We start from the raw sequence: 55,594 nt of genomic DNA, 5'->3' as shown, positions 1-55,594 counted from the left end.
GGCAATGTACAATTGTGTTCGCTTGCCTTGCCTACATTTGCTATGCAGCTGAACATAGCTAGCTAACTATTTATTTGCTTATTGTATAATGGAGGATAAAAATAACTGTATGCCAATGGATATGTAGATATGTACCCTAAAATGTTTGGTGTTACGTACGCCTCTTGGAGGAGGGAACACAACACCCCGTGGAGTGAAAGAGGTATGTGATTCTAGGTGCAGGTAAGGATGACAGAGGCAGAGAATATTACCGTTAACTGGGAATTTATTTCCTTAAGGTAATGTAACGTGCTTCAACACCTGCACTGCTTGCTGTTTGGGGTTTTAGGCTGGGTTTCTGTACAGCACTTTGAGATATCAGCTGATGTACGAAGGGCTACATAAATACATTTGATTTGATTTTGATTAATGTGGGGAAAAGGGGCTGGATGGTCCCCTCTCCTACCTTACCCACGACTTACCTAAACTTAACGCCACCTGAAGCACTAACCAAAATACAGGGGGTGGGCCGCCCAGGTCTTACCTAGTGTGCATAGACAGAGTACATACTAAGGGTATTTGTATGCCCACAGGCCTCTTGCCTAAGCACTCCCAATGTGCCTTCCCCTTCCCCCCTGGGAAGAACTGAAACAGTATAATAGAAACTTAAAGTGCACAATTTCAATAATCAAAAACACAATTCTATTGGCACACACATACCTCAGAAGTAGTGGCTACGAAATACTTTACAACAACACTGTCTCTGAGCAACAACCAACACAGGACATCCAAGAAGCTCTCTCTTCCTGACAAAGGAACACTGTCTTTTCAAGCTGCAGAAGGAGTCGGTAATTGCAGACAGCTGTATCTCCTGACGAGAGGGCGGGATCAGAGCTCCAATCTGCAATGGGGCCGACCAATCAGCTACTTGGGGGAATCCAGGAAGCCATTTCCTGAAATATACACATACACAAACCCACGACACAGAAACTGGGGAACTTAACATTTAGTATAAATATTAGTTCAGAACCTATGAAACTCAGCTATCATAGTTGTTGTATCGACTTCAAGTCTAAATGGCATTAATCTCTTGAAGCTAGGGGGCACTATTTTTATGTTTGGAAAAATAACGTTCCCAAAGTAAACGGCCTATTTCTCAGGACCAGATGCTAGAATATGCATATAATTGACTGATTAGGATAGAAAACACTCTAAAGTTTTCAAAACTGTCAAAATATTGTCTGTGAGTATAACAGAACTGATATTGCAGGCGAAACCCTGAGAAAAATCAAACCAGGAAGTGGCTTCTATTTTTCAAACTCCATGTCCTCCCTTTGCTCCATTTAAAGGGATATCAACCAGATTCCTTTTCCTATCGATTCCTCAAGGTGTCATCAGTCTTCAGACATAGTTTCAGGCGTTTATTTTGAAAGATGAGCCAGAAAGATAGCATCGCGTCAGGTGGTCACATGAGTTTTGCTCGCGCAACAGAGTTTGGAAGGCTATTGTTTTTCCCTCTCCTATTGATAAAAACATTTGCGGTTGATATATTATCGATTATATATTTTAAAAACAACCTGAGGATTGATTATACAAACGTTTGACATGTTTCTGTGGACATTACGGATATTATTTGGAATTTTTGTCTGCGTTGTCGTGACTGCTCTTTCCTGTGGATTTCTGAACATAACGCGCCAAACAAACTGAGGTATTTTGGATATAAAAATAATCTTTATGGAACAAAAGGAACATTTGTTGTGTAACTGGGAGTCTCGTGAGTGAAAACATCTGAAGATCATCAAAGGTAAACGATTCATTTGATTGCTTTTCTGATTTTCATGACCAAGCTACCTGATGCTAAGTGTACTTAATGTTTTGTCATGCGATCGATAAACTTATACAAACGCTTGTATTGCTTTCGCTGTAAAGCATAATTTTAAAATCTGAGACTACAGGTGGATTAACAAAAGGCTGAACTGTGTTTTGCAATATTGCACTTGTGATTTCATGAATATAAATATTTTAGGTAATATTATTTGACTGTGGGGCTATGCTATTCAGCGGTTGCTGATGACAATTATCCCGCTTAAGGGATGGGTAGCGTCAATAAATTTTTAATGAAGCCTATGGATTGAGTACAATATAATAACTTTATTGTGCCATGCATGCAAGTCCTATAAAACATTTTTTAATATATTTTTTTAATATAACCTTTATTTAACCAGGTAGGCCAGATGAGAACAAGATCTCATTTACAACTGCGACCTGGCCAAGATAAAGCAAATCAGTGGGACACAAACAACAACACAGAGTTACACATGGAATAAACAAACATACAGTCAATAACACAATAGAAAAGTATATATACAGTGTGTGCAAATGAGATAATATAAGGGAGGTAAGGCAATAAATAGGCCATAGTGGCAAAATAATGACAATTTAGCAATTAAAGACTGGAGTGATAGATGTGCAGAAGATGAATGTGCAAGTAGAGATACTAGGGTTCAAAGGAGAGAGAAAAAAATAACAGTATGGGGATGAGGTAGTTGGTTGGGCTATTTACAGATGGGCTATGTACAGGTGCAGTGATCTGTGAGATGCTCTGACAGCTAGTGCTTAAAGTTAGAGAGGGGGATATGAGTTTCCAGCTTCAGTGATTTTTTAAATTCATTCCAGTCATTGGCAGCAGAGAACTGGAAGGAAAGGCGGCCAAAGGAGGAATTGACTTTGTGGGTGACCAGTGAAATATACCTGCTGGAGCACGAGCTACGGATGGGTGCTGCTATGGTGACCAGTGAGCTGAGATAAGGCGGGGCTTTACCTAGCAAAGACTTATAGATGACCTGGAGCCAGTGGGTTTGGCGACGAATATAAAGTGAGAGCCAACCAATGAGAGCATACAGGTCGCAGTGGTAAATAGTTTATGGGGCTTTGGTGACAAAACAGATGGCACTGTGATAGACTGCATCCAATTTGTTGAGTAGAGTGTTGGAGGATATTTTGTAAATGACATCGCCCAAGTCAAGGATCAGCAGGATAGTCAGTTTTACGAGGTTATGGTTGGCAGCATGAGTGAAGGATGCTTTGTTGCAAAATAGGTAGCCGATTCTAGATTTAATTTTGGATTGGAGATGCTTAATGTGAGTCTGGATGGAGAGTTTACAATCTAACGAGAGACCTAGGTATTTGTCACAACCGTCCAGAGTAGTAATGCTGGATGGGCGGGCAGGTGCGGGTAGCGATCAGTTGAAAAGCATGCATTTAGTTTGCATTTAAGAGCAGTTGGAGGTCACGGAAGGAGAGTTGTACGTTATTGAAGCTCGTCTGGAGGTTAGTTAACACAGTGTCCAAAGAAGGGCCAGAAGTATACAGAATGGTGTCGTCTGCGTAGAGGTGGATCAGAGAATCATCAGCAGCAAGAGTGACATCATTGATGTATACAGAGAAGAGAGTCGGCCTGAGAATTGTTCCCTGTGGCACCCCCATAAAGACTGCCAGAGGTCCGGACAACAGGCCCTCCGATTTGACACACTGAACTCTATCAGAGAAGTAGTTGGTGAACCAGGCGAGGCAATCATTTGAGAAAACAAGGCTGTTGAGTCTGCCAATAAGAATGTGGTGAGTCGAAAGCCTTGGCCAGGTCGATGAAGACAGCTGCACAGTATTGTCTCTTATCGATGGAGGTTATGATATCGTTTAGGACCTTGAGCGTGGCTGAGGTGCACCCATGACCAGCTCGGAAACTAGATTGCATAGTGGAGAAGGTACGGTGGGATTCGAAATAGTCGGTGATCTGTTTGTTAACTTGGCTTTCGAAGACCTTAGAAAGGCAGGGTAGGATAGATATAGGTCTGTAACAGTTTGGGTCTAGAGTGTCTCCCCCTTTGAAGAGGGGGATGACTGTGGCAACTTCAATCTTTGGGGATCCCAAACGATACGAAAGAGAGGTTGAACAGGCTAGTAATAGGGATTGCAACAATTGCGGCAGATCATTTTAGAAAGAGAGGGTCCAGATTGTCTAGCCCGGCTGATTTATAGGGGTCCAGATTTTGCAGCACTTTCAGAACATCGTCTATCGGCTGATACATGTACTGTAGTTATTACCACGCATGAGATCCCCCATATTGTAGCCTGTACATTGAATATATTCACTGATCATGTACTCTTCCTTGGCAAATTTTTCAGTCATATCCAATACCAGGTGTGTCAAACTCCATTCTTTGACTGATGCTGTGTCTGCATGTATGTATTACAATTATACCCTTCAACAGTGTTTACCACTCCTGCTCCTGGGACATCAATGATTACACATTGTAACTATGCAATAGACTAGAAACAAGATTTAAGTCAAGGCTGATTTGTAATTCATATATACAGAAAAAACAGTACACTACACTTCCTATTTATATCTAACTCCCTTCATCCGCATTAATCTGAGGACACAGGATAGGTGTAGAATTTCAATGAGATACTTAATTTCAACCAGTGGAGAATGTGAAACGCTTTATTGAAGGTTCATTATCCAGGTGTTATAAATACATAATACATGCATTATAAATATTATAATTGTAATATTGTATTATAAATGCAAGTTCAATATGTACTTCAATGCACGTATGGTATGCATTATAAAAAAAAGCGGAACAAAGAGGAGGTGGGGAGAGAGGTGTAGAAGACAGAAAAGGAAAGAGTTAAAACAGAGGAGCAGGGAAGACAGCATATGATTCATGAATTATAATATTCTCTCAGTTCATTACAATTACATGGTGTCTCTAGCAGTGTCTCCTAACCAGCCTTGGGCTCCCAGTCGGCCCGAAGGTTATCTTAAGAGCGGGTGAGGTGGCGATGACGGGACTGGCTTCCTCTCTCACATCAAAACATACCTGCCGACGAGAGACAGATGGATAGAGAGAGCGCATGATTAAGCTTTGCTTTTTTTATTCTAACACTGTCAGTCATCATAATTATTAGGAGGTGAAATGCAAAACTGACCTTGGATTATTAACTCTGGGACTACTACATCTCTATCTGTATTTCAATGTTAAGCATCTGTTAATAATACTTCCTGTTGACCCGAGAAAGTGACCTCTCACCTATGATCATGCTGTGCCCTCTGTGTCAGCCAGTTCAGATGCATGAGGGGTTCACCAACACAGCTGATATAACTGTGTGTGTGTAATCTCACCTGGTGTCGACACTAAGTGGCTACAGAGTACTTTATGCTGAAAAACAGACACATGAGGACAAACAATAGAAGATAATGTCATTATTAGACTTTTACATTACCACATAACAAATGAATACATAAATACCACTTGAAGCTGGTGGTGAGGTGTCCGGTTCGCCTCCGTACTTAAAAAGGTTATTATTCCAACTCTCTGTGAAATGCTGCAGATCTGCCCGGTACGAGGTAGGATCATATATCCCATACAGAAGAGGTGGATAGAATTCGACAGGTCAAGGTAGCCTTCTTCCTCCAAACTGTGCAGCAAATTGTAGTACTGACATGTCACAGCACTCCAAACATCTATCCATAAGCGTTTCACTCTAACAGAGAGAAAGAAAAGGTTTTGTGGCGGACACACACACACACACACACCTAATCTCTGTGGTCCTGTGGTCTTCCTCCATGAATAGTGAACACTGAGGTTGGTCTGAGGTTATAGAAATACAAGTTGTGTGTGCCTCTGTGAGTGGTTACTGACTACATGTGACACAGACACCTATCCGAGTGTACCTGAAACATTTAAATATAGAGTGCTGTGTGTCTCACCTCTTGTTTATTGGTTATTGAAATCATGACTTGGCAGCAACAGGGGCTTGATAGTCCAGTGAAACTGGCTGAGTGTTTATGTGGTGTAAATCGGAAAATTAGCAGTTTTTTTTAAAATGAATGCATGTGAGACTAGTTCGATGTACAACAAGACAGGCAGAGCGGAAGAGAGAAAAAGAACACAGAACAGTTAAGTTACCTTTGGTTATGGACACTTTTGCCAGCAATAAAGCTTCCACGGCCTGTTCCTCGGACAGTGAAAGTAAATCTGGCAATACCTACATTTTCGACCCCTTGGAACAGCTCGCACTCTGAAAGTAAAGAAAATTGCTTATTTTTTTGTGATATGAATAAAATAACTGAGATATGACCGTTTACATGACCGTTCAATCTAAAGCAATATATGTCATTTTCAGAATATGTCAGTACAGCACCAGACTAGTATTAAGGTTGTTCATTAGGTGATGGGAAATATGCTAATTGCATACAAAACAATATACTTACCTTCCTTGAAAATCCATCTATACCGCCAAAGATGACAATGTTGTAGCTTGAAAAAAACATTGGAATTAAAAGAGAAATGTTTAACCTATTTCATTATATGTATTACCTCATTTATGTATTACCATACATCATTTCAAATTAGTCTACGAATAAGTAATGATACCTGCACCATCTACATGCTGCAATGACTCCCTAAATATTCGCCATTGTACATTGCTTGGAGACTTCCTTTGACCATTCTAAAGCCTGCATGGGGCATCCTTGCCGTAATGGCCCTGACTTTCTGGTCTAACTCTTCATCTGACATATCAGAATAGCATTCCCTGACAGACATATTGTGTTCTTTCATCCTGTAAAAAAAGCTAACTGTTACACTGTCATGAAATATGATTATATATCGACTATGAAACAAATAGGACATGGCCTGCTTATGAGTTGCCATGAAAGAAAGTTAGATGAATTCAACTGAAAATGGCGAGAACAGGCGTTCGTAGCAAAATGTTTTTGGTTAGCCTGAGAATAATAATTGCATGATTTATCATTCTATGGTATGTATGTATCGACATAATATAATAGAATGTTATGAACCGACACTGAATTGTATGAGCTAACTACTAGCTATGTAGAAGTTGGACAGAAGAATGCCCAGTGCTGCTTACCTGAGATGCCGTCATCACACAGTCCTTCGTAGGTGTCCGCTATGACTTCCATTGTGTCGGAAAAAAAGTCTGAACACTCATAAAATGGCCAAAATGGAGGGTGGTTGATAGCGAAACTAAGTTTTGTTTGCAAATATATTTTTTGTTCTCAAAATATTTTTGGTGGAATAAAATGCATTAAGCTTTGCGCTCTAATACAAAAATATTAGATTGCAAAAGACTTTGAAACCTCGTTTTTGCTTTCAGAACAATTATTGTTGATTGAAAAAAGGTTTTGCTCTTGACAAAAAGACACAAATGTACCTCCATAGCATATAGCAATTTGCCTGTGAATAACCAGACCTTAATACAAACTTGCTATGCAGAATTCTTGACGCACAACTGAAGATGCTGCCATATCCTGCATGCACGCCCACAAGTGAGCCACTCAGGCAGAGAATAACACGTGGAAGAGGGTGAGGAACGAGATGGGAGTAACAACAATTTGTTGCAAGTTGGGGAGGGGGGCTAATAGCTGAACATTAGACTATTCAACCTTTACTGAAGAATAGTCTAATAGCCGAGCTAGGTGTGAACCCCCCTCCCCCTCCCTATCACAGACCAGAGCATTGATTATGCTTTTGGGTCCCAATGCACTACTGTGTATCGAACTGACAATGAATGGGCAATATCAACCAAATAATAAACTGGTAATTGTGCATGACTTCAAATGAAACAAGCAGGGAGAAGGGTTTCGAACCCTCAACCTTCTGGCCCGAAGTCCAGCACGCTATCGACTGCACCAAAGCATGCTCAAGCCTCAGAGTCGATAGAGTGCGCCTCGCAGTAGCTTGCTACTCAATGTAATAAAGTAATGACTTTTCAAATAAGTTACCTTATACATTATGTTGGCTGACAATTTGCTAGCTACGCTGTCCTTACAAACCACATAGCATATCATTACAGCAGCATGTACCCGTATGTTAGCTATCTACCTAATGTTAGTAGTTATACATCAAACTTGCCACTATATTAACTATAGGCTAACTACCCAACGTTTATTGACTTGATTATTCTCGTCATTCTTAGCTTAGCTAAATGGTGTAGTCGTTGTTCGTTCTCAATGGACATTCGGGTGCTTTCGCAAATTCACTCTGGCTATTTACTCCGATTCAGAGCACTCTCATCTGAGTGTACCGGAGCGCAGAATAATGAATTTATGAGCGCTCAACACCCATTGAATATGGCCGGTGTCAGTAAACATCGGCAAAAAGTGCAATTAAATTGTTTCCAACAGCACAGTTACAGTCACCAACGCTCTGGATAACACAAAAAATGGCCTAACCAGCTCTGCTAGGGGGAGTAAAATGGTCAGAGTGGTCTCATTTGTGTCTCGAGGTAGCTAGCAAGCTAGCCAATGTTAGCATGGGTGCTTGACTGCCATTGTAAGGCCAGAACGCTCAAATCAACTCTACTCCTCGGCACGAATGTCCAGTGTGCGCTCCGAGAGCAAAACGGTCTGAATTTACAAACTGACAACTGAATTTATGAGCGCAGGCAATCCAAATTGAATTTAACTAGGCAAGTCAGTTAAGAACAAATTCTTATTTACAAGGACAGCCTACTCCTTCCTCCCTGTCGGGAAATTGAACCCCGGTCTCCCATGTGCCATGCCCGCACAACACAGCGATTCTTTAGCTAAATAGCCCAGTACTGTACTGCCGACCGTCACGCTGTACAGCGCCATATTTTCCATTCCATCCTAACAGAAACCCAGAGGGTTTTTTGTTTTTCTTGGAAAAGAAACACCATAATATTAATCAAATTAATTAATCAAGTACCAGTCAAAAGTTTGGACACACCTACTCATTCTGTAAGGTTCTGTATTTACTTTCTTAGTCAACCTTGTGTTCTGTTTCATTGTGTTCTTGAATGTAGCCCTGTTTCTGTGTTCTTGAACATAGCACTGTCTTTCATTTTTGTTAATTGTTTTCACCTGTGTTAGTTACTTGTGTTAGTTCCTGTGTTGTTTTGACTCTACTAAGCCTTTTCCTAGCTCGTTTGTGAGACCCAGTTATAGTCTTCAGTCCTAGTTTTGATTCACCTGCCTGTTTGCCTACCTGTGTATGACCATTGCCTGCGACCAGAATTCCTGCCTTCTGCGAAGGCAAAATAAACACCTGCCGAAACTACACCCGTTTCTCCCTCAGTATACATTCCAGGATTTGTTGTTATTTTTTAAATGTTCTACATTGTAGACTATGAAATAAAATATGGAATCAGTAAAGAACAAATTCTTATTTACAAGGGCAGCCTACTCCTTCCTCCCCGCCAGGGAATTGAACCCAGGTCTCCCTCCGTGCCCGAATTCTGTAGTACAGGCATGGCCTACTCTCCCTTATGTAGGTAATTAGGCACTTTCCTATGTTTACTACAGTATGTATTGTAGACTATGTTTCATTGTCAGACTGCACATTAGCCTAATAAACAAATGCAGGTGGCTTATATCTTCTAAATACTTTATTATCCAAATGTAAAAGCATATACAGTACTGTATTTATTCAGCATATTTATGCTTTCTTTAATAAACTAATGATAAATACTCTTTCAAAATGCATGTGTTGATTTAGTTATGGATCCATAACGAATTATAATGGGAAAAAATATCACCGATTTACAGAAATATTGTAACAAAGTTGTCTAATGAAGGCAAACCATTTAGAATCCTTCAATCTTCCTATGCTGTAGCCTACTTCCGACCGTCATGTACAGCGCCATATTTTCCATTCCATCCTAATGGAAACCCTGAGGGTTTCGTTTTTCTCAGAATAAAAACACCATAATATTAATCAAATTAAGCCAATTTAAAAAAAAATCAATCCCATATTCTATGTTATTACAAAAAATGTTTTAAATTCTCTGGTAAGGCCAATATGGAAGACTATCAAACACTTCTCAAAGATGCCCTCTGGTGGTCAAACTAGCACTAGCTTGCATTAACAGAAAAAATGGCTGACAATTAGATAACGTGCCACAGAATGCTGCAGCAGCCCGCAAGCTGTGCTGGAGTATGACGCAATTTTTAAATGAGCAACCACTGTAGGGCATTGGGATGTATAAAGTTGATGCTAATATAGCTTCAAAATCACTGCAAAAAACATGGAAAAGCATCTCAAGTGGAAAAGGCTTGTCTCTGTAGTTTAAGTGTTAGACCACTACCGCCACCATGCGTTGTAAAGTGTGATACACAGGTGCTTGACTACTTAGGGCAGGGTTTCCCAAACTCTGTCCCCGGGACTCCAAGGAGTTCACGTTTTTGTTTTTGCCCTAGCATTACACAGCTTATTCAAAAACCCAAACTTTTTGGGGTCCCGACGACCAAGTTTGGGAAACGTTGACTTAGGGGCATATGGAAAAGTAAACTGCCCTAAAAACAACACATGAAACCCATTTTAGACAGAATGGTAAGTATGCTGAAATCTAGCTTTTCTTTCTTACTGCTCTTTGAACAACACCTCCACTGCTCTCACACTTAACTTTATTAAACTATACATCTTTCATCGGCATCAATACAATAAGGGGTTCTATGCATTTCAGTTTCTAGACTTACACAATAACAATACAAACAAGGGCAAAATACTGTAGATTAGACAATCATGTGTTAACAATTCAGAACATTCTGCAAAAATCTCTCGGTAGGTGTGAAACTCATCAGTATCTACCAACAAGTTGCGACATGGAAGCATGTGAGTAATAATCACATGGGGCTTGTGTTCCTTTTTTTCTCTCTCATTTTTTAAGATGTCCTCCACACCATCTTGGTCCATTGCCATTTTGTGTGCAGCTGTGTCATGACAGCAGGAAACAAAAGGCCACCATTGGCTCATTCTGAATCTGATAGATCTCCCTGCTGGATACAGGCCTTCTCCCTCACCCCCTTCGCTATGCTTTCCTGCTGTAGTGGGTAAGGGTTAACAAAAAACACACAACCATGTTATTCACATTTTAGTAGAGATCAGGGCCCATATTCATAAAGTGTCTCAAATAGGTGTGCTGATCTAGGATCAGGTCCCACCTATCATTCATTATGATCTTAAAGGCAATAATTATCCTAGTTCAGCAATTCTACTCAGACGCTTTGTGAAAACAGGCCCGGTTCTGCTATCCTGGTAAAAAGGGAACTCTAGAGAAACTCTCGTAATTTACATGTATTTGGTGCACATTGACAAGCACATTTGAAGTGACATGCATATGGGCAAACTGTTATCAACTTCGGTGTCACTGAAACTAGGGCAGTCTGATGCACAGTGCTAAGTTAAGACAGTAACCTTCAGTATTACTTACTTAGCATTCCTATTTGGAACTTACGCTACACCAAGGAGCAGTGTTGCGCTTGGTTACTTGAAAAAGTAATATTAGTCGTTACATTTAACAAAAGTAAAGCGTTACTTTCCACACAAAGCAATATTGTAAAGTATTGCCTTTTTACTAATAATATGTGACCTGTTTCAGGAAGCGAGGCATATATCGCACTTCACAGGAGAGGCATTTGAACGCAAAATGCGTTTTTGGGCAGAAATGCCTTCTGGAACATGTGAACTTTCATGTGTCTTAATAACAAACTTGTATTACATCTGTAAATACAAATAATATTATTACTTTGCGTTACTTCATCTGTGGAGCTGCTTTTACTGTGCTAGTCTACAAGTGCTACACTATACAGTGCCTTCAGAAAGTATTCATACCCCTTGACTTATTCCATATTGTTATTACAGCCTGAATTCAAAATGTATTTAATACATTCTCATTGACATATTCATACCCCTTTGCTATGACACTCCAAATTCAGCTCAGGTGCATCCAATTTCCTTTGATCATCTTTGAGATGTCACTACAACTTCATTGGAGTCCCACCAGTCACCAACTGACCTAGATATTGTGTGTATGTACTGATATGTAGGCTGGGTGACTTATTACATTTATTTATTTCAGTCCTTGACTAATAATGTTCTGTACAATGTATTATGTCATGTTTCATCTGGACTCCAGGAAGAGTAGCTGATGCTTTTGTAGTGGCTTATGGGGGATTCTAATAAATACTAAATACAATTGGTTGGATATGATTTAGAAATAAACACACCTGTCTATATTAGGGTTGTCACGGTACCAGTATTGCGATACAAGGAAGTCAGGAAGCAAAACATGAAGCAGACTCAATTTCTTGAGAAAAACAGTCCTAATCGGAAAAAAGCCGATATTGTCACCTAGTCTTATTTGTTTCCTTTGCAAGCTATAGCACACTATTTCACAAAAGTAGGTGTTAAAGGACCCTAGAGTTAAGTCTGCTTTGTGTTTTCTTTTTTTGCTACATCTGGTATCGTAGTATCGCAATACTGGTATCGCGACAACAGTAGTCTATATAAGGCCCCACAGTTGACAATGCATGTCAGAGCAGAAATTATACCATGAAGTCCAAGGAACTGTCCGTAGATCTCCGAAATATATACAAAGGTATATGGACACCCCTTTAAATTAGTGCATTTAGCTAATTCAGCCACACCCGTTTTTTTATTTAACCTTTACTTAACTAGGCAAGTCAGTTAAGAACAAATTCTTATTATTTTTAATGACGGCCTAGGAACAGTGGGCAAACAGCCTTGTTCAGGGGCAGAACGACAGATTTGTACCTTGTCAGCTCGGGGATTCAAACTTGCAACCTTTCGGTTACTAGTCCAATGCTCTAACCACTAGGCTACGCTGCCACCCCGTTGCTGACAGTTGTACAAAATCGAGTACACCGCCATGCAATCTCCATAGACAAACATCGGCAGTAGAATGGCCTTACTGAAGAGCTCAGTGACTTTCAGCATGGCACCGTCATAGGATGCCACATTTCATACAAGTCATTTTGTCAAATTTCTGCCACGGTCAACTATAAGTGTTGTTATTGTGAAGTGGAAACGTCTACTCTGCCGCGAAGTGGTAGGCTACACAAGCTCATAGAACGGGACCACCGAGTGCTGTAGTGTGTAAAAATTGACTGCAACACTCACTACCGAGTTCCACTGGAAGCAACGTATCCACAAGAACTGTTCATCGGGAGCTTCATGAAATGGGTTTCCATGGCCGAGCAGCCGCACACAAGCCTAAGATCACCATTCGCAATGCCAAGTGTCGCCTGGAGTGGTGTAAAGCTCGCCGCCATTGGACTCTGGAGCAGTGGAAACGCGTTCTCTGGAGTGATGAATCACACTTCTTCATCTGGCAGTCCGATGGACGAATCTGAGTTTGGCGGATTCCAGGAGAACGCTACCTGCTCGAATGCATAGTGCCAACTGTAAAGTTTGGTGGAGAAGGAATAATAGTCTTGGGCTGTTTTTCATGGTTCAGGCTAGGCCCCTTAGTTCCAGTGAAGGGAAATCTTAATGCTACAGCATACAATTATATTCTAAATTATTCTGTGCTTCCAACTTTGTGGCAACAGTTTGTGGAACGCTCTTTCCCATTTGAGCATGAAAATGCCCCCGTGCACAAAGCGAGGTCCAAACAGAAATGGTTTGTCGAGATTGGTGTGTTAGAACTTGACTCTCCTGAACAGAGCCCTGACCTCAACCCCATCGAACACCTTTTATGAGAGAGAGTGGCCAGACAGAAGCCACTGAGAAAAAGGCATGATAGCATGCAAGTTTGCAAAAAGGCACAGGAAAGACAGGTCATAAAGCGAAAGATTCTGTGGTCTGATGAGACAAAAATGTTACTCTTTGGCTTGAGTGAAGCACTATGTCTGGAGAAAACCAGGCAAAGCTAATCACCCATCTAACACCATCCCTAACGTGAAGCATGGTGGTGGCAGCATCATGCTATGGGGATGCTATTTCGCGACAGGGACTGGGAGTCTGGATACTGGGAACGATGAATGGAGCCAAATACAGGTTGATGAGAACCTGCTTCAGAGTGCAAATGACAGACATACGTTCCAACAGGACAATGACCCCAAGCATACAACCAAAGCAACGCAGGAATGGCTTCAGAACAAGAATGTGAAAGTCCTTGAGTGGCCCAGCCAAAGCCCAGACTTGAATCCCATTGAAAATCTGTGGAAAAACTTGAAGATTGCTGTTCACCGCCACTCCCCATCTAACTTAACAGAGTTTGCGAAAATCTGCAAGGAAGAAAATCCCCAAATCCAGATGTGCAACGAAGACATACCCCAGATGACTCATAGCTGTAATCGCCGCCAAAGGTGCTTCTACAAAGTATTGACACCGTATTGACTCATGTCTAAAAACATGTTTACATTTTGTCATTATGGGGTATTGTGTGTAGATCGGTGAGATTTAAAAATATATATTTTGTCCATTTTGAGGGGGGGGGGGGGGGGGGGCAGTGTGTGTGACAGTCTGTGTGTGGCACAGAGGGAGAAAGAGAAAGAGGCTGACATACATACAAATATACACACAAACATACCTTCTCCTCTGTGTCGGCGAACATGAGAATCACGTCTTCCACATCAAACTGCAGCGTCCCGTCTTCTGAAGCGTGACCCTCCAGCGCCACTCCCTGAAATCAATCACAGCGCCACATAAACAACTTTGTTAGACACTCAGCAGAAATGCTAATAGTAACGTTGAATTAAAACTATAATATACAGTGCCTTGCGAAAGTATTCGGCCCCCTTGAACTTTGCGACCTTTTGCCACATTTCAGGCTTCAAACATAAAGATATAAAACTGTATTTTTTTGTGAAGACTCAACAACAAGTGGGACACAATCATGAAGTGGAACGACATTTATTGGATATTTCAAACTTTTTTAACAAATCAAAAACTGAAAAATTGGGCGTGCAAAATTATTCAGCCCCTTTACTTTCAGTGCAGCAAACTCTCTCCAGAAGTTCAGTGAGGATCTCTGAATGATCCAATGTTGACCTAAATTACTAATGATGATAAATACAATCCACCTGTGTGTAATCAAGTCTCCGTATCAATGCACCTGCACTGTGATAGTCTCAGAGGTCCGTTAAAAGCACAGAGAACATCATGAAGAACAAGGAACACACCAGGCAGGTCCGAGATACTGTTGTGAAGAAGTTTAAAGCCGAATTTGGATACAAAAAGATTTCCCAAGCTTTAAACATCCCAAGGAGCACTGTGCAAGCGATAATATTGAAATGGAAGGAGTATCAGACCACTGCAAATCTACCAAGACCTGGCCGTCCCTCTAAACTTTCAGCTCATACAAGGAGTCTGATCAGAGATGCAGCCAAGAGGCCCATGATCACTCTGGATGAACTGCAGAGATCTACAGCTGAGGTGGGAGACTCTGTCCATAGGACAACAATCAGTCGTATATTGCACAAATCTGGCCTTTATGGAAGAGTGGCAAAAAGAAAGCCATTTCTTAAAGATATCCATAAAAAGTGTCGTTTAAAGTTTGCCACAAGCCACCTGGGAGACACACCAAACATGTGGAAGAAGGTGCTCTGGTCAGATGAAACCAAAATTGGAACTTTTTGGCAACAATGCAAAACGTTATGTTTGGCGTAAAAGCAACGCAGCTGAACACACCATCCCCACTGTCAAACATGGTGGTGGCAGCATCATGGTTTGGGCCTGCTTTTCTTCAGCAGGGACAGGGAAGATGGTTAAAATTGATGGGAAGATGGATGGAGCCAAATACAGGACCATTCTGGAAGAGTCTGCAAAAGACCTGAGACTGGGACGGAGATTTGTCTTCCAACAAGACAATGATCCAAAACATAAAGCAAAATCTACAATGGAATGGTTCAAAAATAAACATATCCAGGTGTTAGAATGGCCAAGTCAAAGTCCAGACCTGAATCCAATCGAGAATCTGTGGAAAGAACTGAAAACTGCTGTTCACAAATGCTCTCCATCCAACCTCACTGAGCTCGAGCTGTTTTGCAAGGAGGAATGGGAAAAAATTTCAGTCTCTCGATGTGCAAAACTGATAGAGACATACCCCAAGCGACTTACAGCTGTAATCGCAGCAAAAGGTGGCGCTACAAAGTATTAACTTAAGGGGGCTGAATAATTTTGCACGCCCAATTTTTCAGTTTTTGATTTGTTAAAAAAGTTTGAAATATCCAATAAATGTCGTTCCACTTCATGATTGTGTCCCACTTGTTGTTGATTCTTCACAAAAAAATACAGTTTTATATCTTTATGTTTGAAGCCTGAAATGTGGCAAAAGGTCGCAAAGTTCAAGGGGGCCGAATACTTTCGCAAGGCACTGTATTATAAAGAGAGTACCACTACTACAATAGAGAATCACCTTGATAAGGAAACCAGGTGGATTCTGGGAGTTTGAGTAATTTCCAGTCCTCTTTGTATCACCTACCTGCAGGGCCTGGGAAGCCCCTTCTCCCTCTTCCACCTTCGTCTCCACCTGGCTGGCCTCCGCAGGAGGGAAGGAGTGCCTCTCAGAGGGGGGGAAGGAGCAGCGTGGAGCAGGACGAGGTGGGGGCTTGGCTTTACCATTATCTGGAGAAACAGGCGCACTCTCCTGCTCAGTGTCATGTGGTCCGTCGCTCTCTGTGGACATTGGAAGAGCCTCCTGACTGATTGTGACTTCACACCCAGTCACCTCTGACCTTTGAACTTGCCCTTTTCCGACGGATTGGCTAGGGCCCTGCTCCTCTGAAGCCCCACCCTCTGGGACATCACTCAGACCCTCTGATGCGATGTCGCTTCCGACCCCGTTGTCGCTGTCACACGCCGACCGTCTGTTGGGCGTAGCAGCGCCGTTGGAGCTAAGCTCGTCTGAGAAGTCGGACGTTTCTGACGTGAGGACGCTGTGAGTGCCCTCATCTGCCTCTCCTACGAGGGAAACGTGCTCCTCAGAGATGCTCTGGGTGTGGGTCTCGTGGCTGGACAGGACAGTCTCTTTGCTGTTTTCGGGGGCTGCGGATGCATGGAGGGATGTGTGGTCCGAGGGGAAGGCAGTGTTACAGGGGATGGGTGCTGAGATGAGCAGGGATTTCTTCTTCTTGGACTTGGTGCTAAGAGAGGAGATAGAGGGTGAGTTGATCTGGCTGGTGGCAGAACGTTGGGTCTGATATTCTCAGATAATTTCCCAAATTTCAGACTTATTGAGAGAAAGTCAAGAGTAAATATTTGTTTTCTCAATTGAAAATAAAATGAATGTTGACTTTTACTTGATTAGCAATATATACAGTATATCACATATGGACTATGAGAGGTTAAACCAATGTGATGCATTCTCATGGTCATCTAAAACAACTGACCTATTGAGGCCTTTGATGATGAACGCTTTTCCTGAATGCTGAGTCTCCAGCTTCTTCATCACACTGTAAAGCTCATGGTTCAGCTGCAATCAATCGTGGTTATTCTATTAGTCAATTTCAGTTGACCTGCAGTACATTTCTTAATCTGAACAGTGAGATGCCATATGACATCACACAGAGTAACATCTATTATTTATATCAGTGATACAGACGTGTCAAAAAATACTGTAATAGCTTTATTCCTTTTGGGAGAATAAAATCCATATTTAGAGTGTAGGAAAAAAACAACCTCACCACGCTCATTTCCTTATAGAAGACATCCCTCAGGTTGGAAATGTTTTGAAAGACGGTCACGTAACAGCCAATCCGGCTTTAGACAAAAAGGGGAAATAGTCTGTTACACTGGAGCCACTTGGTGCAAATAAGTTCTGGCTGTTTGCGGATAGAAATATACTAGACACAAAGGATTCTTCATTCTACACTGAGTAGAAATATGAACTCAACATGCAACAATTTCAAAGATTTTACTACGTTACAGTTCATAAGGAAATCAGTCCATTTAAAATGATTGTATTAGGCCCTAATCTATGGATTTCAAATGACTGGGAATGTGACGCATTTCTTTTGAATAGAGTTGATTGTGGCCTGTGGAATGTTGTCCCACTCCTCTTCAATGGCTGTGCGAAGTTGCTGGATATTGGTGGCAACTGGAACAAGCTGCTGTACACGTTGATCCATAGCATCTCAAACTGCTCAATGGGTGTCATGTCTGGGGAGTATGCAGGCCAATGGAAGAAGATGGACATTTTCAGCATCCAGGAATTGTGTACAGATCCATGTGACATGGGGCTGTACATTATCATGCTGAAACAGGTGATGGCGGCGGATGAATGGCACGACAATGAGCCTCAGGATCTCGTAACGGTATCTCTGTGCATTCAAATTGCCATAGATAAAATGCAATTGTGTTCGTTGTCCGTAGCTTATGCCTGCCCATACCATAACCCCACCGCCACCATGGGAAACTCTGTTCACAACATTGACATCAGCAAACCGCTCGTCAGCAAGCCGCTGTCCGGTACAGTTGAAACCGGGATTAATCCGTAAAGAGCACACTTCTCCAGCGTGAAAGTGGCCATCGAAGGTGAACATTTGCCCACTGAAGTCAATTTCAAAACCGAACTGCAATCAGGTCAAGATGAGCTTCCCTGAGACTGTTTCTGATAGTTTGTGCAGGAATTTTTCGGTTTGGCAAACCCAAAGTTTCATCAGCTGTCCGGGTGCAATTCTCAGATGATCACGGAGGTGAAGAAACCGAATGTGGAGGTCTTGGGCATGCGTGGTTACACGTGGTCTGCAGTTGTGAGGCCGGTTAGACGTACTGACAAATTCTCTCAAATTATGTTGGAGGCAGCTTATGGTAGAGAAATTGACATTCAATTCTCTGGTAACAGCTCTGGTGGACATTCCTGCAGTCCGCATGCCAATTCCACCCTCCCTTAACTTGAGACATTGTGAGATTGTGTTGTGTGACAAAACAGAACATTTTAGAGTGTCCATTTATTATCCCCAGCACACCTGTGTAATAATCATGCTGTATAATCAGCTTCTTGATATGCCACACCTGTCAGGTGGATGGAATATCTTGGCAAAGGACAATTGCTCACTAACAGGGATGTAAACAAATGTGTGCATAATTTGAGAGAAATAAGCTTTTTGTGCATATGGAACATTTCTGGGATCTTTTATTTCAGCTCATGTAACATGGGACCAAGACTTTACATGTTGTGTTGATATTTTTGTTCAGTATACATGTTAGTTAAATTCTACCATGTCTGCTCTACACATTCTGAACACTCCATCCCATTAAATAGGCCCCTGCATACGCAACCATTCTCAGGCCCAGTCTTTTGGAAACACTACTAGTTTACAGTAAAAACACATTTTGTAACAGAAAATGAACATTCTGTATTTCATAAGTACAGTAGTTGACCCATTTCAGTAAATAAATAAAAAAATCATGCATAATGGACATGACCCTGATGTGCTGTGGTCCATTAACTTTACCTTTGATAGAGAACAGGAAGCTCCTCCCTCATCTCTTTGTTGATTTCCTCAAACACACTCTGGGCTATGTTGAACTCCTCCTCTGCCTGGTTAGAGAGAAATGGCATTCAAATGCCTTCAGTACCTTTATCCAAATATGTTGACAAAAAAATATAAAATGTCCATTTAATTTTCAACACACCTTTGTGATTTTGGCATCGTCTTTCTTCTTGGCATTCTGCAGCGCCTCCAAGTGGTGACGTGAGGAATCGTAGTCTACTAGCTTCCGACCGCGTTTGGCCAATCGTTCCTAAGAGGCACGGGGAGAAGTGATATTTCTAAACCATAATCCCCATGAGTCAAGTGACACTATAAGTCTCTTGATTGTAAGACAAAGCAGCAATGTAAACACATGGGGAGATAAAAGTTTTGATGTGAACCAGATATATTGCACCAAAAACAGTTGATATAAGTACATCAGAAGCTACCTTGACTTCATGAAACTGGCCAGTGTAATTCTCCATGGTGCGGACTATTTGGTCTGTTAGTTTCTCTTCGTAATCATTCCACAGCAAGTCCTCACTCTGTAATAATGGGAAGAAAAGGTAAAAAAAACTAAACAATTTGAAAACCTTCAGCCTGCTTTCGACATTTCCAAAATATTCACAGAAAGAACTGCTTCTGCCTCTCCTGAAACATTTTTTCATAATATATTCATAATATACTGCCCAACACTAAGAGAATGTACAGTATAAGACCATTTTAAAACATTTAAATCAACACTATTCTATATGAGCACCAATATGGTTTTTGTAAAAACTACAACACAGATATTGCTCTTTTGCAACTTGTGGATAAAATCTTTACAGCCCTTAACAACAATATGCTCTTTGCATCTTTTCAGATTTATCCAAAGCGTTTGACATGGTGGATAATGAAATATTACTTTCTAAATTGTATTATTAAATTTTTTTCTCACAAGAATACATATAATTGGTTATATAGCTACGTTTATTACGAAGAAGCACAATTTGTTCATGCAAATGGCAGTGCATCTACCAGGGTCAAGATATCCTGTGGTGTGCCACAGGGTTCGATAATCGGACCTTTGTTATTCCTAATCTACAGTATATTCATGAACTTGCTGCTGTGTCTTCTACCATACTTCCCATTCTCTTTGCTGATGATTCCAATTTTGATTCACTGATTAATGAAGCCAACTCAGGTATGGCAATATTTCCTTAATGGTTCCAGACAAACAAGTGATCTTTAAATGTCAAAAAAATCCAACTTTATTGTATTCACTAGTAAGAATAAGAAATACTGTTAAAAAAAAAAGAACCAGAATATCAATTAGGGGAAATGAAATGGAACAAGTCACATCCACTAGATTCCTTTTGAGTTCTAATTGATGAAAAGTTATCCTGTAAAGATCATATTCAATTTGTCCGCAGCAAAGTGAAGAAATCGGTTGGTATCATCAGAAAGATTAGTGGTTTGGTTCATCAGGCTTTCTTCCTAACTCTATACTATAGCTTAATTTACCCATATCTCATTTACTGTAATATTGTCTGGGCCAGTACATATGCCTCCTACCTACACAAATGATTCATAATACAAAATACATTTGCAAGTCTAGCCACATCCTCTAATTACCTGGCTCCATCTGCACCTTTGTTTAAGAAACTAAATATCTTGTCTATTTAGAACATTAATGTATGTCAGTTATGCACTACAAATACTCATACCTCCCAGACAGTTTACCTAAACCCTTCAATGGATTCTTCCAGGTTCATTCTGAAATCCATCTATATAACACAAGACACTGAGATTACCTTCACCCTCCCCACTGCCACACATCACATACTTAATTCTCTATCAGATACAGAGGTATCATACTCTGGAATTCTTATCTTCACATTGCCAAAACCTCATCATCCCTCAATAACTTCAAACGAAGACAGGGGGTCAGCTTGATGAACCAAACTAGCCAATAATCCCCTCCATGTAGCCTCAAACATGTTTTTTCTTGTTTACTGAGTATATCATGTACAATTATAATTAATATGCTTAGTTTAACTTATATTTGTGGTGTGGTTTTCATATACAGTGCATTCGGAAAATATTCAGACCCCTTCACTTTTTCCACATTTTGTTACTTTACAGCCTTATTCCAAAATGGATTAAAGAAAACATTTTCTTCATCAATCTACATACAATAACTGATAATGACAAATCGAAAACAGGTTTTTAGAAATATTTGCACATTTACATATAAACATTTTTTGAAAACGTATTTACATAAGTTTTCCGACCTTTTGCTATGAGTTTCGAAATTGAGCTCAGGTGCATCCTGTTTTCATTGATCCTCCTTGAGATATTTCTACAACTTGATTGGAGTCCACCTGTGGTAAATTCAATAGATTGGACATGATTTGGAAAGGCACACACATCTAAATAAGGTCCCACAGTTGACAGTTTAAATCAGAGCAAAAACCAAGCCATGAGGTAGAAGGAATTGTCCATTGAGCTCCAGGACAGGATTGTGATGAGGCACAGATCTGGGGAAGGGTACCAAAAAATGTCTTCAGCATTGAAGGTTCCCAAGAACACAGTGGCCTCCATCGTTCTTAAATGGAAGAAGTTTGGAACCAACAAGACTCTTCCTAGAGCTGGCCGTCCACCCACCTGAGCAATCGGGGGAGAAGGGCCTTGGTCAGGGAGGTGACCAGGAACCCGATAGTCACTCTGACAGAGCTCCAGAGTTCCTCTGTGGAGATGGGAGAACCTTCCAAAAGGACAACCTTCTCTGCAGCACTCTACCAATCAGGCCTTTATGGTAGAGTGGCCAGATGGAAGCCACTCCTCAGTAAAAGGCACATGACAGTCTAAAGGATCCTAAAGGACTCTCGGACCATGAAACCAAGATTGAACTCTTTGGCCTGAATGCCAAGCTTCGCTTCTGGAGGAAATCTGGCACCATTTCTACGGTGAAGCATGGTGGTGGTAGCATCATGCTGTGGGGATGTTTTTCAGCGGCAGGGACTGGGAGACTAGTCAGGATTGAGGGAAAGATTAATGGAGCAAAGTACAGAGAGATCCTTGATGAAAACCTGCTCCAGAGTGCTCAGGACCTCACCTTCCAACAGGACAACGACCCTAAGCACACAGCCAAGACAATGTAGAAGTGACTTCAGGACAATTCTCTGAATGTCCTTGAGTGGCCTAGCCAGAGCCCAGACTTGAAATCATGTCTGATCGATCTCTGTAGAGACCTGAAAATAGCTCTGCAGTGACGCACCCCATCCAACCTTACAGAGCTTGAGAGGATCTGCAGAGAAGAATGGGAGAAACTCCCCAAATACAGGTGTGCCGAGCTTTTAGCCTTATACCCAAGAAGACTCGAGGCTGTAATCGCTTCCAAAGGTGCTTCAACAAAGTACTGCGCAAAGGGTCTGAATGCGTACATGAATACGTACATGTGAAGAAAAAAAATCTTTCTAAAAAACAGTTTTGGGGTTTTGTGTGTAGATTGATGAGGGAAAACTATTTAATACATTTTAGAATAAGGCTGTAACGTAACAAAATGTGGGCTTACAACACCTGCACACCGTTTTTACCAGTTTGTTTATCTGTACTGTTTTTTTCTTTCACTTCTTTGGTATGAATGAATAAATAAAAAAAATTAAAAAGCACCCCTCTTTCAAAATGAAATTCTGGTCAACACACTGGTATTCTTGTAGGCTCCACTGTTATTTTAAATCTCAAACAAATGTTTCTGTCAATAGAATCATTGTTAATCAGGATTCTCACTATAGTCTAGAGTTGGACATTTGAAATGATTTCACTATTCAAATATATCATGATATTTTTTAGGATATCTGGATAGTAGAAATACATGTGTTTTAAAGAAAACATTTTGCGGGGGAAACTTCAATGGAAACTTGCTTGAGCTACTCAAGATAGCAGGTGCTTGTTTCGGGTGGGGGAGAGGCGAGAGAGGACGAGGAGGTGCCAGTGTGTGTGGTCGTTAGGGAGAGGTAGAAAGTAGACAAACCGACTCACTCTAGTTAGACAAACTTGTTGATGTCATAGGTTATCTATCATACCATCTGGTAGAGCCCATCTTGACCGCATCAAATCGTTGTAAAGAATTTAGCTAGCTACAGTAGCGAGGTAAGTTAGCCAGCTAGCTAGCTAAAGTAGCAAGGCTAATTAAGGCCCCGTACATGTCTACAACAACTACATTCATATGAAACAACAGCAGACCTGTTGATTGATCATTGTAGCCTACTTCTGTAGGAGAGTTAAAATGGTTATTCCATCAAACTTCAAATTATTAGAACAGTACACAACACAGAACAGAACATCCAGGTTAAGGGTCAGTGGCCCAAGCCCGCTAACAGGAATGTTCCAAGTTCAGACAGATGAGTGAATCAGATCGCTATGACCGCCAGGAACTTTGATTTTGGTTTATATTTTCATTTGTTGTGCTACTGGTACTGCATGATGATGTTAAGTTGGCAGCTACAGTAGCTGGATGATATTAACATCTTCGGTTTTTATTTCATTAAACCTGGGTGCTTACGGAACCTTCTAACACCCTGGTACTACCCGTAGCTCCCGTTCTCCTCAGTCTGAGAAAACACAGAGAGAAAGGTATGTTTCACAGATTAATCCTGTGTAGAAGTCCACAAAGTTAAATAAATAATTTCACTTTGTAGCTTGTCTGTATTACAGTGTTTTTGTACATGAGCTGTATTTTAATACTGTCAACACTGAAAGCACCTAGCAATGTATTAAGAGATGTGAGACAGAATATTTGTTTCACTTTTCTTCATGCTCCAGTCATGACTGTCTCTCCTTTGTGAGGATCAAATGGAGCCGTCAGCTCGGCAAAGATTTGAGGATAGCCAGACCCTCCCACAGGAGAGGAGAGGGGGGAGTTTGGCCTGTTTTATGACATAAATACCTTGCAGAAACTCTCCCCCACTCTGCAGAAATGGAACACTGAAAATCCTTTGTTACACAGAGACTTTGCCGCCAAAACTCCAACATCCAAAAGTGGATAATGAAACAATATTTCTAACAAAGAATGTTGGGAATGATGATAGATGGAATATGGAAAATTCATGTATATTTTGTGATGTCATTAACATGATCAGAAAGACGTTATAAAGGAAACATCGTAACTTTAAGAGCTTTCACAATGTGCATATCAGATTTAGATTATATGATTAACTATTTTTGAAAAGATAGAAATGTGATTTAAGCCTTTAAATGAGATGATGGCTTTTCATATAAACCTGAGCCCAGTCATAACCACGCCCACGTGAGCACAGACATTGTGTCAACAGGATGGAACACCCTCCAAGGCCAGAGTGCTTAAAAGGACTCGCTGAGAATTTCCATACAGTCCAGAGAACGTGAGAATGTGGTCCACACGTTGAAATGGTTAAAACTACAAGACCAGAAAATGGTAAGGCCCTCATACTCTCGACGAGTGAAGAAGGTGAAGACTAGACCAAAACATGCACAGTCTGCAGCTCTGCATGTAAAGTAGTCCAGGAAAATTGACCAAAGACGGGAAGACAGAACCCTCTCACCACTGTGTGGTAAACCTGAAGGATCCATTCTCAGAACACTCCAGAACAAAAGGACATTGTGACCTCTGGTGGACAACTAGAGACTTAAATCCAAATACTCCCCATTGATGGACCGAGTGATTTCAACAGAGAGATGACAGAGAAAGACATCTACGAGTAAATATATGTTGCATTCCTAATCCGAATGAGTGGTTATTAGGGTGCTAAATATTCATATTTAGAGTGAAAGTAGTTTCCAAATGTATGTACGATAAGTTCACCATCTTTGTCTCTCCCGCGCTTTATCTTTCCCCATCCTCTTTCCATTGTGTAACAAGCCATCATATCAGGTTAGTCCACTAGGGACTGTTTTCATTGCATTGTGTTAGTAACCATAACCTATACCGTGTGTGTGTGTTTCTGTATTTCTGTGTGATTATTTAGTTAATTAGTAAATACATAATTAAGTCAATATGTGTATCGCTGATTCATCACTTAGGTTAGGGTTCGTGCAGATTTACGAAGTCAACAACATTCAGAGTGAGACTGATATGAGGAAGTAATTCATAATTGACTTATTGATGTAAGAAATATTTAGATCATCTTTAGAGTTTAAGTTGGGAGATAGTAACTCTGTAAACAACTCCTAATGAGTTAATTGTTATATAATTATTACTCAATTAAATTAATCAAACATAGTAGGTATTTATTCGATAAATAGCAGTCATCACATTAATGATAGTCAGCTCACGACCCTCCTCTATAGAACAACCTGTCAGATGGTGCATTGAAGACTGAAGTATTCCTGTCCTGTCTTTTCATAATACCATTGCAGATCTACATAAAAGCCCAAAAAGACAGCTGAGGTGTCACTCTTTATTTCTTGGTTCTTCTGTGGTACATATAAAGATTGCTACACGTTTTCTCATTTAGCCAACGTAATTCTGTCATTTTAATTCCATTTTGCATTGATTCTAAATATGCCCACTTCACTTGCTACACATGAAGCCTGTGACTGTAACGGCAATTTGATTGACCGAGAGTAACAAGCTACACGTGTGAATGCTACAGGTATTATAAAAAAGATATATATAATGGTCTATCCTTGTAGGTTATGTAGCAATGTCAGTTTTATAAACATTTTGACAAAGCCTTTTCATTGTTAAAAATATACCTATATTTTTTCTCTCAAATGAATACTCTCCCAAGTGATCTAATACTAACATCTGTTTGGATATTCGAATAACCGCACCCATCCCTACTATAGATCACAACAAAATACCCAGCTGTGGCCCACCTCCATGATGACAGACAGGTCCTCTCCTCCCTGCCAGTCAGGTTCGTAGACGTCTCTTAACGTCTGGGACAGTCGCTTGGATGTCTCATGCATCACTGTAGAGAAGGACAGAAGGAAAATTGACTGCATTTGCCATAAAAAAAAGTTTGTGTGTAGATAACACCACTTGCCTATCAGATCACTTGTTAACTAGTCTAGGGGACAGTGTCTGGGGATGTAGTGCCTAGACACGGTCAAGGGTAGTATTCACTACCAAACAAGGTGGGACTACATGAAGTTGTCTAAAAAGAAACTCTTATTTTCTGCAGCAAAACATTTTGCTACGGTGTACACTAATAAGGCTGTGTCTAGACCTCACAGTTTATGCAGCTTTAGTATTCTGATCATAGTTCCGAAGGCGTCATGAGTCTACATTTTAATGTGTCTAACGTGTCCAGTGTTTCCGGATTCCCTTTTCCCGCGCTATATTCAAATGCCAGTATGCAGTCTACCAACGGTGGAATAGGTTAAATATGATAACAACACAATTGGCAGTAGCTAACTAGGCAGCTAACTTCTGTAGCTAGCTAGCCAGCAAGCAATACTAAAGTGATTGCAAACGGATTAGCATAACTCTAGCCAGACAAACATTATGTTCTAAATATTAGTTAGCTGGCTAGCATTTGAGTCCAGCAAACACTTTCCTCACAGACTTGGAATATATTTCCTCCGACGTTATAACGAAAAGTTGCCTCGGTCCCAAAATACAACTTTTTTGGAGACTTGTGGGAGGGGTGCTGATGACATCGCCCACTGTATACACTTTCGGTAGCTTGATTACATCAAGACAGGAGAAATCCGCACACAATCCATCCCTGACCACCTCCAAAATCAGACCCGTCTTTTCAATGCGATCTTCGTATTCTGATAGCAGAAATCACAGGTAAGTGTCAAGTGTAGACCTAATAAATACAACCTGGCATGACAGAAATCGTAATGGAAAGAACGTTAAGATAACGTTTTGGTAGGCACAATTCTGATTCGGCTACACCTAAGCAAGGTCAAAACAACATGGGCTTCATTTGAAGTGGCAAACCGTTGCACTAAAAACAAACAATACTAACACAATAATTTCTCTCTCAAATCAATAATACATTCATTTGCCGAGTCTGCCTTTTTTAATGGCCCTCAGTTCTTTGCTTTTCTAAATTGACAGTATAGACAGCATTGCAACAACAACAAAACATCTAATAATAGATGGAATTCACTTCCCTCTTTACTTTCTCCCTCATGCCACCAGAGAGGATTTGAAAGTATGGTCAGTTTACAAAAAGAGACTTGGACCAATGTGTCAAATTTAACACATTACTGTACATAATATAGGCCTACAACTACGTCAAAGCCAAAAGGGGAAAAAAATAATAGGGTAAAGATTTCTGATCTTGTGGCCATGACTACACAAAGAATATAGATATTTGGTTTGGACCTGAATATGAATATGGCAGCCTGAACTGCCTAAATGCACAGGACAACACTAAAGATAAGTATTGAATCTACAGATGGGTTAGCAGACAACATCATGAAAACAATACGGAAGCCTTAATGGGGCAGAGGTCTGTGAGTTGTAATTCTGGATCGCCAGATAGCTAGCAACAATGACAAGAAACTACCTTGTAGGGAATCACAAGTGGCTCGTTTCAGCTAGTTTCATCTTGTTCTTGATACCATGTCTCATTTTAAGGTGTTTTGACTGATTTCATTTCAATGGTAATATGGCAAAAAATGTGCTAGTTAGCTAACCAACAACTGTAACAATGTATTTGAGAGACAAGTGCTCATTGTGCAAATATATTTATGTGTTCAATAAAAATTGGATAACATTTGTCAACATTCTAAGCCAACCCTGCCTGTTTTGCCAGTTTTGTTGTTTAACAACTTAAATTAAGCCACCAGTTATGTAATTGATTTGATTAGACTAATCAGAACCGTAGGTGCTCCTGTGCCCATGAGAAACCTCTGCTATGGAGTGAGATGAAATAGCTCCTACCTTTCACTGCGCGGAAGTACGCTTGGACTTCTTTGAATAGTCTTCCCCCATCATTCTGTTGGTTGAAAAGACAGAAGATTCAATGAGGGAGTTGTTATAGTACATTTCTTACAGTGAGAGCATCCATCAATCAAAGACTCATTCCAGTAGTTGACGTCACCTTTACAGAGGATACATCTCCAAAAACACTGAAAGACAAAGACACCAGGATCTTCACAATTCAAGATGTACAATCATACCACAAACAATAACAGTAAAGAATGTACAGTATGTGTTTTAAAAGTGACACTGTCCTTTTCGAACAAGGATGACCTTTTTATTTATATTTTGATGCTTCAAGGAGCCAGAGAAACTAACGACAAAAAAATAAAATTTTGAATTAGGAGTATATTGTTTTACGCAAGGCATAGTGGCCCAACCTGGTCTCAGAGCATTTCATATTATTCTCCACGGAAATCCAAGACACTCCATTTTTTACAATTCGTATTATGTTACCAATTTTCAAAATGTATGATATGGTATGAATTCTGTCTAGGTGGCTAACATTTGCTAGTTCGCTAATGTTAGGTAGGCTTGGGGTTAGGGTTAAGTTTAGGAGTTAGGTTAAAGGGTTATGGTTAGGGGAAGGGTTAGCTAACATGCTAAGTAGTTAAAAAGTTGCTAATTAGCTCACATTGACCATGATGAGATGGATATACACCCATCCATCCACCCCCTTCCCCACCATTTTAGCCTTAAGTAACCATCTGTCTTATGTAACCATACCTAACATATACTAAATGGAATAACATATACAAAATGGAGTGTCTCAGATTTACGTACAGAATAATACAAAATGCTCTGAAACCAGGTTGGGTGGCCATTGTTTGGTTAATTAAATGCTAGCAGCCATGACTGAATTCAAACTTGAGTTGGTTTTGGGGTAAGGTTTGATGTGGGTGTCTCGTGTGTGCTCGTAGGTGGGAAGAGAGGCTATCCAAAGTCAAAACAAATTTGCCAATCTCTGGGGATAGTCAGGGACCGTCAATAAATTACAATGTAAATGGGACAATATTTTCATGTCTCATTCAATGCTGTCAATATTTATATATGAACTTTTACAATTTATAGTTGGTTTAAGATTTCTAAGTCATTAACATTTGGAGATATTGACCTATAAAATATTGTCCCGTGTACATTGTGTAATTTCCTGATGATCCCTAAGCCCAATAGGGATATCAAATGTCAAACCAAATTGACCATGGGCATTATGATCAGGTTACTTGGGTGCTGACAGCTGTGGGCAGGATTAAAATAAGACCAACCCACAGAAAACTGTTATAGTACCCTTCATTTTATTCCTATCTTCTCCCAAATCAAATTTTTAGACAAGACTACTTTATGACCAAAATGAACCCATTCACACTTTGTAGTCAATTTTGACACTAGAATAAATGTTTGACTTATATCAATGGCACATCAACCATTTTCCAAACAAGAAGTATCTTTTTAGCGTCAGTCGCTCTTTAAAAAAAAATATTATAAATTGTATATATATTTAATCTTTATTTAACCTTTAAGTTAGTTAAGAAAAAAATATTATTTACCATGACAGCCTACCCCGGCAAAGCCCTAACACGGACGATGCTGGGCCAGGTTTTTATTAATGCATAAAAAAAAACAAAATACCTTATTGACACAAGAGTTCAGATCCTTTGCTATGAGACTCCAAATTGAGCTCAGATGCATCCTTTTCCCATTGATAATCCTTGAAATGTTTCTACAACTTGATTGGAGTCCACCTGTGGTAAATTCAATTGATTGGACATGATTTGATAAGGTCCCGTAGTTGACAGTGCATGTCAGATCGAAAACCAAGCCATGAGGTCAAAGGAATTGTCTGTAGAGCTCCAAGACAGGATTGTGGTAGAAGCACAGATCTGTGGAAGGGTACCGAAACACTTCTGCAGCATTGAACGTCCCCAAGAACACAGTGGCCTCCATCATTCTTAAATGGAAGAAGTTTGGAACCACCAAGACTCTTCCTAGAGCTGGCAGCCTAAGCAGTCAGGGAGAAGGGCCTTGGTGAGCGTGGTGACCAAGAATCCGGTGGTCACTCTGACAGAGCTCCAGAGTTCCTCTGTGGAGATGGGAGAACCTTCCAGAAGGACAACCATCTCTGTAGCACTCCACCAATCATGACGTTATTGTTGAGTGGCGAGATAGAAGCCACTCCCCAGTTAAAGATACGACAGCCCGCTTGGAGTTTGCCAAAAGGCGCGTAAAGGACTCTCAGACCATGAGAAACAAGACTCTGGTCTGATGAAACCAAGATTGAACTCTTTGGCCTGAATAAGTGTGTCACTTCTGTAGGAAACCTGGCACCATCCCTAAGGTGAAACATGGTGGTGGCAGCATCATGTTGTGGGGATGTTTTTCAGCGTCAGGGACTGTTCTATGAAAGTATATATAAATGGAGCAAAGTAAAGAGAGCTCCTTGATGAAAACCTGCTCCAGAGCACTCAGGACCTCACACTGAGGTGAAGGTTCACCTTCCAACAGGACAACGACCCTAAGCACACAGCCAAGACGACGCAGGAGTCTCTGAACGTCCTTGAGTGGCCCAGCCAGAATCTGGACTTGAACATCTCTGGAGAGACCTGAAAATCGCTGTGCAGCGATGCTCCCCATTCAACCTGACAGAGCTTGAGAGGATCTGCAGAGAAGAATGGGAGAAACTCCATTATACAGGTGTGCGTCATACCTCAGAAGACTCAAGGTTGTAATCGCTGCCAAAGGTGCTATAACAAAGTACTGAGTAAAGGGTCTGAATACTTCTGTAAAATGTGATCGCTGTGATTTATTTTATTCCTAAAAAAACTGTTTTTGCTTTGTCATTATGGGGTATTGTGTGTAGATTGATGAGGAAAACATTTTAGAATAAGGCTATAACGTAACAATGTGGAAAAAGTGATGGGGTCTGAATGCTTTCCAAATGCACTGTACAAGCTGAATCTATCTGAGGACATTTCTATGTGAACACAAAAACAGTAATGGCTTTGCTGTCCCACGGCTTTGCTGTCCCAGACAAAATGTCCACGTCGTGGGCAAGTTCTTTGGTCATAAACGATTGTCTGACGTCTTCTCTCGTTCGGTATGACAGGGTATATATAGATCTGATGATTATGTACCACTCTGTGTGTTGTAAGCTCCGACAAAGTTCTGAAAGTGTCAGAAATGTTGAGCTTTTATCGTGGAGTTTGGCTAGTGTTACGAGCTCATATGAGTCACCAGGGATTGGGGTGACTGACCAATCGGAGGAACACTGCCGACAATGACACCTTTCTGGTGTGTTGTCGTTCTTTCGATGCCATGCTTGATACGCCCAGTTGACGCAGTTGATGTAGCCTACTTTGCTGAAGTATCATTGCAATGCAAGACAATCGCAGAATGTGACGAAATAACTGAAACAAGTCGTACAATCTGACCAGGTTCATAATCAAGATTTGAATTTGAATACATCGCACAGTGTGACATGTGACATGTAATAAAGACTGCATCCGACGCACAGTGTGGGAAGGCCTTTAGGGGATGGAGAGGCTTGAGCAAGCAACAGTAACAGTCAGTATGACTCATATAGGCCTAGTACAGCATGTTACAAAAAAGTGGGCTTATCGATACAAACACCTATTGCATCAGTGTTGCAGTTCACCATGGGAGACAGAAACAGCATGACATTGAGCTTTTCTTCATCGGTACCTGTTGTTTGAGAAGGTTCTGGGAGTACTGCTCAAACTGTTCATCTTTAGTCTCCATGTTCTTCCCCAGCTTCTGCATGACCTATGACAGGACAAAAATGGTTGATATATCCACAGCTTTCATTCAATCAACATTAATGGGCATGACTCTATAATACTGTAGGTATTGTACCGTTGTTCAGGTTGACCTGCGTGAGGTACTGACAATCACCCTTCAATTCAAATGTATTGGTCACATACACATATTTAGAGGATGATATTGCGGGGGTAGCAAAATGCTTGTGTTCCTAGCTACAACAGTGCTGTAGTATCTAACATTTCACAACAATACACAAATCTAAAATTAAAAGAATGGAATTAAGAAATATATAAATATTAGGACGAGATATATCATAGTGGCATTGACTAAAATACAGTAGAATACAGTATATACATGATATGAGTAAAGCAGGATGTAAACATTATTAAAGTGACTAGTGTTCCAGTATTAAAGTGACTAGAGTCCCATTATTAAAGTGGCCAGTCATTCCAAGACTATGTATAAAGGGCAGCAGCCTTAAAGGTGCAGAGTTGAGTAACTGGGTGGTAGCCGGCTAGTGATGGCCATTTAACAGTTTGATGGCCTTGAGATAGAAGCTGTTTTTCAGTCTCTCGGTCCCAGCTTTGATGCACCTGTACTGACCTCGCCTTCGGAATGATAGCGGGGTGAACAGGCCGTGGTTCGGGTGGTTCATGTCCTTCATGATACTTACAGTATCTAGGCCCTACACTGTATTCCATAATGATTCTAAACAACTATCGTAACTTACTGGTGTAACATTCACTATTTTCCAAACCCAGGCCAACAAAATTTATATTATTCCCCTTTCCAAAAAGGACATATGTTGTTGACCCCAAATGATAGGATGGAACATGGGCACAATTGAACCGATTTCATCTGACAGACATTTCAAACCATGCTCCCTGTCCTTTTTTGTTGTTGGTTTCAGCAGCAAAGTGAAACTAGCAGAGCAGTATGCCAGCACCAAGGCCAAGTGAACCACAAAGCCACCGAGTAAGAGCAGTGAGAGAGAGGAAGTGTATGCAGAGGCAGGAAGTGAAAGATTTTGTGTCCACATGCAGCTGCACAAGCAACATCAACAAAATGGCATTAACAGATGAGCACAACATTAATGTGGATGTTTTCTGTTGGGATAGACAACTAACTTGATATAGGCTAGTTCACAATAAAACGTCAATGGAATATTATTTAAACTGTTTTTTTTTTTTTGTCTTTTGAGGAATTAACCTGGGGGTCATTGAGATATCAACATCAACTACATTCAGTAGATTATGATTCTTCAAACCTGTCTAAAGCCCTTACACAAGTCATCAATTGTTTTGGTCTGTCAGTGTCGGTGGTAAAGAACACACCAACAGTCAGCTTCAATGGAGAGACTGTCTGAAGAAATTGTATTACTGTAGTGGACAACGTAGGCCTACTGTTACCAATATCATGTAGTTCAACTAATAATTTAACTACATTTTGCAGTAGCTTGGTGGTAATTCAACTAAATTCAAATCTAGGTAGTGTTTTCAGTAGTTAATTACTTTTTTCCTACTGGAACTACACACAACTTTTTTTGCAAAAAGAAAAGAAAATATGAGTGTGAAGTTGGCAATAATTTCCTTTATTTTTCGGCATCAAACCTGCCTAATTCTCACTTGAAACATAATTATTGTGTTTAATAGGATAAATCACACATTCTGTTAACATATGACCCCAAATTGATCTGTTCTTGCAATTTATAGTCTGACAGTTCTGATCTATATATGATCATTTTTCACAAAGTAGTTTGGATGTAGTGAACTACTTTTTCACAGTAACTTTAGTTAAGTAAACTATATTTTTTGTAGTGGTAGCTTTAGTGTAACTTAACTGCTTTTGGTGTGAACTAATTGGTAGCTTGGTAAACTCTTTTCAGAGTAGGTTCCTCCACACTGACCAAAATACATAAACAGGGCCTGGTTTCCCAAAGCATCTTAAAACTAAGTTCATCTTATGGTTCTAACAATGAACTTAGCCTGAAGATGCTTTTTGGGAAACCGGGCCCTGGCCAACAACAGTTAAGCGTCATTAAGTTCCAAGTAGCCCGAATGACTAAGCTCGTAGTTGTAGGGTAGCCTAATGAATTGTGGCAATCTTGATTTCAGGATAACATAGAGATATCACGGTTCACTAACTTGTTGCTTACCTTTTCCTGAGCACGATTCAATGACTTTTGTACTCGTTTGGCAAGAATTCCAGCCCCAGCCCCAATGTTTTGCCCCATCTTGTTCTCTGCCATAGTTTCTTCTCTCACTCTGGTCTGCTACTGCTTCCTCTTGTGAAATCACTGCTCTGGTGCTTATATCTTTGTTGAAGTACTTAGGGGTGGAGAGCAGAAGAGTCGGTACAAATGTCAGACAGGACTCTCTCTCTCCCACACACACACACACACACACACACATGACTTTGCTATACCCATGTAACATTTGTGTCGGCCGTGTTAAAAAAGCTTGTCTTGCAGTTAAACGGACACTAGCTTTCCTCAAAATCAGTCGATAGACATCATGAAACACATGTTCCACCCTCTTGTTGAAACTTGTAAACGAGTCAGTAAATTACCCTGCGGCCGGGGGGGGGGGGGGGGGGGCGGTCTTTGTAATGAGTGTTTAAATTAGTATTTTATTTTGTACAATATTCAAGAAATCGCTTCCACAGGATAAAGCCTACACTTAACTCATCATGTTAATCATACCATCGTCAAGGTAGATTGCAGGATGAATACAAAATATGATTTATTATATTGACAAGATGGTTGTCCGCTATAACTGTAAATACGTATCTGCATCGGCGTAAGGCAGGTGGGAGGGAATATTCTAGCCCAGTCTTTCCAAAACTGTGCTGGGACCCCAAGGGGTGCAAGTTTATATTTTTGGCCGAGCACTACACAGCTGATTCAAATAATCAAAGCTCGATGATTAGTTGATTATTTGGATCAGCTGTGTAGTGCTAGGGCAAAAAACAAAAACGTGCACCCTGTCACACCCTGACCATAGTTTGCTTTGTATGTTTCTATGTTTTGTTTGGTCAGGGTGTGATCTGAGTGGGCATTCTATGTTGGATGTCTAGTTTGTCTGTTTCTGTGTTTGGCCTGATATGGTTCTCAATCAGAGGCAGGTGTTAGTTGTTGTCTCTGATTGGGAGCCATATTTAGGTAGCCTGTTTTGTCATTTTGGGTTGTGGGGGATTGTCTATGTTAGTTGCTTGTCAGCATAGGTCTCATTATAGTGGCACGGTTGTGATTTGTTTATTGTTTTGTATAGTTTGTATTCAGTGTTCAGTGCTTTCTTTAATTAAAAATTCATCATGAACACATACTACGCTGCATTTTGGTCCGCTCCTTACGACGATCGTGACACACCCCTTGGGGTCCCCAGGACCAAGTTTGGAAAACCCTGGCAGACGAATCTGGCCAATTTATCTTTTGTAGAAAACATCAATATACTCGTAACAACCTACCATTATAAAACTTAAATTTAATAAAATATTCCTCACCTATCAAAATACTGTTGGAATTCACTTTTATCTTGAACAAATTCGACACTCATTGCCCCCCATACAAAACCTCCTTACTTGTTCTGCTTAACATCTGCATGGTCAGACTTAGGGTAGAATCAACCTTCGCCATTTGCCTCTTCCTCTGTGAATACTCACCTGAGAAATATGATACCTTAATTTTTTGTTACATTTTGCTGTAAAAAGCGGCAGCATCAAATGATGTGGATGGATAGCCATTCAATGTTTTTTTCTGTATTGTTTTTTTTTTCTGGTCTATGAAAGTCAATGATCTAAGACCAGACCCAACTGCTATTGCATTGGTGTCTATGGGAGATATATTCAGTTATTAAGTATACTGGAACTGACAATTGTTTTTAATGGTAAACCGCCGAAGTGACCCATCTTCAGTTATCCACCATCTTTGGTATCTTTTGCCAATCAAATCAAACTTTATTTGTCACATGCGCCGAATACAACAAGTGTAGACCTTACCGTGAAATGTTTACTTACAAGCCCTTAACCAACAGTGCAGTTCAAGAAGAGTTAAGAAAATATTTACCAAAAATTATAAAAAGTAACACAATCACATAACAATAATGAGGCTATTTACAAGGGTTACCAGTGCCACACTGCATAGATAATAAACAGCGAGTAGCAGCAGTGTACAAACAAATGGGGGGGGGGGGGGGGCAATGCAATAGTCCGGTGGCCATTTGATTAATTGTTCAGCAGTCTTATGGCTTGGGGGTAGAAGCTGTTAAGGAGCCTTTTGGTCCTAGACTTGGCACTCTGGTAACGATTGTTTTCTCTGCTAACGCACGACAGTCTATGACTTGGGGGACTGGAGTCTCTGACAATTTTATGGGCTTTCCTCTGACACTGTGTCCTGGATTGCAGGAAGCTTGGCCCCAGTGATGTACTGGGCCATACGCACTACCCTCTGTAGCGCCTTACGGTCAGATGCCGAGCAGTTGCCATACCAGACGGTGATGCAACCGGTCAGGATGCTCTCGATGGTGCAGCTGTAGAACTTTTTGAGGATCTAGGGACTCATGCCAAATCTTTTCAGTCTCCCGAGGGGGAAAAGGTTTTGTCATGCCCTCTTCACTGGGCCCCAGTGTTGGGGATCAGGGGCAGACGTGTTGTTGCCTACCCTTAACACCTGGGGGTGGACTGTCAGGAAGTCCAGGATCCAGTTGCAGAGGGAGTTGGTTAGTCCCAGGGTCCTTAGCTTAGTGATGAGCTTCGTGGGAAATATGGTGTTGAACGCTGAGCTGTAGTCAATGAACAGCATTCTCACATAGGTGTTCCTTTCGTCCAGGTGGGAAAGGGCAGTGTGGAGTGCGATTGAGATTGCGTCATCTGTGGCTCTGTTGGGGCGTTATGCGAATTGGAGTGGATCTAGGGTATCTGGGATGATGCTCTTGATGTGAGCCATGACCAGCCTTTCAAAGCACTTCATGGCTACCGACGTGAGTGCTACGGGACGATAATCATTTAGGCAGGTTACCTTGGCTTCCTTAGGCACAGGGACTATGGTGGTTTGCTTGAAACATGTAGGTATTACAGACTGTCAGGGAGCGGTTGAAAATATCAATGAAGACACTTGCCAGTTGGTCTGTGCATGCTTTGAGTACACGTCCTGGTAATCCATCTGGCCCTGCGGCTTTGTGAATGTTGACCTGTTTAAAGGTTTTGCTCACATCAGCTACCGAGAGCATTATCACACAGTCATCCAGAACAGCTGGTGCTCTCGTGCATGCTTCAGTGTTGCTTGCCTCGAAGCGAGCATAAAGGGCATTTTGCTCATCTGGTAGGCTTGCGTCACTGGGAAGCTCGTGTCTTGGTTTCCCTTTGTAGTCCGTAATAGTTTTCAAACCCTGCCACATCCGACGAGCGTCCGAGCCGGTGTAGTAGGATTCAATCTTAATCCTGTATTGATGCTTTGCTTGTTTGATGGTTCATCTAGGGCATAGCGGGATTTCTTATTGGCGTCCAGATTAGTGTTCCGCTCCTTGAAAGCGGCAGCTCTAGCCTTTAGCTCAATGCTGATGTTGCCTGTAATCAAGGGCTTCTGGTTGGGATATGTACGTACGGTCACTGTGGGGACGACATCGTCGATGGACTTATTGATGAAACCGATGACTGAGGTGTTATACTCCTCAATGCCATTAGATGAATCCCGGAACATAATCCAGTTTGTGCATGCAAAACAGTCCTATAGCATAGCGTCTGACCTCTTCCATATTGAGTGAGTCACTGGTACTTCCTGCTTTAGTTTTTGCTTGTAAGCAGGAATCAGGAGGATAGAATTATGGTCAGATTTGCCAAATGGAGGGCGGGGAAGAGAGCAATGACTGTATATACAGTATGAATGGACAAAGCCATCAATCAAGTGACACCTTTCATTCATGTGAAGACTCAATAGCACATTGTAGCCAAATTAAGTCGGTTAAGATGGCGTCTCATGGAGACATAACATGTGCAGTTTGAGCTACTCCAGGAAGTGACGTTGCAGACTAGCTCAGTGCTGCCCCCTCTTATTGAGTAACTCAAGCTGAAGGCCGACTGAGGTACTGCAGGCTGCCATTAGCAACTTTATTATCCTTATTACTTCTGTGTGATTTTTAAATAATCGGTTCAAGGACATATGTCTGGCGTATTAGAAGCAATTATTGGTACCTTGATTGTCTTCAAAACATTTTATTTACACGAAGATTGACCAGTTGTCACTAATTACCACAGCCACAGTCATAAACCCTGCCTATTTCTACAAATTATCTTCTTAAAATGTGATTTTAAACCTAACCTTATCCCTAACCTTAACCACACTGCTAACCCTGACCTTAAATTGAGACCAAAAAGCAAAAGAAAAAGCCTGAAATTGTGGCTGTGGTAGAATGACCACGAAGATTGCAATTTTTCCATTCACTGTAATAGGGGACCATATTTTCTGCTAACAATGCCTGCAGTACTGCGGTCAACCTTGAATTTCCGTAGCTTCAATGAAAGGGGCAGTCATCATTCTCCCCTGGTAACTGTATACGTGGAGAGTGTAAGTGGGAGGCTCAAAATAAGAGGATCAACATAACTGAAAACATAGCTAATTGGGCAGATTGGTTGCCAAGATCGTTTTGCGTGGCTGCTTAATTGCTATTTCCTTGTAACATTTTAGCTAAGCTGGAGAGGCTGGTTATGATAATTAACCTGGGAGGTTAGGAGAACTAACCTAGCAGGTATGAGAACTAACCTAGCAGGATAAATAAAAATATAGGACAAAACACACATCACGACAAGAGAGACAACACAACACTACATAAAGAGAGACCTAGGACAACAACATGACAACAACATGGTAGCAACACAACATGGCAGCAGCACAACATGGTAGAGGCACAAAACAGTATACAAACATTATTGTTTGTGCTTTGGGGACCTTTAACAGAATGTGACTGGCAGAATGGGTGTTGTATGTGGAGGATGAGGGCAGCAGTTGATATCTCAGAAAGGGGGGAGTGAGGCCTAGACGGTTTTTATAAATAAGCATCAACCAGTGGGTCTTGCGACGGGTATACAGAGATGACCAGTTTACAGAGGAGTATAGAGTACAGTGATGTGTCCAATAAGGAGCATTGGTGGAAAATCTGATGGCCGAATGGTAAAGAACATCTAGCCGTTCGAGAGCACCCTTACCTACCGATCTATAAATTATGTCTCCATAATCTAGCATGGGTAGGATGGCCATCTGAATCAGGGTTGTTTTGGCAGCTGGGGTGAAAGAGGAGTGATTACAATAGAGGAAACCAAGTATAGATTTAACTTTAGCCTGCACCTTTGATATGTGCTGAGATAAGGACAATTTACCATCCAGCCATACTCCCAAGTACTTGTATGAGGTGACTACCTCGAGCTCTAACCCTCAGAAGTAGTAGTCACACCTGAGGGGAGAGGGGCATTGTTTTTACTAAACCACATGACCATTGTTTTGGAGGTGTTCAGAACAAGGTTATGGGCAGAAAAAGCTTGTTGGGCATTAAGAAAGCTTTGTTGTAGAGCATTTAACACAACATCTGGGGAGGGGCCAGCTGAGTATAAGACTGTATCATCTGCAAATAAATGGATGAGAGAGCTTCCTACTGCCTGAGCTACGTTGTTGATGTAAATTGAGAAGAGTGTGGGGCCTAGGATCGAGTCTTGGGGTACTCCCTTGTTGACAGGCAGTGGTTGAGACAACAGATGTTCTGACTTTATACACTGCACTCTTTGAGAGAGGTATGCTTAGAATCAAGGGCAATGGTGACATCATCACCTGAGCGGACACCAGAGTGCATACCAGAGACAATACTATAGGCATCAAGAAAGCCAGTCAGTTGATTATTGACACGTTTTTCCAACACATTTGATAAACAGGGCAAAATAGAAATAGGCCTATAACAGTTAGGATCAGCATGATCTCCCCCATTAAATAAAGGACGAACCGTGGCTGCCTTCTAAGCAATGGGAACCTCCCTGGAGAGGAGAGACAGGTTAAAAAGGTCAGATATATGCTTGGCGATTATAGGGGCAGCAACCTTAAAGAAGAAAAAGTCTAAACCATCTTACTCAGATGTTTTTTGGGGGTCAAGTTTAAGGAGCTCCTTTAGCACCTCGGACTCATTGACCGCCTGCAGGGAGAAGCTTTGTAACGGGACAGGGGAAAAAGTGGGAAGAGCATCAGGGCTAGTCGCATTAGAAGGGGTGGGAGATGAGGAAATGTTGGATGGGCAAGGAGGCATGGCTGAGTCAAATAGGAATCCTGACTCAATGAAGTGTTGACTAAAAAGCTCAGCCATGTGCTTCTTGCCAGTAACAACCACATCATCAACTTTAAGGGACATGGGCAGCTGTTAGGAGGAGGGGTTTTTCTCCAGGTCTTTAAACGTTTTCCAGAACTTCTTGGGGTTAGACCCACAGAGAGAGAACTGCTCCTTAAAGTAACTAACTTTGGCCTTCCGGATAGCCTGAGTGCACTTATTTCTCATTTGCCTGAATGAGAGCCAGTCAGCCTGAGTATGCGTGTGCTGAGCAAAATGCAATTCTTGAGGCGGAGTAACTCTGACAGATCACAGTCGAACCAGGGGCTGAACCTGTTTTTAATTCTATTTTTTTTTACTGGGGTGTGTTTGTTAACAATATCACTGAAAATATAAAAAAAGAAGGTCCAAGCGTCTTCAATCGTCTTCAATAGAGGGGATCAAGCTGATTCTATACAAATTTACAGAGGCCAGGTCATGAAGGAAGGCTTGCTCATTAAAGTTTTTTAGCAAGCGTTTATGACAAATCAGGACAGGTTGTTTCTCTTAGCAGCCATTACGAACGCAGACTTTGCGGACACAACCGAGCACTGAAGGTGATTCTTGGTAAAGATTGCCACTCCCCCACCGTTAGAAGATCTGTGTTGCAGAAAAAGTTTATAACCAGAAAGGTAAACATCAGTATTCAAAACACTCTTTCTTAACCACACCTCAGTAATGACCAACACATCTGGATTGGAGCTGTGAACCCACACTTTCAATTAATACATTTTTAGGTAATAAGCTTCTAGTGTTAATGTGCAGAAAACCTAGGCAGAAAACCCAGCAGAAATCAGTGAAGCAGATAGAGCACAAGTCAAAATTTGGGCTAGCAACAGTAGATGGGCCAGGGTGTACATGCACATTTTCAGATATCATCAGCGGTAATACAATCAGGGCACGGCAGAGGACAGGGAGAGCTCTGCCGTGTTGATTTATGACATGCGAATGTGCATTAGATTGCAACAAAATCATATTGTACAGCAAATTTAATCTGGTAACATGAATACAAAGCTGGCGAGAGGTGGTTAGAATAGGATGGGAGGCCAAAAGTCTGTGTAACCAATACAGTCGAACCAGTCAGAGTCCCGAGTGTGGGAACAAACAGTCTGTCCCACGGTTGGGTAAACAAGGAAGTTCATAGTCAACATGAGGCAAATAGCAAAATGCATGAGAAAAAAATATAACGACTTAGGGCTAGCCAAGTTCAGAGTCACTCAACAGTGCCTGTGTGCTGGAGGCGAGCGAAAGCTTGGGAAACAGGGAGGAGTGTGGTGGGGTACCAGACAGTGGGAGACAACCAGGGCAGACGGTGAACAGATCGCCAGGTGGAATCCAAGCAGCAGTGCAGCAGGCAACAGGAGTAGGTGTCACACCCACTTGGGAGAAGCTTTTATTTCTGGAGGCAGATTTCTTGTAGAAAATGCCAGTGGATGGTCTCTGAACAGCAGGAGGGGGCTTCAAGGACTCTGGATTTGGGTGGGCTAGCCTGCCATTTTTGGGGTTTAAAGGTTTTGACACTGTTAAGGGAATTTTTATCAATGATGACTAATTATGTATACATTTCAATCAGGACTGACTAATCAGAATACTATTATGTTACTGTATATGTATGAATTTTCTTTTTAATCCTAGTACTGAATATAATGTGTATAAATATAATCAAGAATTAGAACAATGACTGTCTGTACCATGGTAGAAATGAATGAACTCATAGCCAGACTGGCTAGAAGGCTTATCTACACAAGCTGACCTTGGCTCGGTCATATATTATCTTAATAGGGAGAGACATGTGAGAACCATACATCCATTGTACTAGAGCGGAGATGACGCGGGCTAGTACTGAAACTAATGACGTCATTTTCAGTTTATAACCTGTGGTAAAATGTGTAATGGGCAGTACTCGTGAATAAAAGCTGCTGGTTGACTTTAAGACTGGGCTCTGTCCATTTTATATAAATAAGGGTCATACAATCTCTTATGAATTGACAGACACCTCTCACTTCACACATCTGTGCTAATTGAAGTTGTGTCTGGTCTGTCTCAGTTCCAGGTTGGATGGTGTCCTTGGCAGTATTAATCCTTCCAGGTAATTTTGTCCAAAATTAGGTTGTAGGTTTGGTGTTTTGATCTGGAGTGAAGGTTATGCTGTGGTGGATAGCATCCCATACATGTCCCTGCCAAAAAATCCAAGTTTATCTAACTCCAAATCTATATTTTAGTAAAAAAAACATCTTGAAAAATGTGAGAACTCACATTCAGCTGTGTCTCTCTCTCTCCTTCAGCAAGGGGGGCAGGGAAAAAAATATGTAATCCTATGCACTTCAATAGCGAATGGAGGACGCTTTTCTCGCAGTTAATTTTCATGCCAGCCAGAATGGCTGGTTGGAAAGCAAAGCAATGTGCTTAGTTTTAGGGAAGTTAAGAAATAAATATAGTAGGCCTCTCCTATAGAAAGCTGATGGGATCCTCTTTTTAATAGACACCATCAAAACTATTGCATAGCCTATAGGAATGTTGCGCAACATGGGCTTATGGGCTCTTGTGAAGTGTTTGATTAGATTTTCGATTTCATTTCCATTGATGTCCGAGTGATTGTGGGGACAATAGAGCACTGAGTACCAGACCATTAGCAACTGGCAGTTAGCAAGTTTGGTAGGCTACTAATGGCCATTGGCGGCATCAGAGCGCAGTTTTGGAGAAGCCTAGTTACCATAACTAAATTATCACGTGGGTTTTGACTGAGGTCATGACTCGTGACTGCCAGTGTGGCAGCAATTCGTTCACCGTAACAGCCCTAGTCCAGTATAAAGGAGCAAGGCTTAATCTGTGTTTGGGAAGAATCTATTACCATGGCTTGCTGTGAAGTAACTGTTTTGTAATTGAACTCATGTTTGATAGCATTGCACACACTCATGTTTTTACAGTAAGTGCAATTTCCCCCCGTTTCCCTTTCAGGCTACAGTATAGTGCCTCCAAACTTGGCTCGTTGTGAGGGTCCTCATCACCCTCCTTGTACACTCTTCCGGGGTTGGACCCAGCTATAAGGCTGAGATGATGAGTCTGCAACGTAACAGAAATTGAATCAGAAATGCTGTTGGGAAAGGGCATAACGTTTTTAAGACAACAGGTTTGATGTCAGTATTTGCACACTTGTGAAATTGTTTTACCGCCATAAAGTTGTGGCAGACAACAGAGCTGTGTGCCAGCCACACATTTGTGCTCATTGGCCATTGAGGAAGTAGACTAATGTTGATGGCAAATTGGTGAGCCTAGTTGATTTATTTCATGACCCATTTTCTAAATAATTATCGGGCTTAGGGGTGATATGGGGATATTGAAACTCAGTCGGAAGTAACTGTTACATGGCCAGGCCAGGTTTCCTTGTTTAGCAGCCCACATCCTTCACAAATGAAGGAGGATCTCTTGTTGTGTTTCTTTAATGACCTTCACTTTTTGAATGAAAACCTGTGGTGTGTCTGTTTGAGATACTGTACACAAAGGTTTAAAATATATATTGAATAGTAAATGATTGCCTCAATAACTACAAAATGCAGTACTTTATTGCAGGAAAACTTAAATCTGTTTTACCTCATTTCTACCAGCATGTCACATGTGCAACCAGAGGAAAAGCAACTCTCGACTACCTTTACTCCACACACAGAGACGTGTACAAAGTTCTGCCATTTCCTCCATTTGGCAAATCTGACCATAATTCTATCCTCCTAATTACAAGCAAAAACGTAAGCAGAGAAATAACAGTGACTCGCTCAATACGGAGGTGGTCAGATGTCGCAGATGCTAAACTACAAAACTGTTTTGCTAGCACAGACTGGAATATGTTCCAGGATTCATCCCATGGCATTGAGGAGTATACCACCTCAGTTACCGGCTTCATGAATAAGTGCATCGATGATGTCGTCCCCACAGTACTGTACGTACATATCCCAAACAGAATCCATGGATTACAGGCAACATTCGCACTGAGTTAAAGGCTAGAGCTGCCGCTTTCAAGGAGCAGGAAACTAATCCGGACGCTTATAAAAAATCCCGATATACTCTCAGACAAACAATCAAAGGCAAAGCGTCAATTCAGGACTAAGACTATTACGGATTACAAAGGGAAACCCAGCCGCGAGCTGCCCAGTGACGCGAGCCTAACAGACGAGTTAATGTCTTCTATGCTCGCTTCAAGGCAAGCAACACTGAAGCATGCATGAGAGCACCAGCTGTTCCGTAGCCAATGTGAGTAAGAACTTTAAACAGGTCAACATTCACAAGGCCGCTGGGCCAGATGGATTATCAGGACGTGTACTCAGAGCATGCACAGACAAAAAGGCAAGTATCTTCACTTACATTTTCAACCTCTCCCTGACCGAGTCTGTAATACCTACATGTTTCAAGCAGACCACCATAGTCCCTGTGCGCAAGAACGGCAAGGTAACCTGCCTAAATCACTATCGCCCTGTCCCATTCATGTCTGCAGCCAAGAAGTGCTTTGAAAGGCTGGTCATGGCTCACATCAACACCATCATCCCGGAAACCCTGGACCCACTCCAATTCACATACCACTCCAACAGATTCAGAGATGACACAATCTCAATCGCACTCCACACTGCCCTTTCCAACCTGGACAAAAGGAACACCTATGTAAGAATGCTGTTCATTGACTACAGCTCAGTGTTCAACACCATAGTACCCACAAAGCACATCACTAAGCTAAAGAGCATGGGATTAAACACCTCCCTCTGCAACCGGATCCTGGACTTCCTGACGGGCCGATAAATAAGCCCACATTCACATCGGTGCAGTGGAGTGGGTCAAGAGCTTCAAGGTCCCTGTTGTCCACATCACCAACAAACTATCATGGTCCAAACACACCAAGACAGTCATGAAGAGGGCCCAACAACGCCTATTCCCCCTCAGGAGACTGAAAAGATTTGGCATGGGTCCCCAGAGCCTCAAAAAGTTCTACAGCTGCACCATGGAGAGCATTATGGTTGCATCACCGCCTGGTATGGCAACTGCTCAGCATCCGATCGTAAGGCGCGACAGAGGTTAGTGCATACGGCCCAGTACATCACTGGGGCAAAGCTTCTTGCCATTCAGGACCTTTATAATAGGTGGTGTCAGAGAACGGACCAAAAAAATGTCAAAGACTCCAGCCACCCAAGTCGCAGACTGTTCTCTCTGCAACCGCACAGCAAGCGGTACCGGAGCATCAAGTCTAGGTCCGAAAGGCTCCTTAACAGCTTCTACCCCCAAGCCATAAGACTGCTAAACAATTAATCAAATGGCCACCCAGACTATTTGCATTGACCCCCTCCCGCTGCTGCTACTCGCTGTTTATTATCTATGCATAGTCAATTTACCCCTACCTACATGTACATATTACCTCAATTACCTTGACTAACCTGTACCCCTGCACATTGACTCGCACATTGAATCAGTACCAAAAACCCTGTATATACTGTAGCTTCATTATTGTTATTTTGTTGTGTAACTTTTTAAAATATTTTTTATTTATTTAGTAAATATTTACATAAACACATTTAGCATCTCCTGGCTTCCACCAATGGCCTACAAGCCACTGATGCAGACCTTTGAAACATCTCCATTTTAAAAAGTCTAATAAATCCATGTAATATAAACTCAGCAAAAAAAGAAACATCCTCCCACTGTCAACTACGTTCATTTTCAGCAAACTTAACATGTGTAAATATTTGTATGAACATAAGATTCAAAAACTGAGACACAAACTGAACAAAGTTCCACAGAGATGTGACTAACAGAAAATTAATGATGTGTCCATGAACAACGGGGGGGGGGGGGTCAAAATCAAAGTAACAGTCCGTATCTGGTGTGACCACCAGCTGCATTTAGTACTGCGCTGCATCTCCTCCTCATGGACTGCACCAGATTTTCCAGTTCTTGCTGTGAGATGTTACCCCACTATTCCACCAAGGCACCTGCAAGTTCCCGGATATTTCTGGGGGGAATGTCCCTAGTTCTCACCCTCCGATCCAACAGGTCCCAGACGTGATCAATGGGATTGAGATCCAGGCTCTTCGCTGGCCATGGCAGAACTCTGACATTCCTGTATTGCAGGAAATCACGCACAGAACGAGCAGTATGACTAGTGGCATTGCCATGCTGGAGGGTCATGTCAGGATGAGCTTGCAGGAAGGGTACCAGATGAAGGAGGAGGATGTCTTCCCTGTAACGCACAGCATTGAGATTGCCTGCAATGACAACAAGATCAGTCCGATGATGCTGTGACACACCACCCCAGACCATGACGGACCCTCCACCTACAAATCGATCCCGCTCCAGAGTACAGACCTCGGTGTAACGGTCATTCCTTCGACGATAAACGCAAATCCGTCCATCACCCCTGGTGAGACAAAACCGTGACTCGTCATTGAAGAGCACTTTTTGCCAGTCCTGTCTGGTCTAGCGACGGTGGGTTTGTGCCCATAGGCGATGTTGTTGCCGGTCATATCTAGTGAGGACCTGCCTTACAACAGGCCTACAAGCCCTCAGTCCAGCCTCTCTCAGCCTATTGAGGACAGTCTGAGCACTGATGGCGGGATTGTGCTTTCCTGGTGTAACGCGAGCAATTGTTGTTGCCATTCTGTACCTGTCCCGCTGGTGTGATATTCGGATGCACCGGTGTTATTACACGTGGTCTGCCACTGCGAGGACGATCAGCTGTCCGTCCTGTCTCCCTGCAGCCCTGTCTTAGGCGTCTCACAGTACAGACATTGCGATTTATTGCCCTGGCCACATCTGCAGTCCTCATGCCTCCTTCCAGCATGCCTAAGGCATGTTCACGGAGATGAGCAGGGACACTGGGCTATAACATCGAGCACACAGTCAAGCAATCTCCATAGACAAACATTGGCAACAGAATGGCCATACTGAATAGCTCAGTGACTTTCAATGTGGCACGGTCATAAGATGCCACCTTTCCAACAAGTCAGTTTGTAAAATTTCTGCCCTGCTAGAGCTGTCCCGGTCAACTGTAAGTGCGGTTATTGTGAAGTGGAAACATTTAGGAGCAACAACGGCTCAGCCCGAAGTGGTAGGCCACACACAAGCTCACAGAACGGGACTGCTTTGTGCTGAAGCGCGTAAAATTTGTCTGTACTCGGTAGCAACACTCACTACCGAGTTCCAAACTGCATCTGAAATTAACGTCAGCACAAGACAGAGCTTCATGAAATGGGTTTCCATGGCCAAGCTCCTGCACACAAGCCTAAGATCGCCATGCGCAATGCCAACTGTTGGCTGTAGTGGTGTAAAGCTTGCCGCCATTGGACTCTAGAACAGTGGAAGCGCGTTCTCTGGAGTGAGGAATCACGCTTCACCATCTGGCAGTCCAATGGACGAATCTGGATTAGGTGGATGCCAGGAGAACATTGCCTGCCCCAATCCATACTGCCAACTTTAAAGTTTGGTGGAGGAGTAATGTTCTGGGGCTGTTTTTTCATGGTTCGGGCTAGGCCCCTTAGTTTCAGTAAAGGGAAATCTTAATGCTACAGCATACAATGGCATTAGATGATTCTGTTTTCAACTTTGTGGCAACAGTTTGGGCAGTGCTTCTCAATTATTTTCTGTTACGCCCCCCCCCTAGGAAGAAGTAAACATTTTGCGCACCCCAACTCTCTGCCGCGACTGTAAATAGTATAATTTGTCTTTAAAATTGTTATAAGTACACCTCTGCTTAACATTGTATCCTTATTAACATTAAAGAAAATAAAAAAAATAAAACAGAAAGAAATATAGATCAACAAAGAATAACTTTATTAACATTGTTTTTTAGTCTGTAACAGAAAATACTTAAAGTGCATCAATTTGCCTGAAATTAAAAATTCTATCCTTATTTGAACTGTAAATTTTTTTTGACCATTTGATACTGAAAAATAAAATGAAATATAATCAATAAATAATAATACATTCAAATTGAATTGATCAGCAACATTAACTCAGGAGCACAATATATGAAACACTTTGACCTATAAAACAAAAATGAATAAAACAATTTGTGCTGATTTTTTTTAAATCAAAATGAGGAAGTCAGGATTAATGGCTACAATGAACACGTTTTGCAGAGCACAGCTTTTCGAAGCGGGGTTTGAAGCATGATACTGCAACTCTCAGCTCCTGCTCAATGTTTAGCTGGGACCTGTACTTGGTCTTCAGTGCAGCAACAGCAGAGAAGCCAGTCTCACAAAGATAAGATGTTGCAAAAGGAAGAAGAATGCCCATGGTCCTCTGCCCTAAGAGTGGATACTGCCTCTCTACACTCAGTGTCTGTGATGTGAACCTCAGTCTCAATGTGTAGTCAGACCTCATATCAATGAACTGGCCCTCCTCTGCAGAGCCGAAACCAGTTGGAGCTGGTGCATTGAAAGGATCTCTCACCCAGTCATTTTGGGAACTGTTTTCAGGGAAGTACTTTTTAAAGAATCCCATCAGTGATGAAATGTTCTCCTTAATATATGGAATCACTGAGGTGGCATCATAGTCAGTAGTGTCAACAAATTCATGCAGGTTCTCGAATGAATCAGTATTTCCTTCATCAAGTCGCCTGCCCCACATTGCAAGCTTTCGAGTGAAAGAGCTGATCTTGTCTGTGACCTGAGGGAGGTGTTTATCTTTCCCTTGAAGCTGTAGATTTAGTTCATTTAGCTTTCCAAATATGTCACTCAGGTAGGCCAATTTTGCCAGGAAGTTCTCATCACAAAATTTTTCTGCGAGGTCATACTTGTGCTCCTGCTCCGAAAACATTCTTATCTGCTCTCTGAGCTCAAAAACTCGGGACAATACTTTTCTTCGTGACAGCCACCTTGCTTCACTGTGAAACAGCACAGTTTGATGTTTAGCTCCCATCTCCTCACAGATAGCAGAGAAGACTCTTGTTTTTGGTGGTCTGGTCTTTATAAAATTGCCTACAATGTCAGGCATAACCTTACTTAATTTTAGAGGAAAAGTGCATTGATGCCAGTGCTTCTCTGTGTATAACACAGTGTGTCCACTCAGCATTAGGTGAGGCCTTCTTGACGAGTGCCCAAAGTCCTTTTCTCATCCCTGCCATGATCTGTGCACCATCACAGCAAACACCAATGCAGTTCTCCCACTTTAGCCCATTCTCAGTCAGGAAGCAGTCCAGCATTTTGAATAACTCTTCAGCTGTGGCTCTGTCTCTGACATATTTACAAAAAAGTAGATCCTCACACAGGGAGTTTGTCATGTCAAAACGTACATAAGCGATAAACAAACCGTCTTTGTTGCTGTCAGTTGCTTCATCGAACTGTTAGGCAAAACGTTTGTCTTTGAGTTTATCTACCAGCTGTTCTTTAAGACCGTTAGCAATGTCATTTATACGTCTGGCAACAGTGTCATTAAACAGAGGGATAGTTTTTATTTTTGCAGCACTTGCGTCATCCAGCATGACAGAGACCATGTCTAATGCTGCAGGCAGTATCAGCTCCTCTGCTATGGAATGTTTTTTTTGCACTGAGCAATTTGGTGCGCCACCTTATATGATGCTAACAGTGCTCGCTGGTTTACTGAAGTAGCATTCACAATTGTGAATTGTTGGCAATATTCGGCACGTTTTCGCTGAAAAAACTCAAGCGTGATTGGGGTGTAATGTCTTTATGTGACGCCTTCATTTATTTGGCTTGATGCTGTCCGCTGCCAACATTTTTAGACACAGTAAACATACCGGTCTTTCCTCGTCTCCCACCGTAGTCACAGTGAAGCCAAGCGCTACATACGCTTTGTCATATTTCTTCGTCTTAGCTTTCGGGAGACTTACGTTTGTCTCCTGATCTCCGTCTCTCTCCGCCTTTCTTTTCTTCCCTGTTAAATATTTTTCCATGGAGGCTCTTAAGGGTTTGTTATCTGCACTTCATATCTCCTGCTGTGTGCTCGTGTTCGGTGCAAAAAAGTCCTGCTCCCTATAGCAAAAAAAAGCATGTTCCCCGGGGTCACACGCACCCCCCCTGGCATCGCTCCGAGCCCCCCCAGAAGGACTGAGTTTGGGGAAGGCCCTTTCCCGTTTCAGCATGACAATGCCCCCGTGCATAAAGCGAGGTCCATAGAGAAATGGTTTGTTGAAATTGGTGTGGAAGAACTTGACTGGCCTACACAGAGCCCTGACCTCAACGCCATCGAACACCTTTGGGATGGAATTGGAACGCCGACTGCCCGACCTCACGAACGCTCTTGTGGCTGAATGGAAGAAAGTCCCTGCAGCAATGTTCCAACATTTAGTGGAAAGTTTTCCCAGAAGAGGAGAGAGGCTGTTATAGCAGCAAAAGGGGGACCAACTCCATATTAATGCGCATGATTTTCAAATGAGATGTTTAACGAGCAGATGTCCACATACTTTTGGTACAGTAACATGTTTTGGACAATTTGGGTCTTCAAAGTAGATGAACAATTTCACAGTCATTGTCACTTTTACTAGTTTCTAAGTTCCGGGTTAAAATAAAACTCAAATAAAAGGTTAAAATACCATTAATTAATTTAATCTCTGGTGCCAGGGAAGTAGCTGTTTGCTGGGTGGCTGTGTACTTGCCATCTCAGAATGGTGTTTAGGGTCTCTATTTCACTATGCAGAAATTGCTCCTCCATTTCCTGGTTGCTAAAATGTGAATATCTGACTACTGTCAGATATATTTTCCATAACCAAAAATATTGTACTTTCAGCTGTTTGAAGCTGGTGTACATAACCAGAAGTAAAAGATGCAACAACAAAATGTAAGGAAAGTTAGTATAGAAATAGCGCACATTGAACAGCTCTACCGTTTCTTAGACTTGCTTTAAATGAGAATGACAGATCTCTAACAAACATTTCTATGTGAATTTGGTAAGGTCGCATCCAAAAATGTACATATTGCAGCTTAAAAAGTTTGAAATCATGTCATTATCCACTGTGACAGCTAGATGATGGCAGAATTCCAACTGTAATAATCACTAGGCCAATCAATAGGCTACGTTTCCTGTGTTGATGACAGACACTTCCAGACACTGAAAATAATGACACCGTATAGCAAAATAGTAATACCATGCAACATGTCTGTCTGGGAGTAGTCTGTATCTAAGATATTGTCTGCTGCCAGGTAGCAAGATGTTTAGGGTCCATCAATGGCTGTGTGCAAAATTGCAAGTATTAGTAACAACTTGCCATTGTTGTAAGTGATGTCAAAAGAGCAGAATTGCAACACAACCATTGTGTCAATGGTCTCTTGATAATTCCTTGTTGATAAGGTTGACATCTGATATTTATAATGCTCCTTCAACAATGTTACCTTACATTTGGTGTTGTGTTTCTTCAAAGGAAGAGGGTGCAGGAGGGGGTGGTGGGTAGCTTAGACTTCACTAGAGGAATTCTGGTGGGAAGGTGTCCCGAACACTTATCTAAAGAAAATACATGTTCAATACACTGCAATCAAGTGGGCCACCCAGTTTCAGTTCTTCTGTGCTTGTCTATTTCTCATTAGTTTTCGGTAAATGTTATTGAAGATAAATATGGATGATTTTTCAAATAGGCCTAGTAGTAGTGTGAATTGTCAACATACTGTGGAGAATCACCTTTTTACACGAACAAGATACTGTGATGAATCAGTAGTTCTTCACGGGCACATATACATCTTTGTCCATTTCATGAACTGACTAATCAACATTTCATGCGTGTGTATATTATTTTCTTTGACTTTTGAAATGTTGAAGATACATTTTTACAATCATACCTCTAGTTTTTGTTGTCTTTTGGCAGGAGGTTTCCATTGTGTTCATTGCCTGTGTGTTTAGTTCAGAGCCCTCGACTAAATAGCATACAGGATACTTTGGTCAAAAATGCAGTCAGGGTTAAGGGTTACAGAGACCAGATCAGATTCAGTGGGTGTATTGATCTGTTACGAGATCAGTTTGTGTCATACCCTCATCACAGCTGCTGTCTCTGTATTCCCTCTGTCTTTTCACTGGCTTTTTGTCAGGTAACGTTTCATCCACGCTTTCAACTGCTGACTTCACTTCCAGAACCTTAGACTACTTCACAGCTTTTGGAAAGTCATATAAAAAGATAGGTACTAGTTGTCCTTCCCTTAATGTTCTTCTATCTGAAAAGTGGAAAACATTAGCAATTTCATAAGCCTGACTAGGACTGTTTGTGGAGCACTGTTAATGAATTCAATGGAGGCCAAAATGACAATAAATTGGTCCAACAGTATCTACCTCCAACAGTGGAAAATCTTCTATTCGTCAAGATCTCAGCTAGGCCAGCCACTGTGTTTGTGTCTGTTAGTCTCCACAGCAGGCATCTTCAGACCTGGTGTAGTACTGACACAAAAGTGGTATTCTGTCCTCTCTCCACTCGTATGGCCCTCTGCCAGATCTCCGTGGTCGGTATCCATTTTACAATTGTGTTTCTCCTGTGGTATTTGTACACACCAATCTTGGATGAGCTGCATGGGTCCAATAGCAGAGGTTCTGGATGGTGGAACAGCCCCTTTCCCTCTTTCTCAACTACCTCCACAAGCTCACAGCTCTCTCCATCTTCCAACAGGTAGGCCTGGTCCTTGCTCTTTTTTGTGGTTAATTTTTTTGGCTGTTCAATTGGCCTGGTCAGACTCTCCTCCACTCTGTTGGCTATTTGAGCCATCGGACTCTTTCCTGATCACACAATCTTCTTGATTGTCTGCAGGTGGTTTTCAAACATGAAAGCACTGGAATTGTCCAGGCCACCAAACCTGACACCATCTGTTGTGCAGCATGATGTGCGTTTTGTAGACAAGGAAGGTGGCCCCGTGAAGTTCACGTCCCTTTTCAACAAAGTACTGCAGCAGGTTGTGAGCATAGTGGTGATGCTGCTGTACCAGTGTTGGTACTAGTGTTGCAACCCAACTGCAACACTGAAGGTCAAGAAAGGCTGGTAGGAAGGTCCTTCTCTGAGGACAGCCTTAGGCACCAGTTTCCCTGTGTACAAGAGAAACTGGCAGAACTCTTGCCTTCCATTTCTCAAACTCATAGAGGCCTTGGGGGGTGCGGGCAAAGATTGAGGGGATCGACGACCTCAACTGTAGGAACCAGCTGCTCACCTCCCGCACCTGACCGGCAGAGATTCTCATCCCTTTCTCCCCTCTACACCAGGTCACCTGGAGTTTTTTGGTGACCCCTAGGCAGGCCTGGTGTATGTAATCGATGGGGAAACACAGCACCTTGTCAACTGGGAGGTCAGACAGTGGTGTGTTGCCGTGATGGTTCTCTGGCTGTGTTTGAGCGTGGAGTTATGCATTTGTGCGCAAGGTTAGGTTAGTTGTCTCCTGGTATGTCAATCGGTTTGAACCAGTCCCCCCGTGTAACATTTGGGGTTCTTGACCATGGATCTTGCTGGAGTATCACACACAAAGCATTGGACTGTTACTTTGATGTTCCTCCCTCTGTAGTCCAGGCCATTCGTCAAGATCTCATCTAGGTCAGCCACGTGTCCTCTAGGAACACAAAGTTAGTCTGCCTTTTCAGTCCACAGGTCAGTACTGTTGGGAAAATGGTCACTGGACTAAGCATGACTGCTCAGAGGACAGGCCACTTCTCGAGGAGTTTTGACGAGAGTACGGGAAGTGGATGTCACTTGTGGATGGCCATGGCTTTGCAATAGTTTCAGTAGCTTATCCACATAATTGTGCTTCAGCTTGAACTCACTGGTCAAAGCAGCCAGGTCTACGGCCAATTATGTGCCTCCTTATATACTCTGAAGTTGTGGGTGGTGTGTGCCTCCTAAGTCGGACTAGAAGACCGCTCTGAGTACCTTTGCCATCATTGTTTTGGGTCAGCTTCTGGAAAGTTCAATAGGGGTGCGAACAAAGGATCCACTTCAGGACAGTCGTATTCCTGGTCGTAGTGCTGGTGAGTTACTGTCGCTCTGATATCCAATAGCTCTTCCCGGCTGTATGTAATAACACAAAAACATTTCTGGGCTAACAATGTAAGAAATAATACATAAAAAACAAAATACTGCAAAGTTTCCAAAGAGCGAGATGCGAGGCAGCCCTCTCTGTCGACGCCATTACAATCTGAGCGCTCTGGAGCAGGTTTTCATCAAGGATCTCTCTGTACTTTGTTCTGTACATCTTTGCCTCGATCCTGACTGGTCTCCCAGTCCATGCCACTGAAAAACATCCCAACAGCATGATGATGCTGCCACCACCATGCTTCACCGGGATGGTGCCAAGTTTCCTCCAGACATGACGCTTGACATTCAAGCCAAAGAGTTCAGTCTTGGTTTCATCAGACTAGAGAATCTTGTTTCTCATGGTCTGAGAGTCTTTAGGTGCCTTTTGGCAAACTTCAAGCGGGCTGTCATGTGCCTTTTCCTGAGGAGTGGCTTCCGTCTGGCCACTCTACCATAAAGGCCTGATTGGTGGAGTGCTGCAGAGATGTTTTTCCTTCTGGAAGGTTCTCCCATCTCCACAGATGAACTCTGGAGTTCTGTCAGAGTGACCATCGGGATCTTGGTCACCCTGTCAGGTGCGTGAATGAGGACCCAAAAGCGAATTAACAAACAGAGTTTCTTTAATGATGAACACACGTGGGCTCAGATGGACAGGTAGATTCCGACAGGACAGGACAAGGTTGCAGCAAACACGATGATAGTCTGGTTCAGGCATGAGACACACAAACAAGAATCCGACAAGGACAGGAACAAAAACAGAGAGAGATATAGGGACCTAATCAGAGGGAAAAAGGGAACAGGTGGGAAAAGGGGTGAATGAGGTAGTCAGAGAAGACAAGGAACAGCTGGGGGAAAGAGGGACAGAAACGGTAACCTAGTACGACCAGCAGAGGGAGACAGGGTGAAAGGAAAGGACAGAAACAAGACACAACATGACCATACATGACAGTACCCCCCCACTCACCGAGCGCCTCCTGGCGCACTCGAGGAGGAAACCTGGCGGCAACGGAGGAAATCCTCGATCAGCGCACGGTCCAGCACGTCCCGAGAGGGAACCCAACTCCTCTCCTCAGGACCGTACCCCTCCCAATCTACGAGGTACTGGTGACCACGGCCCCGAGGACGCATGTCCAAAATCCTACGGACCCTGTAGATGGGTGCGCCCTCGACAAGGATGGGGGGGGGGGGGGGGAGACGAGCGGGGGCGCGAAGAACGGGCTTGATACAGGAGACATGGAAGACCGGGTGGACGCGACGAAGGTATCGCGGAAGAAGAAGTCGAACTGCGACAGGATTAATGACCCGAGAAATACGGAACGGACCAATGAACCGCGGGGTCAACTTGCGAGAAGCCGTCTTAA

General features: G+C 42.0%; 1 protein-coding gene across 4 annotated transcripts; it reads right to left on the bottom strand.

Annotated features, from left to right (window-relative positions):
- Positions 1-255: 255 nt before the first annotated feature.
- On the bottom strand, positions 256-34,449 carry LOC110493942 (bridging integrator 2). Of its 4 annotated transcripts, none has more exons than XM_036949962.1 (12): positions 34,087-34,449; positions 31,854-31,934; positions 28,116-28,170; positions 26,090-26,184; positions 19,696-19,791; positions 19,410-19,517; positions 19,229-19,314; positions 17,456-17,531; positions 17,162-17,244; positions 16,255-16,915; positions 14,362-14,454; positions 256-932 (listed from the first exon to the last, which is right to left on the bottom strand). In XM_036949962.1, the coding sequence occupies exons 1-12, from the start codon at positions 34,177-34,179 to the stop codon at positions 900-902; spliced, it is 1,560 nt and encodes a 519-aa protein (XP_036805857.1). In that variant the 5' UTR covers positions 34,180-34,449; the 3' UTR covers positions 256-899. The 4 variants fall into 4 exon arrangements, with proteins under 4 accessions (XP_036805857.1, XP_036805856.1, XP_036805858.1 ...); XM_036949961.1 differs by lacking the exon at positions 256-932 and adding an exon at positions 9,397-10,849 and having other exon boundaries at positions 34,087-34,445; XM_036949963.1 differs by lacking the exons at positions 256-932; positions 28,116-28,170; positions 31,854-31,934; positions 34,087-34,449 and adding exons at positions 9,397-10,849; positions 26,773-26,923.
- Between the last annotated feature and the right edge of the window lie 21,145 nt (positions 34,450-55,594).

Source organism: Oncorhynchus mykiss, chromosome 17 (genome assembly GCF_013265735.2).
Source record: "Oncorhynchus mykiss isolate Arlee chromosome 17, USDA_OmykA_1.1, whole genome shotgun sequence".
In the NCBI taxonomy this organism is placed as follows: Eukaryota; Metazoa; Chordata; class Actinopteri; order Salmoniformes; family Salmonidae; genus Oncorhynchus; species Oncorhynchus mykiss.
The sequence above is the reverse complement of the archived record's forward strand: the minus strand, read 5'-3'. Positions and strand labels throughout refer to the sequence as shown.

Coding starts and splice junctions, on each gene's coding strand:
- LOC110493942 (XM_036949961.1), bottom strand. CDS start 34,179: ATGGCAGAGAACAAGATGGGGCAAAACATTGGGGCTGGGGCTGGAATT. Junction 26,185..28,115: donor GTACTTCCGCGCAGTGAAAG/GTAGGAGCTATT, acceptor CCTTCTCTACAG/TGATGCATGAGACATCCAAG. Junction 19,792..26,089: donor ACCTGTCTGTCATCATGGAG/GTGGGCCACAGC, acceptor CCATTATTACAG/AGTGAGGACTTGCTGTGGAA.